We start from the raw sequence: 72,089 nt of genomic DNA on the forward strand, positions 1-72,089 counted from the left end.
CTACATTGTGAAGTTGTAAAGTTGAATTGATACAGCCATGTCAGCTATGAGTTCTTCTAGGGAAGATCCCCTTTTCTAAATGCTGGAGCACTGCCAACAAAGCCTCAGTGGAGATGGAGGTCTCCTTGCAGAAGAGTAATTATCTCTCTGTGGGTCATGTTGTTTGAATAGGTGAGATAGCTGTGGTGGCAGAAGAGAGACTCTTTAGGCCAGCACAAGCTCAGTCTGCACTAGGAAATGTGTCGGCATAAGATGAAAAGTGTGGGATAGCACCAATTAGTGGTTCCCCAGCTCTGCTCAGGAAATTAAGGGCCTTCCCAGGTGCCTGAATGGACCTAGAAAGAAATTTTTGCCAGTGCTTCCTGCCACTTACTATAACATCTTTGTCTCCAGTTGTGTAAGAGTACCACAACCTAACAAATAGAGTGCAACTTTTCAGAAACCTCCACAAGGAATAGAAAATTTTAAGAAGGTGATTTTCTGTCTTTGAGTACAACAAGGCAATGTGAGTCTCAAAGATGTAGTGAAATAGTTAAAACATTTGCCATCCCTACAACAGATTTCAATGAGAAGATTTTTTGTTTTCTATCCTAATATCTTCCTGGCTGTTACTACAGTGAGATTTGGTATTGCACAAGTAGCTAATGTGATCCTCTGTGCTTTATAGTTGCTGTTACACTAAAACTTTTCCTCCTCCTCGCTCAACTCTCATAGTTTTGGTTTGTCTTGCAGAGTTGAATGGAACTCCTGGCAATATATAACAGGTTTATTTGAGTCTCTTTTTCACACAGTGCAATGCTGTTCCTCTGTTCTATTTTATTGTAGCTAATTGGAGATATTTTCCTAATTCATTGTAATTACACTTAAATTACTGCACCTCTCCTCAAGTCATTGGACAACATAAACCCATGCCAGACTTGAAATTGGTCTCTTCTTTCCATAGGATTCAAAATGGGGAGGAAAAGACTTTTTTATTTATAAATTTTGGAGTGAGGAGGGGAAAGGATACAGGAGTTTGAAACAGGATTTGGTGTCTGGACCTTGGAGGCAGACCATCCATCAACTAAAAGGAAGACGTTTTATTAAAAAATTGGTCTTGTTGCATCTCCCTTTCATAATGTATGTTTGCCAGTTAGGTTCCACTCTTTGGGACCTCTTCTTTGAATTGTGTCTTTGTGAATTAGAAGACATCATATTCTCTGAGGAGAGTAACTCTATAATCTAAGTGTATGATAGATGAGCCATTCAAATTCTTAATGCTTTTGTACAGATGAGATTATAATGAAAGCTGAGGAAACTTCCTTAAACTAGACTCAGTATATGTGGCTGTAAAAAGGAGCCAGGTAATAGTGGAGTCACTGGACAAAGATCTAGGCTCATTGGGGCAGTGCCATTGGTTTTATGTATTACAGAGACACAGCATACTATGCTTGGGAAGGGATAATTTTGAAGAAATCCTTGGTTAAATAAATTTCCTGTTTATAGTATTTAAAGTGTGTGGCTCCATCTACCCTTATCTACAGAATCTTATTTTCAAATTAATGCCTGAAAACCCAGTTCTCTGTCTTCATATTCTGGAAAATGGTAGCTAATCTGCAGTCTTAGAAGGATCTAAGTAGACATGAAAATTTGTTCCTACTCATCTACAGGGTATTGTATAGCGCTTCACTGATAGCTGGTAACTGATTCTACTGGACCATAATTGGGAGGTAGGATGCTATGCAGAGGCTTGGAGAAAGCTTGCTTTCTTCTTTGGTTTAAAGAAGAAAGATTGCCCAGAGAGACGGTGGAGAGGCCCCATCCCTGCAGATGTTCAAAATCAGGCTTGATGGGGCTCTGAGCAACCTGATCTAGTGGAGATGTCCCTGCTTACTGCAGGGGGATTGTACTCGATGTCCTTTAAATGTCCCTTCCAACCTAACTAAGCTCCACTAATAATTAGTGTATATACATAGCAAAGTTGTTCATAGGCACACATGTACAGCAGATTCTGTCTCAGAACTGTTATCTCAAAATTAACAGTCCTCAATAAGCTGTTCTGCATTGGGCTCTTCACTGTGTGAAGAAGGGAAGGTGGAAGAATATACAACTCTGATATTCTTGTGCCACCAAAAAAAAGGCAGTCACCAGAGCTTAAAGGAGGAGAGATGCACTGAGGTTTGATGAAGCATGTGACATCAAGCTCTTGGTTCTCTGTTTTCTTGAACTTTGTGTAGCTGGCTGCAGGAATTTTTGTGTGCTCTGCACTAAATTTCCAGTCACGTTGCCCTGGGTACACGATGCATGACACTTGATTCATCGCTGCCTCCCCTCGCAGGAGCTGAAGAAGTTGCGCAACTGATCCTTGTGTGTGGAACTTCTGTCTGAATCCTGTGAGAGGAACCGATTGAGTTCTGAGAACAGTAAAATGCAGCAACTGTTCTACTTTTCATTTAGTTCTCTTTCCTAACAGTTTTCTCTGTATCAAGTAACACTTGACTTCCCTTACTCAGTAGCACCAGACTTGTGCTGGCAGCATCTTCTGGAGCTGAAGTTTTTTTCTGGATTAGAGTAGTCCTATTATACTATACAAAGCATCAGTTATATAATGCATTAGAGGCTTTTTTGCAACCTTAACAATTTCACTTTTATACTTGACAAACGCAGTGTTTCTCCCTGGTTTCTTAATGCTTTTTTCTTCTTTCAAGGAAAACAAAAAGGGGGAACAGTTCTAAGGAAAAAGAGAATGGCAAAATGCTTACCAGATAATGTGGGCTGCATCAAGTGTGGCCAGCAGATTAAGAGGTGATTCTGCCCCTCTACTATGCTCTGGTGAGACCTCACCTGGAATACTGTGTCCAGCTTTGGAGTCCTCAACACAAGAAGGACATGGACCTGTTAGAGTGTGTCCAGAGAAGGGCCACAAATATGATCAAAGGGCCAGAGGCCGCTCCAATGAAGAAAGGCTGACAGAGTTGGGCTTATTCAGCTTGGAGAAAGCTCCAGGGGGACCTTCGACTACCTGAAAGGTGCCTATAAGAAAGCTGAGGAAGAACTGTTCACCAGGGTGTGTAGAAACAGGACAAGGGGTAATGGTTTTAAGCTAGAAAAGGGGAGATTTAGGTTGGATATTAGGAAAATGTTCCTCAATATGAGGGTGGTGGAACAGGTTTCCCAGAGAGGTGGTGGAGAGGCCCCATCCCTGGAGACTTTCAAGGTCAGGCTTGATGGGGCTCTGAGCAACCGATCTAGTGGAGATGTCCCAGCTTACTGCAGGGGCGGTTGGACTAGATGTCCTTTGAATGTCCCTTCCAACTTATATGTTAAGTACCAGGCATTTTTTGTTGTAACACTGGGCATTAAGTATTGGGTAACATGAGTAATTACACAAACAGTACTCACTGTATCATCGTACAAATGAGATGACCTGCAAACTGCATCATCCTACTTTTTATGTTTATTTTCAGCATGCCTATGCTGTCCTGTAGTGGGCGATGTAGACATGCCCATCTTCTGCCTTCCAGGCTGGTAACCTGCAAAATGCAATAATTTATTAGGAAAATGTGGTAAAATAGTAGAAGGAGAAAATGTAAATACTGTGCAAGATTCTTGTTCGTTCCTTATAAAGAATCAGAGTACCAAAGAAAAATCCGATTAAGGGTAGATTTCTCTGCAGCACACTGTGGATATGGACTGAAGTTATTAATATGGTTTAGAAAGACTTTCTATTTATCTTTTGGTTTTGTACCAATTTAATGTTTCAGAAGGTTAATGTAGCTTGACGTTTCATTATCACACCTGCAACATTGGTGTGGTAGCTTGAAAGTATATGGAATTGTGGCTTAGTACCCATAGTTGACATATGCAGGAACAGTTCTGCAAACAATACATGAATAAGATTATTATTACTTGTAAAGCACTGCAGCTATATGGATTTGTTTTATTGAAAATGAAAGAAAACAGTAAAACCTAGTTACCAGAGAACTCTGCTTTTTTTCTTGTTGCACATAAAAATGTATGTACTGTTAATTTGTACTCCTCCCTTATTATGGAAATAATTTTAAACAATATGGGAAACTAATGCCCATTTTGGCAGCACTCTAAGGTACTGATTATAATTTATTTTTGTATTAGCAGAGCAATGCATGAACCATTTTATCTTCTCCTGAGAAAACTTGATTGTTTTGCCTTTTAAGAAAGTTTGGGGCTGATCAGCTGAATAATCTCATATATTGCCATCTGGAGGTTTTTTAATACTTTTTTTTTCCCTACAAAGTAATTAACTTATTTTACAATTCCGCCATTATAAAATACTTTAGCAGAAAGGTAAAGCTTTGCTGCCTGTCCTTGTTATCTGGGGAAGAGGCCTTACTGATGAAAGGTAAAATCATTACAGCGAAGTAAGTGTTGCATAAATAGGGAGCCTGTAGTACAGTCTGGGATTCAGTGGTTGTTGTTCATACCAGAGTACAGAGCTGCTGGGGAGACATTTATGAAATGCTGTAAATTCTTATGCTACTGTTTACATTGCATAGCTTCAAGTAGCTCCAAATAAATTACTGGGTTTTGATTTCTGACACTGAAGTCAAATTCCAAATTTGTATTGAGTGGTTTGCTTTGAAAGAGTGCACCAAGTTTTAGGAGCCTTGCTCAAGTACTCTTACACAAACGTCATGTGTATCTGCATGCCTTATGAGTGGTTATAAATGTAGCATATGTTATTGCTGTATGTATTTTATGCACATGAAAGAAATTGTTTTGGTTTGGATTTGTGTTATTTAAGCAAAATAGGAACAGGTAGATCTGAAAACAAGTTTTCTGTGCCCTGATTTCCGCATAACTTGCTCTCCAAGTGCTTGGTTGCCAACAGTTGTGGATGGTTAGTTTCAGCTCGGTGATTAATGTAAAAGCAGTCCCCCCTGAATTTCTATTTAAAAGCTTTATTTAATTACCTTGTACATGACTTAAATGTATGTGTGTAGAAATAAAGTAAGAATAAAGTACCAGGGAAATGTAGGGGCAAGTGACTCTCCCAGTGTATAAAAGCTGAGTCACTACCATCACTCCTCTTAGCCCATTCTTTGAATTTTGAAGTGTTTCTAGCATATTTAAAGTAGAAAGCAGGACTGTTTTGATTAGCAGGTTAGTTTAGCAAATCCCTTCCCACAGCAGATTACTTGATGCAACAAGTGTGTATACAAGATCAATGTTTAACTTGGTCACTGGCTACACTTCTAGGCAGGTTCAAATAGAATCAAAGGATATACTGAGTTGGAAGGGACCCATAAGGATCATTGAGTCCAACTCCTGGCTCCACACAGGGCCAGCCGAACACATTTAAAGCTCTTTAAAACACAGATGTCTCCCTCCCTATTGTTCCCTATTGTTGTGAGCAGGGCAAGAATTTGGAATATAGAGGTGATAATTAGGGATATGAACATATAAGAAGATACTGTTTATAAAAGCCATGTGTTATCAAACTTAAAGAACATGCAGTTATGCTAACGCTGTGGCAATAACCCTACACAGCGAACTTCCTGACATTGAGTCCTCACGTTTTATTGCAAGTGGTATGCAAAAAGAAATACTTTTTTTCTGTGGCTAGTGTCATTTATGTGTAAAAATATGTGAGGTGGTAAGGATTTCCAAAGTGCAAGCACTTAAAAATTGTATGTCAGAGTTCTAAATCATATGACAGTTTAGACTCTTTTTTAATAATAGTTTCTGCCTTCTTTCCTTGGGGATTGAGTTTTGAAACTTATGCTTGTAAGTTAGAAGCTGATTTTATTTATTTATTCATTTATTTATTTAGGTAGTGACATTTTCAGGTAATGACATGATGGGGCTTTAAGAAAAACACCGTATGTTATGAGGCTTTTAAGGTGCTGATTGTGTGCACCTGTGCACTGCTGATTAAGAGCTTGATCCACTTCCCAGAATCTCTTGGCTTGATTTAGGGACACATTAGGTATTATTTAAATATGAGCCATACATGGGGTCATGTAGATGGCACTGATCCAGCAGGAAGTTTAAGAGAAACTGTGTCTCAGAGAACAAGGAGATGCACGTGTCAAAAAGGTTTGTAACAGATATTCTCTTTCTCTGCTTGGCACAGAGGGAGAGAAGAGATTTAAGATGTGATGATGAATAAATGTTTTTGATTATGTCTGGTTTCTGAATATGCTGGAGCTTTTTTAGCAATTCAATGTAGTCTCGTCCAGATGAGACACTAAGCATGTCTGGGACCTAGTTTGTCTTCTGTTTGCTCAGCATTCATTATATTGCTATCTCTCAGTAAGTAACACGTTTGTATTTGAATGTCATTGCCTTCCACATAGTCACCAGTCCGTCTGTTCCCATAATATGAAGCATTGCAAAGAGCAGTTAGATTTGAACTTTGAAGCCCAATTCTGGGGTTTCTGTTTCTTGGGGGTCCTTCCTCCTCAATGCAAAGTAATTGCAAATATTAACCTCTGTATTGCTTAAATTAGCCAGCAGGAAATGCCTAGTGCTAGAATGCACTTGACTTGGCTCAAAATCTTGCCTCCAAGAGTAATAGAGTAAGGTATCCTTGCTTAAGATTCACTTCCATGAACTTGTTTCTGGATCAGGAAGTCACGTCAGTATGGACACCTCATCTACAAGGATCCTAGTCGTAAGAGGGATGGATGTTCAAATCCTTTGTCTCTAGTGATATGCAGGCACCTCTCAAGTGAGGTCCCAGCTACCAGCTGATAGGGTGACCTAGGTTGGCATCTCACTCCTTTAATCAAATTCTTTTTTGCTGCAGTGAATATTTGATTTTTTTTTTTTAAATGGAAGGAATGAACCTCACATAATGCCTGTTTCAAGTATGAAATTCCTCACCGTGGGAGGGATGTGAGCATGAAACTTCTTGTGTCTGGGACAAGATCTCTGCTTTCTGAAACGCTGCACAAAAGGACTGTGGTAGCTCTATTTCCTCCCTGTTCTACTCTTTGGGGTTTCTTTTGTTGCCCACGTTAGCCAATTCTGCATGTGGCAGCAGCTGTGGCCCAGCAGGTACAGGGGACTGCGCCTGGTTTGTGAACCCTACAAGAACTCCAGGTGCAGAGCTAGCTGCCCTTCCTTGAGCTACCTCAAGGGAGGTAATTCCTGGAGTGTAAATAGCATAAATGTCAGCACAGTAAGGAACTGTACTTGCATAAACACATGTGCACTGGGAATCTGTAGCCTTAGGCGGTATTTGAGCTGTGACTTTGGGGATCATCCTGCTACCTCAGGTTCTGTGCTGAGAAACCTGGGCCAGTGGAGGCCTCTGTGCACCCAGCTGGCTCTGGGCTCGTTACGGTGGCTGCTTCCCATGTGGCTGTGTTAGGATCACCCCTCTGCCGGCAGCTCGGGCTGGGCGTCCCGGAGAGAGGCAAGTGCTCCTACCCCAGAGCTGCGGCTGCTGGCCCTGCAGTTGAAAGCCGCCGGGGCACCGGCGGGGAAAACTCAACCTTGCAGGGCCCTGCGAGTTGGTGGCAATCCTCTCAGACGGGAGAGCTTCCCTTCCCTCCCTCCCTTCCCCCCTCAGCTCTCCCGGCAATAAGCCGTCTGGGCTGAGGGGTCAAGCCTCTCCCGGAGCCGTTGTGGGGATCGCGCCAGGTAACAGGCCCGGGGTGGGGGGAGGGCGGCGTTGGCGCCTCCGGGAGAGCGCAGCAGGGCACGGCCCGGCGGGGCTGCCCCGCGCCCGCGCGCCCCCCCCGCCGAGCCGGGAGCGGTGCTACGCGCCTCTTCCCCGCCTCCTCCTCAGCCTTGATCGCGGCGCCGGAGGCTTCGCCTCGGCGGAGGGACTCGAGGAAATAAACAGGAGTGAGCGCCGCGCCAGAGGCGGGGGAATCGCCGCTCCCGCGCTCCGGTCGAGCCGCCCCGCAGCGGAGCCGGGGATGAGCGGTAAACTTGGGCGGCCGGCGGGATCTACGGGAGTGGGAGCGTGCCCGTCCGGTGCTGCGGCGCGGCGCTTTGTTCCTGGTGGAGCGGAGGGCGTCCGGCGGCGGGGAGGGAGGCCCTCGGCGGGCCGCGGTACCTCCGCGGCGGGGGCTGAGGAGGAGCTGAAGCTGTGGGCTCAACCGCCGCTGGGAGTGTGGGTTGGGGGGGGGGTGGGGAGGGGCGCTCCCCGGGGCCTGGCTCTTTCCCTGGTGGCGTGGGCCGGGCGGGAACCGGGACAGGCGAGAGTAAGCAGGAATACCCTCCGCTGGGACGGTTCAAGGGTTCGGGTTACGGGGAGCGCAAAGGTTGCGGAGCGCCGCTGTGGCGAGGGCAGGATGGCGGGCCGGGGGCCGCGCCGTCCGGAAGCGGGGTCTGCTTGAGGGGCCGTGAAGGCGCTCCCGTATCTCGGTATGGCCAGGCTGGGTCTCTCCATGCCGGACAGCTCAGGGGCAGGGCACGCGTTTCTCTCCTGGGAAGTTGCTTCAACTGTGGGGTTGTCAGGTAGGGGGAACCCCCGGTGCGGGGCTGAGGTGCGTTCGGCAGCGCGGAGCCGCCCCCGCGCTCGGCTTCCTCGGGTCGCCGTCTGTAGCCAGCCCTTGCTGAGACGGCCCGAAAGCCGCTCCCGCGGATGTTTGGTTGTCTGTGATAAATGGTGTTGTCTTTGGTACCCATCCAAATCTCTCCCGGTGCCTAGCTTCTAGCTGTTAACAGTGGTTTGCCATCCCTGCCAGCTGTCTTACGGAAAAGTCAAAATCCCTGTAATTCTTTACAGCTTTCCTTACATCGGTAGTTCCTTATGGAGGATCAAGGGTCACGGGTTTTGTGCGTCTTTCCACGATTGTCCAGGTTGTAAACAGCTTTTGGCATCCTTGCTGACCAGGCGTGCAGGCCAGACAGCTCCAACTCCAGTGCTGTCACCCTTGTCAGGATGGTCTCCCGAGCAGTGAGGAGATGAGCTTCCAACCAAGTGCCTGGCTTCCAAACCTAGGATTAGGTGATAATGGCAGCGTTTTGTGCAATTTGAAACACTTTTTTTTCCTCTTTTTTTCCCTTTTTTTAGGGTGTGAGGTGTGGGTGGTTTTTTGGAATGCTGTTTACATGTTAAACTGTGTTATTTTTGTGTGTGTTGAGAAGTGCCTGGTGGTAGTCATTAGGTTTGTAAGGACAGTGTTTGTGCAGGTTTGAAATGAAACAGTGGCAAGAGCCACAAGGGCTTTAGCTGCACGAATGAGCCTTTGGGTCTATTTTATGTGAGGTTTGACAGGAAACTTCTGGATACTGCTCAACACCGTGACAGGTTACAGATGTCTTAAGCTGGCTAATTTTTAAAAAGAAGCTGCTGCAGTTAGTTAGCCAAGTTTATTTGTATAGAAGGCAACTGAAGCTAGTGAGTTTCTTGAGGACTTTGAAGCTGTGAAGTAGGATCTCTGAAGTACTGGAAATAGTCGGATTTTCACCCTGTGTAGCCAAAAGGGGTTTTGTTTGTTGCAATTAAATTAATTACTTATAATAACTAATATTTATTGGAAGGCTTAATTAGGCATTTAATTTGCTGAGAGTACAGGTGCTCATGAATCAGCATTGCACTGCCAAGGGTCTTCCAATCACAACGGATGAAGGCGGCAGTGGTCACAAGTGGTTTAATCGGCTTTTACTTGCAGTTTACTCGACTTAATCTGAAGTACCTTTCTGCAGTTCACACTTTATTTTACTGATATTACTATGGTAATATAGGATATTGTTACTGTTGGCACTACCTTCTTTGGCCTGCTCTTATTTCCTGGTCATGCAGAAGATGTAGCTGGAACATAGAAAAAGATACCTATTGTGGGTTCTTCCTCTAGCTGTGCTGCTTGCAGTGTCATGTAAGTCCAACCCTCAGGTTTATTTCTCTCTCTTTCACTATAAGCTCTGTGGCTGGCAAAAGATGCGGTATCACTGAGATGGTGACAGAATAGTACATAAGATCAGAAGAATACAGAAATTGCTTTTGCATCTGGCAAAGCTCATGGAGAGTTTCTTCATCTCTTTTTTGTGTCTAGCTTCCCTTTCCTGGAAATGACTAAAATGACAGAGAACGAGGTGGTATTTTGGAGAGATTGATGAGGCTTGAGTGAAGTGTTACTAGCATAATTACTTGTGTATCTCCTAAACACTCTCTTCAATAAAATACCAAGCAGTGGTAAAATTGCAGAGCAAGTGTAAATGAAAGAGAACCAAATGTGATCAAACACTTGCATAGAAGGAAATGAATCTAGAAGTCAATAAACATACTACATGAAACATGATGGTTAGGCACTTAATTTTAGGGTTTAGAGTTCTGTTTTATTCCTAGTGAGAATTTCTAGTGATGTTTTTCTGGTTGCCAGTTGCACAATCAAATTGTTAACTCATTCACACACTGGAAGAATCTCCTTTTCCTGAGTACCTGTTGAGAAAGTGCAGTTCCTACCACGATAACAAGTGTTGAATGTGCCTTATCCATCAGCTTTCACAAAAACTTGTCAGAAACTTCCAGCTTTATTTTTGTTTGGGCTCAGGGAAAAAAACCCAACGTACTGAAACATGTTGCACATTGTTTTTCATTATGTTCTTGTGATATGAAAAATACATGGCTGTATTGCTTTGAGTACAGCTTTGCCACTCTTCTGCCCTTTAAGTGCAACCTAAAGTACTGCAGGGATAGATAGTCTGATTCCTAATTCTGATGCTGAGTCATTGAGTAAAGTTGTGAAAATCACAGTGGAAGTGTTTATCCAGGTGTTAAGTAAGGTACTCAGTTACCTCATGTTGATGGGTTGAGAACTAAAACAAATTGCGTGAGTGAAATGTTACTGTGGAGCAATTCCTGTTGTTTACCATTCAGGTGTGTCTGACATTTTAGCACTGCAGTGGATCAACAGGCAAAAGCTGACCAGCAACAAAGAAGTAGAGCCTAGAAAAGAAGAACCTTTTCAGATCCAGTTAACCTCAGCTCCTGGGCATTTTATGCAGAGGGCTCAAAGACAGGGCTGAAAGTAACAAGAAGTTACCAAATCCTAATGAGAGTCTTAATGTTTTAAGTACACAACTGAGGTACTGCTGAAGAACCTTCTCTGGGAAAATCCTTCTTGACAGAGACTGTCCAGCCATAAAGGAAGATGAGTGTGAAAAGAGAGGTGGGGGACAGGGAGTGAGTTAGCGGTTCAGGTTTTTGGTTGTTGGCTTTGTGGGTTTTTTTATTTGTGTGTTTTGGGGTTTTAGTAGGCTGGGGTTTTGTTGTTTGTTTGTTTCTCCTCACCTTAGTGCCTTTGTGGCTGGAAGGCGAGAAGCAAGCCCGGTAACTACAGCTTGGTCCCTGCTTAATTGCTGCTTACGCAGAAGGCCTGCAACAGGGCTTGTATGTATTTGCAGGTGTTTGGCAACAAATTATTTTAGTGAGGGCTAGAGGATAAGGTGGAGAGAAGCAAGCATCCTGGAAATAACAAAGCTGTTAAAAGTTTTGGAGAGATAGTGTCGCCAAAGTGAGGCCTACTGTTTGATGAAGAATGGAAACTGAGTTTGAGAAGCAGCCTGGAAGAGGGTGTTTTGCACCTGGGGGTAGAGCAGTCTGCTACCCTGCTCCTTGCAACACCCCTAGCACTCTGACAGGAGTGTATCTGTTGTATTCATTTTGGCTTTTAAAATTAATCTTTGAGTGCAGTGCTTGGAATGGAAGAATAAACATAATAAGCTATATCTGATAAAAGAGAGGGAGGGGGTTTTCTTACATTTAGACTGTTTTCATGGCAGTGTGGGAGAGCCTGCAGTGATAATGGTAATGCACTTCATGCATGTAGGTAACCCTCTCCCTTTCTTCCATGCCTGACTTGGTAGTCTCCTGTATTGATATATGGTACAATTTAACTGTGCTTTTGAACTTGCTAGGGTTTTTTTTACATAGTTTAAGACTGTAACTGGACTTGCACACTCGTGACTTTTTAAGTTCAAAAAGAGGGTATAGCTGTTCTGTGCTTCATGTATTAAGGTAGAATTTCCATGGCCTTCAGGCTCTGTTGTAGTGATCTCCAGTGATAGGAAGTTAACATTGCCTTGCTTCATAGGGATTAGGTGTTCACCTTTCTCTTTTCTTTTTTTTTTTTTTTAAATTTTTCTGCCTATGCTACTAATTACCCTGTGGGTATAGTCCTGTGATGAGATAACAGATTTGAGATAATGAATTGCTTGAGGCATAAGGTGAGAGATTGATTTGCAGTAAACTAATGGACAGGTGTGTTGATGCAGCCTGCTTCCAGTGTACCTCCACTGGAAAAGATCTGAGGAAATTAAGCAGCCTTGTAGACAGAGGAAGGGAAGATGTTGTTATGTCTTTGTAGTTTTTCAAGTTACATAGACACCTTCTTAGCTTTGGGGATGACAGAAAGCATGTTAATCCATTTAGGAATTTATTTATTTGTCATTTTGGGGAATTGAAGAAACAGTGGTGCTTGGATACCAGTCTGTTAGGTTTATGTGTTCAGGAGGCACTTGCAGAGCTTTGCTAGTTAATCTATTAGGCTTGTGTTTATTTACTGCAAGAAAGGTGATGGTGATATATTTTAAGCCTTAAACATAGAAATGAACAAAAGTCTGTAGAGTTGAGGTAATCTTTTTTTTCTTCTCTGTTGTTGAAAGCTGTATGCTTGTGGACAGTGTGAGAGTGATCATGACAGTAAACTGCAGACATATGTTTTTATTTTCACAGAATTGTAGGGGTTGGAAGGGAACTTGAGAGATCATTTGGTTCAACCCCCCTGCCAAAGCAGGTTCTTTAGGACAGATCACGCAGATAGGCGTCCAGATGGGTCTTGAATATCCCCAGAGATGGAGACTCCACCACCTCCCTGGGCAGCCTGTCCCAGGGCTCTGTCACCCTCACTGTGAAAAAGTTCTTCTGCATGTTGGTGCGGAACTTCCTGTGCTCCAACTTGCAGCCTTTGCCCCTTGTCCTGTCTCTACAGACCATTGAGAAGAGGCTGGCTGATTCCCCCTGTGTCCCACACTTCAGATATTTATAAACATTAATAAGATCCCCTCTTAGCTTTCTTTTCTCAAGGCTGAACAGCCCCAGTTCTTTCACCCCCAATTCTTTCAGCAATTTCAATTAAAATGTTGTATTTTTATTGCTTTTTTCTTTTTCCTTCTTTACGGAGGGAATTTTAGATAGGTAAACTGTAGAATCCTACAGCATAAGTGAATTTGTGTTGAAAAAAATCATTAGACTGTATGTAAAATTTAGTGTACCGTCCTGCCCTCTTGTTCCCTGCCTACCATTTCTCAGACCATTTTGTAAGTATATTCCCACTGAGCAGTAGAAGTATATTTACAGCTGTCTCTTTAGTTGAAGCAAAATAGGTTGCCATCCTTCTGCAGATCTTTATACTTGCCCATTTTCTGCTACTAGTACTACTAAAATTCAGTTGAAAAAGGAAAGTGAAAATAAATGTCAGTAGTGTCTAATTTGATGAGGGCTAAATATATTCACATAATATTGTGTTGTTGGATATAAAGGTCTCTGCAGAAGTATTTTCTCTAGTAGTGTTTCTTTGCACCAATAAATAAATCAGGCATGTTGCACCTTCTGTCTTTGAGCGTGAAAATAGACAGAAACTTAAGGTTTTTGCAAGACTTTTTTGCCAAACTAGGACACTTTTGTGTTCTACTCACCCATATTCATCCTGTTTAATACTTTTTTTTTTTCTCCTCACCTCAGGTTTCTGTGTTTCTGTTTTAGTGTTTCAGTAGGTTGCTGCAGTTGAAAGTGGCCCAGGAGACACTTACCATCTGGCTTGCCACTTTTTCTCTGGAGGGGATGAGGAGGGCTCAGAAGGTACCCCCCTCCAGGCTGCTGGTCACTGTCAGCTTGCTGCTCTTGCTTCTTGTCCTTGCAGAAGTGGCTGCCTTCTCTTTCTCCCATCCTCTGGCAGCTGTATCATCAGGAGCTCAGTCCTCTGTTTCAGAGGAGCAGCTGGGTTTGTAGAGGCCAGCAGAGTTGACATGGGGCAGAAAAGTTGGTACTGGGGAGGATGGGGGGAATTGAGGGCATCTGACGGGAAAGGAGGAAGGGGGAGAAAGGTGGTTTTGGGGTTTGAGACTAGGCCATTGTAGTAAATAATCAAGTATTCATGGAGGCAGGAAGAGACAGATAACTGTAGCCCTCTGTCTACCTGTGTGCTTTAGTATGAAGTGCAGCTGCTGTATGGAGAGACTGAAGAGCTGCTCTGGCCAGGCATAGCTCAAGCATTCCTGGCTGTTTGATAGCAACCATGGGGTAATGGATTACTCCATTAGATGTTTCTTCTGGAGTGGGATGATTTGTAAACACCAGGCTCTAGCAGTGTTAGGCTCTGGACTACATGGGCAGATGCCCTTCCTGGGGCTAGTGAAGCGGGAGATATGTTCTGTGTTCCCAGCCTTGTATGAGTTTTCCCCAAATTGAAGTGGAATTGGTAACAGAAACAACTTGTGTGCATCCAAGCTTTCATTTTGTCTAGCGTTAATGATTAATAGGTGATAGTGGCTTGTTACAGGGTATTTTCTTGTCAGTCTGTCCTCAAAGTAGTAACTATGACAGCAAAAAATAACTTTGTGGGTGTTGTGTGCTTGTATGTCTGGGAACGTGTGATTTTTCTGAACATTTGTGTTAGGTTTTGTTTATACTTGATGTATCTGAGCCTTTCAGTAGTATCTGCAATCCAAATGTAATTCTTCTGAATTGTTGATGTACTTTTGCCAGGTTACAGGTAATTTGCCTTTTAAAACAATTACACATATGTGAAGAAACTTGAGCAGCCTGGCTCTGTAGCAAACTGTTCCCTTTGGGTTTGATGAAGGAGTTACCTGAGTTTAGTGCATAAGCACACAGACTGTTGCTATGGTCAAAAAGTGAGAGCCTGGAACGTGACTAGGTCTATGGTTAAATTCATTGCTGTTGATTTTAGTATGTATTCAATTTAATTTGTGTTTGAAAAAACCCTGAAAACACTTCCTTATGAACATAAGTTATCTCACTAATTAAAAAGAAGTTTTTCCTGTGGTGTGGTAAGCTTTTTTTTTTTCAATCATTCACTTATTCTTGCAGCTATCAGCAATTCTCATCTTTCAGAATTTTTTTTGTTTTCTGTTGAGATAGATTTGATTTGAAAGATGAACAGTCCAGTAAAATTTGTGACCTGTTATTGCAGCTTCTGAAACCTGGAGTTTTCAGTGACAGTTTGAAGAGTTTAGTGTTTAAGATCAAACTCTGGGGAAAGGTGTACTTTTCCATTAGTAGTCTGGATTTTAAGTAATAAAGTTTTAGATTAGTAGGTTTCAGTCAAAATACTGATATGTTATTAGTCTGTTTGTTAAAATTCCTCCCTGTGTTCTCCTGCCTAGTCCAAATACTGGATTTCTTTGAGCTGTAATGTTAAGCATCTAAAAATCTGCTATTGTATCTCAGCTGCTTTTGCTCTTTGATTATTGCTTATTGAAAGCAAATTTGTATTTTTCAAGTATCAGCAATACACCCGATCTAGGAGTGTCTCTTATCTGTAAGTAAAATTTACACTTTCAAGTTATGACTCTTGAAATAAGGGACTGACAATAATTTTGTAGTCATTGTCAAGAGAGTTGCATGTTTTGTGCTTTTTGTAACCTTGCAGGTGTTCCCTTTCAGCAGATTCTCAGCAGTGGCCTTGCTGCAGCTTGAATCCATCTGTTCTGTGTTATTTGGACAGGTTCAGCATAATTTTTATAAATACAATGATTTTTATCAGTTTTTTATACTTTGATTACGTAACATATTCTGGAGCTATCCTGAAACTCCTTTGTCTCTTGTACAAAAGCACACTTCAGTGTGTAAGCTTTGAACCTTTTGTGAAAATTTTCTGTCTATATTAAATTACACATGTGTTTCAAGATGCTTAATGAGGGACAGGGCAAGAACTAGGTTTAATTCTGACTGGAAAATTATTTTTCTTTCATAGAATTCTTGCCTTTGAGGCTTAAAATGTTTGCATTGCATTTTCAGTCTAATAGTTGCTTCTGTGCTGCTTCATTTGTGACTTAAATATTTTTCTTTCTCTTGGAATGCACTGGACTATTCTCCAAGTAGTGTCTTTCCTGAAAGTGTAATGGTTTTGTTTTTAGAGTTAAACAAGTGCATGATGGAATTTGTAGTTCTCTCTAAAGAAACATCTCCAGAGGAGTTATACCAGAAGCCAGCTAGAACTCCATCCCCCAGGAAGAGCAAGAGTTGCATGCCAGAATCTTTTGGTGTTTCCTGTGAATACTCTTTTATCAAATGCCTACTTTTGTTGCTCTACAAAGGTACCTTGAAGAAGACAGTAATTTTTAAAAATGCAGTTTTGACTCTTTGTCTGTAACTGAAAAATCATATGAGGCAAATCCTATGAGGAGCAGCTGAGGGAGCTGGAGATGTTTAGCCTGCAGAAGAGGAGGCTGAGGGGAGACCTTATCACCACCTACAACTACCTGAAGGGAGGTTGTAGAGAGGTGAGCAATGGTCTCTTCAGCCAGGTGACAGGAGATAGGACAAGGGGAAATGGCATGAAGCTGTGCCAGGGCAGGTTTAGATTGGATATTAGAAAAAAAACTTTTACTGAAAGAGTTGTCAGGGCCTGGAACAGGCTGCCCAGGGAGGGGGTTGAGTCACCTTCCCTGGATGTGTTAAAAAAAAGGGTAGATGAGGTACTTAGGGATACGGTTTAGCACAGGACAGGAACAGTTGGACTCAATGATCTTCAAAGGTCTTTTCCAACCTTGTGATTCTGTGAAATGTTTTCAGTTTCCTGTATCTATGGATGCTGTTAATCTTGGTTATTTTGAAATGCCCGTTATGTCCTGAAGAGGTAATAGCTGTTCGTGTTGTATGTTATGAGCATAGTTTGTCAACAAGCTGACCTTTCCTGAAAGCTAGAGACTAGGTTAGAAGCACCCTAGCTTTGATTAGGATGCTGCAGGGGATAGTGTGCTACTCCCATGAAAGAAAATTTGGGAGCTAATTGGGAAGGAGGCTGCATTCAGCTGTGATGTCTGGAATCTGTGAGTGCAGAACAGTACTTCTGTGGAAAACCAGGACAGAAATGTTGACTCATAGTCTAGTTTAAGACAATAGCATCAGAATAGTCAGTGATTGTGTGAGTAAAGAAACTTGTTGCCAGAATGAACTGATAAATAATCAGAAGCATCTTTGAGAGTTGTTATTTTTTTTATGCCTTGAGCTCATTTGAGAAGGGGAAAGCACCTTGTCATTTCTATTTTAATGAATTAACATTTCATACAAACACAAAATTCAGCTGGTTAGTGTTTTATCGATGTGCTTTTAAGTGAAACTGTGTTCCCTGCAAAGTCTGAGACTTTATAAAATGATAATTATTCTGCTAAACGGAAAACATAGGCTAAGTTGGTATGAAACATGGGTAATGGCTTTTTTCCCTCTTAATAGATTTTTTTTTTTTTTGGATAGGGTTTTATTTTGTTGTAAAGAATGTGGTACCTGTGCTTGGAGAGCAGGGCTGAAGCAAAGTGGACTTTCCTGTTACATGTTCCTCACATCAGTCGTGCTTATAGTGTCATCAGTAACACAGCTTGAAATGTGAAATGATGGACAGTCAGAGTTTAACACTCGACCTCATTGGGATCTGTATTCTGTCTCTTTGGAGGCAATAATTGTTCCTACCTCTTACAAAGCAACTTCACGCTCTCCAGTGTCATCTGCGTGGTGACACTTGTTGTTGCTTATCCAGGTGGAATTGTGCATCCTGTGCTTAAAGCAGTGTTCTGAATGTTGTTGCTGTGGGAGAAGAGGAAGGGGAGGACAATGCCTGCTGGGAGGCCCAGTGAAGTGTGCTGCTTGGGGAGGCTGGGCAGTTATTCTAATGGAGGTGGGCAAGCTATTGACGGGCAAAAAGCCCTCAAGGTTCCTTTTGAGCTTGGAGTTCAGGATGAGCTGAGAACTGGAGGACCTTGTCACTCTTGAGAATCAGACCCTTGACAGCGAGACAATGTGGTTTCTCTTTCTAGATGGCACTGGCAAACTTCCAGTTGTGTTCCTCTACTTTCAGCTTCCATTCTGAGTATCAGCAATGTAATTCCTTTCCTGGGCATCCTGGAACAGCACTATTTCTCTTCACCCTAAGTCAGTGCTACCCGAGACCCCTGACCACTGCACAAGACCCCCAAACTGCCCAGCCTCTCAGGCCATGCATGCCAGCAAAGTGGAACAAGGAATTAATTCATCACTTCCCATCAGCAGGCAGATATTTGGCCTTCTCCCTGAAGCTGATGCTGCACAAGACCCACAGTTGCTGCTCAGCCCACCCCAACTATAAATGGAATATGACATTTCATGGTAGGCAATATCCCTTTGGCCAGTTTGGGTCACCTGTCCTGGCTGTGTCCCCTCCCACCTCCTTGGGTGCCCTCTGCCTTCTCATTAGCAGGCCAGTATGAGAAGCTGAAATAGTCCTTGAATGCTTGACAACTGAAAATATCAGTGTGTTATCAACATTGCTTTCATACTAACTACCAAACACGTCTCTACACCAGCTGCTAGAAAGAAAATTAACTCTGTCCTAGCTGAACTCTTCCCTGAGTTATTTGTAGTTGTTCCCTAATGAATAAGTGCTCTGAAGACTGTAGAGCCGAGTAGGAAAAAACATTTCAAAATAGAGTAGGAATGTTCAAGAAGGCAGGATTTTTTCCTTCATTGTACTTGAAGCAGTGAAGGAAATAAAGCATGTGTGCAGAGCAAATCAAGGTCTTTCTAGGAGTCGTTAAGTGTTGTTTGGTGTCTCTCAGCAGAGTGGTAAGCTATCTCCATTTATTTCTTATTGACACTAAATTGGGCACCAGTTTTATCAGTTTACCATGGCCATGAAATTTACTGCACATGCAAATAAATTGGGGAGTTTCAGTTAGGTAACTGATTTATTGTATTCAGAACAGAAGTTCTCCTTCCACTTTCTGAAAGAAAATTTTATTGCTTGCGTGAGGACTGAGTGTAATTGCAGTGGGATGTGGCTGGTATAATGAAGTATTTAGGGTGTAGCTGCAGCCATTAGTTAATAAAGAAAATTCAGTGATTGGGAAAAGTGTGAATTAACCGGACTGAGGTTAGAAGGACTGACAATTTCCTAGGTATCATAATTATTGCTGAGCAGCATTCAGTAAGAGAAGAAGTATTCAGGGGAGGTGGTCAGTGGGAAAGTGGAGAAAAAATGAAAATAATCCTGCTTTAAAATTAGTATGAAAAGGCCAAGAGAAGAAAGAAGAGGGCATTTCTGGAGTGATATTTTCATCCCTCGTTTCATTCCTCACAACACACTAGAAGGCTGTGGTGCCTGTGGTGGTTTGACGCTTGCTGGAGGCTAGATGCCCACCAAAGTTGCTCTGTCACCCCCCCTTTTCAGCTGGACAAGGGAGAAGGTACAGATTGAGAGGTTTAGGAGTCGAGATAAGGACAAGGAGAGGTCATTCCACAATTAGTGTCATGGGCAAAACAGACTCAACACAGAATAAAGGAAAGAAGACTCTGAAACCAGAGTCAGATTATGAAAAGTACAAACAGTTCCTAAAACACCTTCCCCCACCCCTCCCTTCTTAGCAGACCTAACTTTATTCATGATTCTCTCCCTCCTTCTCCCCTCATTGTGGCACAGGGAGGGTCAGGGAAGGAGGGAACAGGGGTTTTGGTCAGTTCCTCATGAGTTGTTTTCTTTCTTAGCAGGGGGACATGCACACATTCCTCCCACTCTTCCCCTGCTATAGCATGGGGTCCCACCCAGGGGGACAGTCCTCTATGAACTTCTCCAACACGTGTTTTTTCTGTCAGGGATACCAGCTACCCCAGAGTGGGTCACCTGTGGGGTGTAGTCATAAATCATAGAATATCTCTCAGGCCCAGACTGCTCCAGCCTGGTCCCCTCCAGTCCGCCAGCAAACCTGCTCCAACACAGATCTCTCTCACTCATCTCTGTGTCTGTCTCTCTCTCCACGGGCTGGAAGTGCTGGCAGAGGCTTGTTCCAACGTGGGTCACCACATCATCTGTGATTCTTTGAGTATCTGGGAGATGCAAGAGTTGAGATTGATTTACTGTTATGTCTTTGTGTTGATAGAGACTGGCAAACCTGAGTCCTGTGTTATTTATCCCAGACTGTTGTGTACTTCAGGAATAAAAAAGTGTGTTTGTTGATTGTCTTTTTGGTCTTTTGGTTATTTGTCTTTTGTTAGGAATTAAGTCTTAATTTTTAGGATGACGTATTTGTAATTTGGGGGTCAGGTTATGACAGATAAACTTTACACATACAGATTTCAGCAAGATACTTAGAAGAATAATACATTAATATGTAATACAAAAGCAGGGAGCTTTTGACATTTCCAGGATCCAAATGGCTGGATGGTAACTGAAATATTATGTCTTAACTCTCTTTTTATCTTAATTTTATATACAGTGTCGCTGTAAAGGAGGTAATGTCAAACTTGAGTGATAATGAAAAGAGAGAACTTCAAAGCCCGAGGGTGGATTTAGCAGGTGGAATTTGAAAGTGAAGCAGCGCCTGTTCTCAGTCTATCCCTTCCATCCTGTTGACACTGCTTGGCATAGTGCATGGCGTTTCATGAGTTGTTGGAGAAAGTGGTGTTGCTTATCAGTGAGCCACGTCATTCTGTACATGGCAGTTTCCCAAATCATACACTTCTCAGCGTAGCGGAGCTGATTGATGTAATGTGGTTGATAGCAGGGTAGATATGCTTGTTAACTCCCAGTAGCATTGCCTCCTTAGTCTGGCCAGTGTTCTGCTGTAGTGAGAACTGGCTCAATGTTACTCTTGCAGTTCTTAGGAATCTCCACCAGCTAGTAGATTTCTGGTTTCTAATGCTGCTTCTGAAAAAAGGGAATTTTGACATATCTGTAAGAATGAAACTGGGCCCTTTAATACTGAGCTTGTTTAGGCTTTTTTTGGGGGAAATTGTAGCTTGTTTTTGTCCATAGTTTAGTGAAACAGGAATCTTTTTTCAGGCCCTCTGCAGCCATGATAAGTTTCAGCTTGCCTAAGGGAAAAATGTAGGAGAGTTTGACATCACAGATGTCCTTTTGACATCTAACTATGGTATTGTGTATAATACAGCTGAGCGGTGGCAGCTCAAATGTGAATAATATCCTGCAAATACTAGAAGAAAACATTTCATAATGCATATATTTGCTTTTCCTAATAGCTTCTCACATTCACTTTTTCCTATTTATAAAGCAAATTTGCTTTATATCTGTATTACAGATTGCTGTTTTAGAACCATAGAATATACTGAGTTGGAAGGAACCCGTCAAGCTCAACTCCTGGCTCCACACAGGGCCACACAGGTCAGAACATGTGACTGAGTGCACCGTCCAGATGCTTTTTGTATTCAGTCAAGCTCAGTGACCACTTCCCTGGGGAGCCTGTTCCAGTACACAACCACCCTCTCAGTAAAGAACCTCTTTCTAATACCCAACTTAAACCTCTTCTGTCACACCTTCATAATGTTCCCTTGGGTTCTATAGCTGGTCACCAAAGAGAGGAGATTGGAGCCTGCCTCTTGCTCCCCCTTGTCAGGAAGCCACAGACCGTGATGAGGTCTCGCCTCAGCCTCCTCTTCTCCAGGCTGAACAAACCAAGGGACTTCAGCCTCTGATAAGAGTTCCCCTCCAGACTCTTCACCATCCTCGTTCCACTTCTCTGGACACTCTCCAATAGTTTTGTGTCCCTCTTGTACTGTGATGCCCTCCAGGCAAGGCCCCATCCATCAGAGCAGTGCAGAGTGGGTCAATCCCCTCCCTGGACCAGCTGGCAATGTCGTGCTTGATGCATCCCAGGATACAGCTGGCCCTCCTGGCTGCCTGGGCACACTGCTGGCTCGTGTTTAACTTGCTGTCTACCAGGACCCCCAAATCCCTCTCAGCATGGCTGGCCTCCAGTGTCTGATTGTTTTAGTAGCTAGAAAGGACAGATGTATCTTTGTGTGATGAAGGTGCCATCTCAACCATTAACCTGAGGTGAATCTTTTTGATGAAGTATTGTTTTATAAACAGACAGACAATGGGGATAGTATTCTTGTGACTGTCTGCATGTCTAAGTCTGGGGATGGGAGATGGGGGTGGGGGGGAAAGAGCATCATCTTTCAAACAGGAAAGGAGGGTGTGTATATTCTGGGGAGTATCATCATAATCTAAAAGAGCTAGATGCATTCTCTGAGCTTGAATTTTTACTCTGGGAAGCACTGGAGGGGTGTAGTGTGTATGTGTGGGGGAGTGGTAGGTGGTGAACATTCCTGGAGGGGATTAATTTTGAGGTGACTCAAACCTACACTTTGATCCTCTCCATCTGCAGGTTGGCTTGCTTTAGCTTGTTAATATATGGATGGCAAATTCCCTCTTTCCTTTTATGTTTGGAAAATTGCTCGTAGCCCACACATGGCTCTATAATTGGGGAGTGATTGTTCATTCTTGCCGGCAGGAAGACATTTCTCTGTTGGCTGAGCTGGAGTTCCAGACTACATAGACAGAATGAAAGAAAAATGTATATGGGGAAGCAGGGCTACACGACTTAAGTCATGATTCTTGAGGAAATGTATCCAAAATCATTTGTGTTTGCATCCAGAACACCATGTAATCGCCAGGATGAGGGAAGTAAAATTGCCCAGTAGTGTTCTCAACCTCCCCTGTGCTTCACTGTGTAACGGTGTGGTTACCTGTAGGATGTGAATACTGTGTAAAAAAAACCAAACCCCTCAGACAGTTTAGGTAAGTCCATAATAGCTAAATGTTCTCACAAACACTGATTGTTTCAATTTTAGACATCGTAAATATGAGTAGGAATGATTATATATGTAAACTGAAGGTAGAAAAGGGTTTGGTCATATCAGATATTATGCTCTGTTTCTTAAAGTTCTTGAAGATCATTAAACTTGTGTTCTATTGCACTTGTATTGCCCCGCCTCATCTCAAGTTGCTCTTTTAAGTTGAAGTTTTCCAAAAGTTACCAGGATTTTCTTCACACTGTATTCTGGGTGCTTTTCTTTCAGGTAAGATAGTACTGGTCAGGTTACAGAGAGATTTGATCTCCTACCTCTTCCACCCCAGAAAAAAATTTGGTAAGGTTTGTGTGTGCATGTGTGTTGTTTGGAATTTTTCATCTATGTCAGGGTATATCATGCCACAAATGAGTTTATTTCTTGCTCAAGATAGAAAAATACCAGCACATAATAAACAAACTCCTGGTGTAAGTTTTTAGTATTTATTTGGTGGAATCTTTCTCTGTGTTGCTTATACGTATTTAAAGATTTTAGGGACTTGCTTTGCCTTGGAGTATTGCAGTTCTCTCTGATTATTCGAAGGTCTCTCAGGATTTTGTTCGGGAAGGTCATCGACCAAGGGGTCTGGCAGCATTTCAGGATGAGTAATTGCAGTCTGTCCTCAGTTTAGATTAGATGCAATACTATGTCCTTATCTCTGCTTTTGTAGTTGGTGGCTCACTCTGGCTGCTTTGGGGTCTGAAAGAAAGAGTAGGAGGACTCTTCTCTCTCACCTCACAGAGGCCTTTTTAAAAAGAAACTCTGGGTGTAATTTAATCCCCCTAAACTCAAGGTGGCTTTTCCTTACCTGCTGGTAGCTGGGCCTCTGCTAGCCGGAGTTTGTGTATTCGGGGTTAAATTTGAGTAAACCAAGTAAAGCATGGGTGTGTTTTGTATCTGGAAGGTCTTAGATTTAACCTTCATAGATGATATGGTAGTGTTTAAAAAAAACCAAAAAAACAAACCCAAACAAGACAAAAAAACAACCCTCCATTTTACAGGAGGATTAATCAGTTCCTAATAATTTAATTGCTTTCTTAACTAATGTCCCTGGTAAAAAAGAAGCTGATGACTAAGTTCAGTGAGTCAAAGAAAATTAACTGTGTGATAGCTGCAAAAATTAGGGTTTTGAGAATTGTTTAATGTTGGGATTTACTGTTTTGAGGATTCTTGGAGGTTCTTGGAGGATAATTGCGCGTAGTTGTCTTTGTGGAAATACTTGTTTCTAGACATACATCAGTCAACAGTAGAGAGGAAGTCCTAGCGTGTCATGCTGTAAGTTAGCACTGCTATAGGTTATAAACTACATGAGATCATGTTGGCTGTAATACTTGGAACTTATGGCTGGTATAAAGAATGGCCTGAGTTGGACAACTGTAAGCATAGGCTTAAATTCCAGGTAACCTGATTCTGCTAGAAAGTTTCACTTATATGAACTTGCAGCATCATCTTTCCTCCCTGGGGCTGTGGTCACTGGAACATTGAGTTGCATGAATCAAATCTCAGTTCAGGGAGACATATGTTTGGGGAATACCCCACATAAGCAAGGACTCTATTAGCAGTCCTTTCCTTTTCACAGAGGACATTCCTGTGACCACATTCAGTCACAGAGAGACAGTTAAACACAGGCATCCCCTAAAGAGGCAGAGTAATAGATCTTAAAATGTTTGCAGAATGTTATTATGACAAGACATTTCACTTAGTGTGAAGGCAGGTGTCTGTACATGTGGCACATACCAGCAGTAAGAACATAAAGGACTTCTTTATGTTGTTGTACAGGTATTACACAATTAACATCTTATATGTGCATGTTTTGCATGGAAAAGTTTCATTTGTTGTACTTGAATGTATAGAATATGGTAGTTCAGGTTGCTAGATCCTAGTGTTTGGTTTGGCTTAGCTTTAAAAGATTTTATCACCTGTTCTTAGGGAAAAAAATCGCTAAGCTCCACCCTTTATTTGCATGCAAAATGATATTTCTTTGTGTAAAAAGTTCTGCACTGGTAGTGATGTCTTAACTACCTGTTGTGTCAGCAATAATTTCTTGTTTTGATGTCTGCCGTTCCAGGCGCGAAGTGTAAACACAGCGTGCTGGTGGCTGGGTGAGAACAGGTTGGAGTCTCATGGGTGCACGGTGAACTGTGGCCTCTTAAGTTTGCTCAAGGTGGTGAAAGAGTAACTGAAGTTTCTAGAGAGTGAAAAGGTGGAAAACTAATTGCAGCTAGGGGGAGGTGATAACTACAGTCAGTATACTAATAAGCAGTGAAATTTATTTAATCTAATCTGAAAACTGATGTGAACAGTTGCTTGGCAGTTTGCTTTCGTTTATGTATGTCCCCCCTGCTTCATCTCAATGCAGAGCTTGGCTGGAAGAGCTTCAGTGGGGATCTGAGACAGGACTGCAGTGAAATGTTACCTTAATCCTCTGGTTTTGAGAAGCTTTTTCGGGTGCTTTTGGAAACTTTTTTATTGCTTAACTACTTTTTGATATACAGAGGAGAAATGGATATACTTAGAGCACACCCATGTGGCTATGTATGGGTTAAATGCTATTTTAAAATTGTTCTAATAGGGTGAAAAAGGTTTCTAATTGTAGTGAAATATTTTTGGAATTTGCCCTGTCAGCTAGTAAAATTTCACTAATTAAAGCAACTCTTTGTTTAAACCAAGCTGACAGAAGTTCTGGAGAGTTGCTGATGTTTCTGAAGTAATGCTTTTAACTTGGAAGAAGGTAATCACATCTGTGAATTCCTTGTGGTTTCTCTGCTGCTGAGGATTGCAGCCTATAAACAATTTTATTGCCTTAAAGCCTTATGTATAATGAAAATTAACAAAAAACAAGCATACAGGCACTAGGGTCTTTATGGTTGAAGGCATCAGGTTTGTTTGGCAAAATTAAGGGTTTATAATTTTTTGCTGGAAGACTGATAGCAAGAGGCAGTTCTCTCTTGTTCCCTTTTTCTTGTGTGTGCTTTTGCTGGGGACCGAGTAAGGTTTTACGTGTTTGTGGAAAAGTGGATTCTCATTTGGAAATGAGAGGGAAGCCATCTCATTTGTAAAGGAGAGGGAAAGGGCTACATTGATATATAGTGTCAGGTTGAACTACAAAAACTGACTGAAATTTTTACAGGTTGTCCTGCTCAGAAATGCATCTTAAGAAAGTCACATAATACTGAAAGGGTAACATACAAGTCTCGAATAGGTAACTGTATGCTTTGGGCAAATGCAACCTGCTTAATACAGCAAATGCTGTAGTATCGCTGATTGCTCTTAGTTGCTTGGTTTTGTCAAATGTCTTGCTGCTTGCAAATAAACCCATTTTACCAGATCAAAGATCCTGAAAGAGTAAAACTTCAACCGTCTTGGCATTTTGAGTAAAATCTGTTTAGTGATGAATACCTGCTGACTAATACTTTTGGCTAGACTGACACTTGGTATCTTTCTCTTGAAAGATTGCCTCTTTTTATTAGTAGACATTCAGAGATAAAACTACTGCTTATTCAAGACCTGGGATGTGTTTTCTCTTTGCAACATTTACAAAACCACTAGCCTGCAGACCTGGCTTATCAACAAATCTGGCACGTCAACAGATTTGCAAAAAACATGTCCAGGAAGTGAAGATACTTCAGAAGTTTTGTTTGATTTCAGTAGCAGTATTGATATACTACATAGTATTCTCTATAATGAAGAACATCCTGGCTCATTGGGATACCAGAATCAGGATGTGCTTTTGAAACGAGCATTCTCTAGTCTCATTTGTGTTTTGTTGTACATTCCCATGAAATTGTTTCAGATTTTGGCAAGTATGCCATGGGACTGTTACTTTTGTGGATTGATGTGATCTTCTATTAATTTTCTTTTAGTTTAATGCTTTAAAGGAAACTATTTTGACTGAAGAGGGAGAGAACAGAGTACTTTTACAGTGTGCTGATATGAAAGTACCTTTGGTGCAGTAGACAAGAGAATGGAAACTGAAGTACAGTAGTGAAGTGATATTGGTGGAATTGGAGAGTATTTGATAAGAAGAGTAAAGGTTTGTAGAGCTTCCTGGTTGTTAGAAGGAAGAATTTACAATTTCTAGTGGATTCTTTGGGCCTTTGAAAAGCACAATGAAAGTGAAGTTCAACATATGTTTTAGTGAGGTTTTCTTTAATCACTGTGATAAGAGATCCTGATTTGGGAAATAAGTAGGATAGTTATTTTAAGTGATATGATTTTGAGGTACAAGGAAGGGGCAGGTCAGTTGAGTTAAGTAACAGTTGTGTTTTATGTAACTGTTTTCCTCAACGTAATAGTTTAACCATTTGTCCTTGGGTGAGTGAGCAAGTTAATCAGCTACAGAGCGGGCACTGTACAATAACTTTATAAATGCCTATTGTTTCGGATTTCCATTTCCACAAGAGCTCTAGATCTTGTAGCCGAATGTGATCCTTGTGCTTGAGCCATTTTACATTACCCTGGTTCATTCATGACAGAGGAGAGGAATTGAAGTTCCAAGCCTTGGGTCAGTAGCAACAAATCAGCCTGGACTAGTCAGTGACCAGAATTGATGTAATTTGTCAATATGGCTATTTTCTTGTATTCCTACTAGACGTTAATGTTTGAGTGGGAGTAGCAAAGGGTGAAGACCATCCGGACAGGAAGGTAAAGATGTTATCCTATCTTCAGGAGGTAACTGAAGTGACTTTGAAAAAGTTTACAGTTATATGGTGGAGGCAAGACTCGACTTAATTCAAGGTTTTTGAGGCATAAAAATGTGCAGTTGTCCAGGTTCCGGCCAGGCCAGAGGTAACTTCCCCAGGCAGCCAGCACAGGTGAGCCGAGCTGGCCGGCCTGTTTCCACACCACATGACACCACACCCCTGTACAAGGGGCTGGTTGGGCAGGGGCAGGCCCACGTGGCTCCGGGGCAGTCCTGGTGCAGTTGGGCATCAGGTCAGTCATCACCTAGGTCCTCTGTGTTATCTCCATGTGTGAGTTCTGTCCCGGGCTCTGTTGTTTGTTCCCCTCTCGAGGTGCCATGTCAGTAACTGTCCTTACCCCACCGGGGAGCTCTGTCTGTCTTTCCTCTGGGGGAGGGGTGAGAGAGACGACAGCAGTTCAGTAGAATTTATGACTATTAGCTTGCTATGGACACATATTTACCACAACATGGTGTGCTTTGCTGTTGAATTTTTCTTATTGTCAGAGCTGCAGGCCAAATGTCAGAATGTATATGTGAACTGAACATAATATAACTTAATATGTTTACTATGAGTTCTCAAATAAAGGCAAAGCTTGAATCTGACATGACAAGCGCTTTCTTGTTCTGTATGGCCAAATGTGACTGCATCTTGTGCTAGGCATGTCTGCCAGACCCTGAACAGCCTATTTTCTGTAGTACTGATTTGGGTACCAGAATAGGAAGGATGTTTAGAGCTGGAAGCAGGGTGAGGATCAGAAGAGGAGCCTTGTTTTGCTGTTTTTTACAGTGAGTGACAGATATGTTGCCATTAGGCTAACCTTGATTCTTTCTTAGCCTTTTTTAAATAGCTGTGCGTCATGAAAGTGTTGTTTTAGTATTGTACTGATTTCAGCTGAGATAGAGTTAATTTTCTTACTAGCTGTTTGAATAGAGCTGTGTTTTGGATTTAGGATGAGAATAATGTTGTTAACACACTATTGTTTTGGTTGTTGCTAAGCATATGATGTCATACTCGGTATATATCTGTGGGAGTGGCCTGGGAGGTGGGGTGGCATTGGCTTCAAGTGGTGAGAAATTGTGCTGTGCATTGTTATTAATATTATTTTCCCTTTCTGCCCTATAAAATTGTCTTTATCTCAAGCCACGAGTTTTCCCATGTAGTGTTTTTCTTAGATACTCTTCCTCCATCCCACTGTGGGGGTAAACTGAGCGAGTGGCTGTATAGTTAGTTGCTGGATGAAGTTAAATCATGACAAATATGAATGCTAGTTTTAACCAGCAATTCTTGACACCATGGCTTGTGCTTTTGATTTTGTTGTTTGTTTGTTGGTTTTTTGGTTGGGGTGTTTTTTGCCTTTTTCTGTGTGTGTGGCTCATTTTCTTTACAACCCTATCTAGTACTAGCCTTTGCTCTCTGTGTTTCCTCTGGTTTGCCTGTTAGGGCTTAGGTGAGCATGGTCTCTGTACAATATCGTCTGTGGCTAGTAGCAAAAAGGTAATATAATTGAGTTTTCCTGATTTAGTATACTGTTATCACATGATAAACACATTGACAGATGTGTTCAGACTGCTCAATATAACAAATCTTATAATACCAGAGGAAAATAAATAGAAGGTATGCAAAATCTACAGTTGCAAGTAGAGTGTTTTTCATCAGCTTGTGTTCCTATAAACTCATCTGACAAGACCTGTTGCAGTTTTGTGAGGCTGTGCTGCTGAGACGGTTTCTTTAAGCAGCAGTTAGAGTTTTCTGCCAGCCTAAACTATAAACAACGAGCAGTTCAAGGCCAAAGTCGTGGCCTGAGAGACAGTCACAGCGCCTCTGAGAATCACATAGAGGAGAAAACAACCCGGAAGCAGCTGCATTTTGCCACTGGAGAAGGGAGCGAGAAGATGTGACGAGCTGTGCAGACACCAAGGCCGGAACAGGGCGGGGGAGGAGGCGGCCCAGGTGCCGGAGAGAAAGATGCCCCTGCAGCCCTTGGAGAAACCCATGGAAAAGGCCGAGACCCCACCTGCAGCCTGTGGAGAGGCTCCACGCTGGATGGAGCAGGTGGAAACATAGAGACATAGAGAGGATGCTGTACATTGGAACAAGCCCCTGCCAGCACTTGCAGCCATGAGGAGAATCAGAGGCACAGAGAGGAGTGAGAGTTTTGCGTCAGAACAGGTTTGCTGGGGGAGGCTTGGAAGTCTGTGGAGGACTGGGACTGAGAGACACTGTGATAAAGAGATAAAGCCCTGTGGGAAAGGACTTAAGTTGGAGAAGTTAGTGGAGGACTGTCTCCTGTGGGTGAGACCCCACCGTGCAGTAGGGGGAGGGCGTGGAATAAATGTGTGTGTCCCACACACCCTTCCTTCTGGCCAAGAAGGAAACCAACTTGCAAGAGACTGGTCGAAGCCCCCATCTCCCAGTCCCTGCCCGCCCTGTGTTGCGATTGGGGGGGAAGAAGGGAGTGAAGTCATCACTAGAGTGAAGTCTGCTAAGAAGGGAGCAGGGGAGGAGATAGAGGTGTTTTAAGATCTGAAAGAGGAAAACAGCTCATGAAGAAGTAACCGAGAACCCCATTTTCTCCCAGTCCCTGCCCCCCTGTACTGCGAGCAGGGGGAAGAAGGGAGCAGAATCCTGACTAAAGTCTGCTAAGAAGTGAGTGGTGTGGGGAAAGTATTTTAAGATCTGGTTATGTTTGTTTTAAGATCTGGTTGTGTGTGTTTTAAGATCTAGTTGTGCTCCCAACTCCGGTTTTACTGTTCTTTGTAGTGTAGTGTAATAAATTAGGTAGTTTCTCTCTTCTTCACTGTGTTGAGTCTGTTTTGCCCACATCCTTGATGACAGGATGATGTCTCCCTGTCCTTATTTTGACTCCTGAGCCTGTTAATATATATTTTCTCCCCTGTCCAACTAAGAAGGGGAGTAATAGACTGACTTTGGTGGGCGTCTGGCCTCCAGCCAGGGCTAAACCACCACAAGACCAAAAAGGAACACCGGGAAAAATACAGGATCAATGGCTGTCCCCTTGCAGCCTGTGGAAGATGGTGGGGAGCAGAGGTCCCATCTACATCCTGTTGAGGATTGCATGCTGGAGCAGGTGGAGACATGTGGAGGATGTGGTGACCCAGTGGAAAACCCATGCTGGATAAAGCTCCAGGCAGGACCTGCAGCCCGTGGAGAAAGGGACCCATGCCAGAGTAGGTTTGCTGGGGGGACTTGTGACTTAATGTGGGACTGTGCTGGAGCAGTCTGTTCCTGAAGGTCTGCACCCCATGGAAGCTACACTGGGGCAGTTCATGAAGAGCTGAAGCCCCACGGTAGGGAGTCATACTGGAGAAGTTCTTAGAGGTCTATGTCCTGTGAGAGGGACCCAATGCTGGAGGTGGGAAAGAGTGTGAGGAGTCCTCCCCCTGAGGAGGAAAGAGTGTCAGAGACAAAATGCGATGACCTGGCTTCAACCCTCGTTCATTTCCTGTCCCCCTGTACTGGTCAGGGTGGCAACGTAGAAATCATGAATAAAGTTGAGCCTGGGAAGAAGGGATGGGTTTGGTAAAATGTTTTAAGATTTGGTTTTGTTTCACATTGCTCTCCTGTGTTTTGATTTGACAATAAATTAGATGACTTTTATTCCCTGTTGAGTCTGTTTTGCCATGATGTCCTTATCTTGACCCATGAGTCTTTCATTATATCTTCTCTAACCCCTCCATCTAAGGAGGGGAGGGATAGAGCAACTTTGGTGGGCATCTGTCTTCCAGCCAGGATTAAACTACCACAGATGTCCTCCAAGGTGAACTGTGAACAAATGACATGTAAATGTATGTGGCATGACAGTAATATGTGAGGCATAGACCCTGTTTCTTGTGAATTTGGTATTATGTTGTCATGGCTACCTCTGGGCAATTCACTTGGTAGGGTGACTGAGGCTGTCAGAATCCCCTATTCCAGAATTTGGCAGACTAGGTTTGTGCTGCTGCTTCTCTGTGGCATCTCATGCTGTGTTGTTTCTGTATGGCTTTTAGCATTTTATTTCAGAACTGTAAGTGAGAGTGCGAAGGTGAACTTTTTTTGTGTAAGAGCCACCATAATTTTCTTTTCAGCTTCTGACTAGTGTATTTTTTCTGTCAAGTGGAATTGGAAGCAGATATACTGGACACATAGATCTAGAGACCCGAGTGCTAGGCTGTAGGAACAGGTTGTAGAGCGAATCTATCCTTTTCTTTGGGATTATTGACTTGAAACTTTGAAACACTATCAGGTCCCACATGTATGTGAGTATACCTTGAATGCAGAAATGTAGGTGCTTTGCACGTCTCTGACCTCTTTCTTTAAATAAGTCCTGTAAGGTTGTTTGGACAGAAACTTCAGTTTTTAAATTTTCCTTTTTTTCTTTTTTTTCTTTCTTCTTTTTGTAAAGTGTGTAGCTTTGAAACCCTGGCATCTAGGGAGTGTTTCTTACTAAAACAGTGAAGACCTCTGATTTCTTTTGTCTGAGAAAGTACAAAGGCTTCCGCTGCTTAAAATAACAGTATCAAATATTTTAATTAAGGGGGGAAAATGTTTTCTTTTCTCTGTCATTTTCTTTGACTCTGGCTATTCTCATACAGTAAGGCCATTTTTTTTCTATCAAATCATAAGATTTCCCCCCCCCCACACACACATCCCCCAACATGAACTTTACTCACCTGGTTCAATGAGACATTTTTTCCTCGCCATCTCCATTTGCCTGCACTTGAGTCATAAGCCAGAGGGCAGACTCCATTGGGATGGAAATTGCTAACTCAGGCTGCATGATCCTAAGTCATATCTCTTTTCTCTAGCTTGGGCTGCTTCTCTGTCTGTCACAGAATCACAAGGTTGGAAAAGACCTTTGAAGATCATCAAGTCCAACCATTTCCATCCTATGCTAAACCATATCCTTAAGTACCTCATCAACCCTTTTTTTGAACATATCCAGGGAAGGTGACTCAACCCCCTCCCTGGGCAGCCTGTTCCATGCCCTGACAACTCTTTCAGTAAAAAATTTTTTTCTAATATCCAATCTGAACCTGCCCTGGCACAGCTTCATGCCATTTCCCCTTGTCCTATCTCCTGTCACCTGGCTGAAGAGACCATCGCCCACCTCTCTACAACCTCCTGTAAGGTTGTAGGTGGTGATAAGGTCTCCCCTCAGCCTCCTCTTCTCTAGGCTAAACATCCCCAGCTCCCTCAGCTGCTTCTCACAGGATTTGCCCTCCAGCCCCTTCACCAGCCTGGTTGCCCTTCTCTGGACTCGCTCGAGGACCTCAATGTCCTTCTTATGGTGGGGAGCCCAGAACTGCACACTGAACTTGAGGTGTGGCCCCACCAATGCCGAGTACAGGGGCACAATCACCTCCCCAGACCTACTGGCCACACTGTTTTTGATACAAGCCAGGATGCCATTGGCCTTCTGGCTGCCTGGGCACACTGCTGGCTCATATTCATCCTGTAGTCAACCAATACCCCCAGGTCCTTCTCTTCCTGACAGCTCTCCAGCCAGTCTCCTCCAAGCCTGTAGCGCTGCCTGGGGTTGTTATGTCCCTTGTGCAGCAGCCTACACTTGGTGTTGTTAAACTTCATGCCATTGGTCTCAGCCCATCGGTCCAGTCTGTTCAGGTCCCTCTGAAGAGCCTCCCTACCCTCAGGCAGAGCAACACTTCCTCCCAGATTAGTGCCATCTGGAAACTTACTGAGGGAGCATCAATCCCTTCATCCAGGTCATTGATAAAGATGTTGAACAAGACTGGACCCAGGACTGAGCCCTGGGGGTCGCCACTCGTGACCGGCCTCCAGCTGGATTTGGTTCCACTCACCACCAGCCTTTGGGCCCATCCATCCAGCCAGTTTTTAACCCAGCTGAGGGTCCACCTGCCCAGGCCAGTGGCAGCCAGTTTCTCAGTCAGAATGCTGTGAGAAACCGTGTCAAAGACTTTACTGAAGTCCAGGTAGACCACATCCACAGCCTTCCCCTTGTCCATTAAGCAGGTCACCTTGTCATAGAAGGTGATCAGGTTAGTTTGACAGGATCTACCTTTTGTTGTTGACTGTTGACTGGGCCTGATCCCCTGGCTGTCATGCATGTGCTGCATGATAGCTCCCAAAATGACCCTCTCTGTGAAAAGTCTTGAATAACTAGGGAGTAAGTGGGTGTATTTGATAAATACTCTGTCTTTGCAATCCTTCTGAAGTTATTTGATAATAGTGAATGGTAGCAATAGAGTATAACTAGCTATTTGTGTACATATTAGTATGTATGTCAATATATATGTGCTGTGTCTCTCACTGAAGGAATAATCCCTGGATGTGAGTGAAACAGCCATGAATGCCTTATTTCAATCTGTGTAAAAATCCTTTGACATTCCTCTGGGTTGGTGGTTTTTTTTGTGTTTTTTGTTGTTTGGGTTTTTGCTACTGTCCTGTATTCTTATGTAGTATGGGCTCTGAGAAAGGTTTATGTTCACTGGTGGTAGTTGTGTATGGACTTAAATGTGTGTGATGTGTTCAGTTAATGTAATTTGGTTAAAATACTGTGCTACTTTTGAAGTGATAGTATGTTTTCCAAGAAGTTATTCTTATATGGAAGAGCTGCTGAGAATCTCATGTGTTATGGTGTTTGCTGTTTCTGGAAAATTCTTCATGTATATTCATCTTGTACTTGTGTGAGACTTGACATAATCACTTTTTATAGTTATCAAAAAGTTGTGGTCAGCCCTATTGTTCTACAAGGCATTTTAGGGGCTAGGTGGGTAATATCCTATTACTTGGCTGCATGCTTGGTAAGCACTCAAATATTTTTCTGGAAATGAAATCTGCAGCAAATGTGGAACCCTGGTTCAGGAGTATGAAAGTTAAAAATGCTATTTACTATGGGGAGGGAAGAGAAACGCTCTCAGCTATTTTCTGTGATGAGTAATACTAACTTATATACTGGGCAGTTCTGTCTTGTCAGTGTTTGTTTCTGGAATGCTTGTTATGGGGAACTGTGGACAACCTGATTGGATTTTATTCTTTGACTTTTCCATGGGAGCTATAAGTGTGCAGAAATCATGGGACTTCTGCTGTGCAGATGACTTGTAAGAGGTGGGGGGAGAGGAAGTAGACAGGTGACAGAAGTCACAATGAGTAGTCTCCACAGAAGGGGTTGAAAGGGGATGATTTGTCTGGCATTCCCCTCAGCTAGCTGTACTGTTTCTTTTCCTTAGTATTGTGACTTTTTTTGAAGAAGTTTTACAGATACATGGTGCAGTTTTGCAAAGGTTTTTAACTGGGGCTCAGCCTTTTCATGAAGACTGCTGTCAGTCATCCCTTATTTGAACTTTTGGAATTTCCCTAGCTCAGAAAAGGTGAAGAAATACCCATTCTGCTAATACACTGCTACCCCCTCCTCTCCCCTGCATTTAAAATGTCGGAAGCATTGTATCAGCTGGTGGTTTTAAAACTACCTTGGAGAGTAGAAGAATGCACAGAGTGTCCCAGGAAATTGCAGTATGGGTTGGTAAGTTATTTAGAGGATAGGGAAAAGGGATCATATTTGCATGACCGTGGACAGGAAGTGAACAAAACCTGCCTTTGCAGCATATGACTTTGCAGCTGTGCTAAGAGGGCTTTTATGGACCATGTAAAATTGAGCAGGAGTCGTCTGACATAGGGAAAGTTTATGGGGCTTTGCATCTGGTTTATGGTTTTTCTCTTAGCTGGAGTGAATGGCATGGATTAGTACAAGTTTTAGAGATAGAGAAATAACGTACAAACAGTTTTTGGCTCTTTTTTTTACTGAATAGAGTAACATCTGGAATTAACAATTTAATTTTAAAAGGAGTTGTTTTTGTTGAGACTTGCATTTCCTCATAAGTATAATTTAGTCATTGCCGGGATGACTTGGGGGGGGAACCAATTTGGTTGGAGTAGTAATCAGTTTATGTATGTGAAGATAGTTACACGCTTTTCTTGATGATTATTTAAACAGGCTAAATTTTACCGTATTTGGTTGCCTTTTAAAGAACGGGCTATTATTGCAATTGCAGTTTACATGTTGGAAACACATAGTTGAAATTAAGAAGAAGAAAAATTCTTTGGTTCTGTTCTTCATTGTAGTGGTTCTGTTCTTCATTGTATAATTAAATATCAAAACCCAAGTTGTGTATCCTGGGTACTTCAGTCTGTACTGGCTTAAAGGAAATCTGGAGAGTGGGTTTTTTTTGGTGGGGGTTTTTTGTAGTCATGGATTAGTGGGGTTTTTTTTGGTTGGTTTTTTTGTGTACATTGGTCTTCTCAATGTTATGTGTCTCAAAAGTCTTTGACAGAGCTGCTGTGAATTTTCTCTGATGATAAGCATGTTGCTTACATGCGTACTCAGTGATGGGTACTTGAAATTCATTATAGCTGAGCATACCCATGTAGATCTGTACAGTCTGCTGTGTTATATTGATGCAATTCTGGGATAAACTTTCAGCTTCATTAGATTTCTGTGTGCCATAGAGAGAGGAGCACAGCCAAAAATATTTCCTTGTGTGGTAAACAAAAGAGAGTTTCATAATGCTAGCAATTGAGACCAGACATAATTACAGCCTCTTCCTCAGGCAAAAACTCAGTCTGTAACCAGTGGTTCCGCACTGTTTTCTTCTGGTTTATGCTTCTAACAATTACATGCAGTCTAGGTTCCAGTCTTGAGCCTTGTGAAAGTAGCATTTCTTCCTGCCTGCCTTCTATGGTTGCTTTCTTTTTTCTTTTATTTTTTTTCCCCTTTCCTTCTTCTTTCTTACCCCAACTCCCCTCTTCTTTCTTTCTTTTTCCTTGGCATCTTCCTTAGTGGAGGATCACAAAAGCTGTACTGGGTGACAACAAAGAAACCGTCGTCTAGGCTTCTCTAAGTTTCACAGTAGATTATGCAGATTTTTTTTGTATGAATGTTTGTGAGTACTGAAGCTCCTAAATGAACTGTTTAACTGAATTGCTTGGAGAGCCCATAGTGGAATGTACTTAAAATGAACAACAAGAAACAACAGAAACAAAAAAGTACTTTTAAATTTTTTTTTAAATTCAGATGCAGAGGCTGCATTGCAGAGTATTTCCAAAATGCCACAGAGGAAAATGACTTATTTGATTACTTTACAAATTGAATGGACAGATTGACTAGTTGATCGATCAAGACCTACTTACACTAAACTACAGTTAAACAGTGAGTTCTTATGATAGTTGCCTTGCATTGAAACATTACTAGTGTCAAAGTGCTTGTGGAGAAATGTTTGGGAGGTAGGAAATGAAGAGAAGCAGGCCTAGATACAGAAGCTTTCTGTGAAGGTTATCCACTAATTTCTAAAAAACTGAAAGCTCTGCAGAACTGCCCTCTTCAGACAGTTGCAGACATGTCCTGTAAACTTTACCCAGAAGCAGAACTCTGCAGCAAAGAAGAATAGACAAAAGATAAAATGAGAGTTTCAGATTTTGTCTCTACAATGCAGAGAAACTGCAGCAACCTCAGTGTAGATGATGGCATTGTTGATTTCTTTTATTTTTTACATAGAAGTGGCCGTGGGGATGAATATGTTTCAGCTCTTTGGGCACAATGCCTGAACCTGTTATGGTGCAGAACCTCCTCACAGCAGATTAGTGAAGTTACCTGGATGTAATGACACTTTTCCTTCTTCCTGAACCTCTGTCTCTTCAAAAAAATCTCCTGTATTTTCAAATGCAGAAAACTCAGTCATGACTGATATTTTTTAAAAATTACAAAATTGAATCTGTTTGTCATCTGGTATGTTTCTCCATGACTCTGGAGTTCAGCTGTTCTTTTTCTTTATGGCTTACTTTTAGTATGAGTCATAATTATGCCAACATCTTTTGATTTAACCTGATATAACATAATGCAAATAACAGTTGGGGGGGGTGGGGGTGGGGATACAGGGGAATCTGTGACTTTGGCCTCTGGAAGAAGTGTCTAATGAAGTATTGTAATTACAAATCAAATTTATTTCTCAAGAGTTTCATCCCCTGCCTCTGCCTTTCATTGTTTCTCTTACTAATCTCTGCTAATACATTTCAGTGGTGGAAAGACTTTTCTTGAGAGTCCAGCCTGTGTTTTATTTCTTCAAGCCTAAGTAATTTCTACCACGGTGTTTATGAAAGTATGTTTACTATCTTGGCTTTATACTTTGGGTAAGACCAGCAACATTTCCTGAAGCTATTTTTAAGATCAGTCTGACTGTGCATCCCCATGGTAAGCATGGTCTCTGAACACTCAGGCCTGATCAAGGTGGTCAGTTGCTACCAGGGGCTTTCCTTGGGGCTCCTCAGGCATTTCGGGTAGGCCTATGTGGAGGCAGAACTTAAAAGGTACTTACTATTTTCATGGCTGTGCTTGTGCCAGCCAAGAAGCTGTTTTGTAGATGTTTGTGGAGAGAGTAAACAATTTTCCTAGAATTGCTCAAAGCCACAGAGAAATCCCATGCTACATTATTGTCATAGACTTGTATGTGGCACCACCCTGGGAAACTTTCTCATCACGTTTATTGGTGGAATGTTGGTTCTGTGGTGGCCTGGCAGCTTTCAGAGGGACAGCTTTCTGCTTCTAGAGACTTGTGATGCTAAAGCTTAGTGCAGGTGTTGAGGCGGTGAGTGCAAGCCCATTTGCAGTGCTGAATTCAAGGAATAGTAAGGTGGAAATGTGAAATGAAAGTGAGGAGTGTGGAAGTTATGTGGGGATTTTCATGGTCTGGCAAAATATAATTTTGTTTTTGAATAGTAAAGTGGTATTTTTAAACAGGCTGCCTATGAAAGTGAAGGTTGTCATACCCTTTCTCAGGAGATTCTGACTCTGTTGGTAGCTCCTTTGGTTGTGTTACCTAAATACTTCCTAAGTTGTAGAAGCCATGTAATATCCATCCATATATGGTACTGACTTTTGCTACCCGGTCCATCTATTAAAGGAAAAGCCAAAGCTAAGGTATCTTCTGCAGCAGTTGACTGCTGTGATAGAGGAGTTCCTCACCTTCTGTTGCTTCCCACAGTTGAGAGAGGAACGTTCATGTTACTCAGCAAGAGTGAGGATGAGAGAGAGAGGGTGAGAGCACTTTGACATACTACTGTTACACTACAGACACAATACTGTTATATTCAAGTTAAAAATATCTGTAGTTCACCTAAAAGTATGACTCAAAAGCTGTGGGAAGGTCTGATTTTATTTCCCTCTCTTCCAGCCTCAAGAAATAGCTTCAAGGTGTCACAGCTTCAAAACCAAGTCTTTTAAGAAATCCAAAATTTGTGGAATCTGCAAGCAAGTTATTGACAGCCAAGGTGTTTCCTGCAGGGGTGAGTAATAGAAGATGTGCTGTTTATTTTTTTTTTTGTGTAAAAGAAATTAATTTTATATTAATGTTAAAAGGAATCCATGTTTCTGAAGTTCCCCCTGGATTATGTTTAAATATTATCTCAGTTTATTTCCTTCCTTTGTACAGTAATATTCCCTGCTTTTGTCAGGGAGTTAGGTGCTGTGGTAGGTAATTGGACTTGTATAATAATGTGCTTTTATTACTATGTTATTCAGCCAGGTTCCAGAATAAGGCAATGCCTGTGGAGGCTCTCTGAGGAGCACGAGTGATGTGTGTGCAGTGGGTGACAGATGCCTCTGGAATTCAGCCTCCAAATGAGGAAGTGTGTGACCCTTAGTCACTGAGGCATGAAGATTTTCTCTGCATTAATTTGCTAAAATTCACAAGAGCAGCCATCTCTTTGTTTATGTGAATTTTTTCACTTGCATTGTGCTCTGTCTAATCCTTAGTTGGTCAGTCTGATGATTCACAGAAACAATGAGGAGATCATCCTCCTGGATGCACAGACTTCAGCAACTCAGCAGCCTCTGGCATTGCTGCTTGCTCCTTACTGCTGTTTCCCTTCGCTCTTCTCACTTGCTGTGTAGAATTAAGCATACTTGCCTCTTCTTCATGGGATATCTGGCAGAATTAAGTCTTGGGAAGGCTCAGTAGGTGCTTTCTGAAAGTTGTCCAGGGATAGGGTTTTCAATCCCCTGTACTGGTTTAAGCCTGGTTAATGTTCAACTCCTGTTACTCCATGTTAATAAAACAGTCTCTTGGCTTGTCATGTGTGGCTTATCTCCTAGTGAGAGAGTACTATTGTCTCTTCATCTGAAGTGTAGTCATTTTTTCTCTTAGAGGTGTTTGCACCACTTTTTAGTTATAGATGGATCTCTTTCTTCCATCTCTTTCCTTCTTTATTCTTCAGATGCTCCAGGATCCCTATGAGAGTTTGAGAGGGAGGTGAGAGATTTGGATGTGGAAGGAATGTGGTCATCTCCTGAGCCAAGGTGCAGGCTTTGCAGATGAACAGCTAAATGTAAAATACCTCACTTGTTCGGCAGTATAGTAATTATGTATGCATTTCTTCAGTGTATTTCTTCTGTCTGTTGTTCTGGAGGTTGGTTCCAAAATTCTTAAGATTTAATTATTTTAACTTACCAGAAACAGTATTGTTAGGAGGAAGCCTGCTTAGTGAAGGAACTGTCTGAAGACCTTCTTTATCAGGTTCAGTGTAAAAAGCACTGTACCAGGAGAGAATTAGTACTTTGAATGGAAAGGCCTTGGGGTAGGGGAGAGGAGCTTGTCAGTTTGCTCTGGATTTGTGGTATCAGAGCCCAGCACTGGAAATCTGAAATTCACAAAAGCTGAGTCAGTGTGCTTACCCACCAAAGATGCCAAGAGTTTTACCATATGTTTTGTAAACAGGTCAGAGGTTAGAATGAGTCTGAGCAAGTTTTCCTTTTGCCTCAATGTATAATAACTTTGGTTCAAATACAGGAACTAACAGTACATGTCAATGTAATTTAACTCTTTGGCTAGCACTTACACATGGTTCAGAGTATCAGGAAGAAATAAAAATTCAGGTATATGCAAATTTTCAAGGAAAAAAGCTTCCAGGAGAAACAAAGAACCTGAGAAATGAAAATTCTGTAAGCACTACTGGGATCCCTCCAACACACTCCCAAAACAAATGCAATCATGGTTATGACATAACTGTGTCCATATCTAAGTTTATCTGGGATAACTTTCTATAGGTTCCTGGGTGTAATTTGCAGAAGTTTCACACAGACCCTTTTGTTGATGTGAGCCCAAAGCAGACCCATCATTTTTCTTTGCTGCTGGTACATTTTGATTGTTGGTTGCTTGATACTTAACCTGTGGGATGAACTTTGAGGTCCCTTCTAACCCAAAGCATTCTATGATTCTATAAATGATAATTTTAAAATTAAAGTAGAAATAAAAAAGAAATTTCTATTTTACTTATATAAAAAAGAAATATAAAATAGAAATTCACATGGAAAATACATAGATAATCCATCATTATGACAGCTTTTTAACAAATATAATACTGAATATTCAGTATCTAGGATATAGCATCTTAAAAAAAATCAAAAGGCTTTTGTAACACTGCAGTCCTTTGACTACTGTGTAAACATGTATGATTAGGATGTGTATTTTCTTAGTCCTGAATTAAACCAAACCAAACTAGAAAAAAAAAAAGCATTCAGGTTTGAGGTAGTGCTGAAAAGACATGGGAGTCATAAGGTCCTCAGTTTACTGCAGAATGTGCAAGTTCTATAGAAATCAATCAACAGCTGCTTGTTCTTTCTTCATAATGAGAAGCTGCACCAAAGGCACAGCCCAGCTACAAACACGCTTACCACATGGGGGGGGGCAGCCAGGAACTTGCTTTTCTTAAAATCTGCCTTTGGCCACTGTTTTTATAGAACTTGTTAAAAATAAATTCAGTGTAACCGAGTATGCTGTACTGAGATGACCTGAAGCACACCAGGACAAAGGGAGATTACCATTCAAGCGTACCTTTCAGTCAATCATTTATTTTTTCATAGAAGGCTTTCAGGTGCTGCATTCGGACCTGGCAACTAGCAAAGGACACATTTTGCAAGACTGGTATAAACAACACACCCCAAAAACGACTGCCATACACTAATGAAAACTTACTTCACCAACACAGCACCCAGTTATGCTGTCTTTTTTTTTCTTTTCCTTTTTTTTCTTTCTTCTTTTCTTCTTACAAGTGGATGATTCATTGCTAAACAGCAAATACTACACCATGACCAATCTGGAGACTTTCCCCTCCCCTCATTTCTCTTGACACGTAACTTTCCTTTAACTGATAAGATATTGTCTGGAAGGAACCTGCAGTCTGTACAAAGAGCTATTATCTCATACAGGGAAACTGTTAAAAAGCAAGATTTTCTCACTAATACAGAAAGAAACCTATTTCTTCTTAACTAAAGGAGGCTATTCTTCTCCCCTTCTCCCAGTAACCACTTGCTCACTTTCATTCAGCAACATCAAGCAGGCAGAATTTACCAGAAGCAAGACAACCATGATTCAGTTCTGAAACAGCTGGTTTAGTTTCCTTCACAGAGTTTCAGTGTACTAGAGTATACTACAAGTACTGCAGTGCTGAGAAAAGAACAGACAACTTTCAGTACAATTCTTTCCAAATCTCTGCTTTATAAAGCCATGGTTTAAGTTAAAATACAAATGTGTGCTTATTAAACTGGAACTACTTGGAATCGTCACTTCATTCTGTGAAACTCCATGGGCAGGGACACCTTCACTAGGCCAGGTTGCTCAAAGCCTCCTCTAACCTGGCCTTAAACACTTCCAGGGATGGGGCTTCCACAGCCTCTCTGGGCAACTTATTCCAGTGCCTCATCACCCTCACAGTAAAGAATTCCTTCCTAAAGTCTAATCTAAACCTACCCTGTTTCAGCTTGAAGCCATTGTCCCTTGTCCTATCACTACACTCCCTGGTGAACAGTCCCTCTCCCACTTTCCTGTAGGACCCCTTTAAGTAGGCTGTAATTGGGTCTCCTTGGAGTCTTCTCTTCTCCAGACTGAACAAGCCCAACTCTCTCAGCCTGTCTTCATAGGAGAGGTACTCCAGCCCTTTGATTGTTTTTGTGGCCCTCCTCTGAACTCACTCCAACAGCTCTATGTCTTTCCTCTACTGGGGATCCCAGTACTGCTGGATGCAGTACTCCAGGTGAGGTCTCAGGAGAGCAGAGGGGCAGAATCACCTCCCTTGAGGTGATTGCCTCAGGATGATCTTTGTGTTGTGATAAAATTACTGGTTTTTTGAGATCTGAGAGCTTTTTGGGTGAGAGTTTTTTGGATGTTCTCAATTTGCATTCTTTGGAAAGCACTTTTCAGGCAATTTAAAAACTGGAGGCTTGACTTGGGAAATAGGAGTAGTTTTAAATAATACAGTAGTATTAACTAGCTCTTAAAGCATTGATGAATGAAATGAATATGAAGGATCGAAACAGTCTTTACATTTCTGTTGATCAAACTCCCCTCCAGTTGACTATGAAGTTGACATGTTTAGGTGTTGCTAGTGAGGCTTTAGATGTAATCAGTACAAAGTATTCTGTGGGCTAGATTTTGAACTTAAACAAATTAATGATAGCTTGAATGAAATCCGTATTTCTTTGTTAATCTAACCTAGTCATGAATGTGGTGGTTCTGGGAACGTATGTTGGAGTGATCCCAGTATGAGTGCATTAGAACAATTCAGACTGCATGTTCAAGCTGGAATGTCCCTGACTACCTCCCTTTTTATGGTGAGCATGACATCATATGGTGTCGAATACCCTCTTTGGCTAGGTTGAGTCAGCTGTCCTGTCTGTGTCCTATCCCAACTTCTGGTGAAAATTAACTCCTTTCTGGGAAAACTGTTAAGTGGTGAAGCATGTAGTGTGCATTTATGGGGTAGGGGTGTTTTTGTCACCCTGGTTTCTGTGGCGTTATCCTTGGGAAATAAGGTCCTATATTACTAGGTGCTTACATGGATGTATTATAGATATATCGATCTTATAATACATTCATATTGAAGATAGATATTAATGGTAATTTCAACATAACTATAATATAACCATCTTATGATTAATTATGGTAATAGGCATACCCATATAATTATGTTAATGCAGGAGATGTTTGAAAGAATGGACTGTCATCAAATTAAAATGATTTTGCATCATATCACTCTTGCTTTGTGTGATGTGTGCATGTACGCTTAGATGTTTTCTTGAGCACTGATCCAGCAAATTGTATTACTTTCTGTGGGGCTGTTTAAAAAAACAACTTTTAAGTTTTGTAATGATGTATCTCTTGTATGTACGTCTTAAACTTGTCAAGGAACAGCAGAAAACATTACTGTTTTCCCAAGCAATTAACTGCTAATTACCTCCAAATTTAAAAGGCATATGAACTTGTGAGAAAACGAGATCTAGACATTTGTTCTGCTAGCACTGTGTGTTTTCAGTTGCAACTAACATTTGAATATATGACACAAAGACAACTGCATGCAAACCAAAATTTGCAGGCTGTAGCACCCAAGGAACATGGAACCTCGAAGAGATTAATAATTTGTAGCTGCTGTAAACTCCAAAGAAGAGCAATTATGGAATGTCCATGCAGGATTGGGTTATGTAGGGGCCCAAGCTCTTGCTATAAAACCTCATTTGACTATCAGACTTTTTTGTGAAAGGCATCTGGGAGGATGTCCAAGGGAGACTTCATAAATTGATCTAGGAGTGGCTGAGAAGTCTTTTTAAACCACTCATGAGTAGGTGGATGTTGACCTGGACATGAGTGACATAGTGTGCTGTTCAGGGGCTGAAAAGTCTGGAGAGAAAACTGGACTGCAGCTCATCTGTCATACCAGAAGCTTGGGAAGGTTGGCACCCCTTTTCTGGACAAAAGGTACACACAGTAATTAGCGACTTCCACTCTAATTAATACAGCTGTACAAGCTATGCATTCATATATCAATGCAGAGCTTAGATAGGGAAAAATTAGAGCTATGTGCGTAACAACAGGAAAGACCTAAAAGAGCAGGATGACTAAAGGCTTACTGGAGCACAGAAACGTACAGAAGAAGCCACTGTAATTAGTAGGCATTATGAAAGTAGTACAACCAGCATCCTGGCTGAACGCAGCCCTCTAGAGCAGAGAGAAGCTGTAAAACTGATATCCTTTGATGGCCTGTTGTTACCCCAGTAGGAACTGGGAGAGCAGGGAGGAATTTTGACAGAAATCTCTAAGGTAAGTTTCTGCTAATTTAAAAATAAAAATACACAAGGCAAAAACCTCTAGTGTAATGCTTAATCTTTATAGGAGCCAAGGTGTGTCACAGATATTAGATGATGTTTCAGAAAGTTGTCAGTAGTGAAAATGAGTTATGTATTTGTTTACCTCATAAGGACTGACTTGATCACTTCAGAATTTGAGCTTTTGTTATAAAACTTACTTTAAAGTTCAGATTACTAAGGTTTCTAAAAAGCTGCAGTTTATGTTCATTATAGCTAGTTAAAAAAAGTAAGCAAAGTAAATGTGATCCCATGTTCCCCCTGCCCACCCTCCCTTTTCAAGGAAAGCTGTGTGGTCTCGTATATCTGCAATTTTACAAACTTACTCCACTTGAAGAGAACCCGATTTTTAAAGGATAAACTGAAGTTAGAATTATCTGCTCTAACATCTGAAATGAGGTCATCAGAGTATAAAATTTGGGTATGGTGAACTTGATATGCCATGTAGAGAAAGGAACCTCAGAGTAAATCTTGATGCATTTGGCTAAAAGCTCACACTTATAATTGGCTTCAAAACAATGGGTGGTGGAAAGGGTGAACTATTATGAGTGACAGAAATAATGTACAGGAAGCTAAATTTTAAATAAAGACATGTTGGATAGCGAAATCTGTTATAAGTAATGCTGAAAAGTTTCTGCTGGTACATGAAGCAAGCTTCAAGAAACTAAACTGGCTACAAACACACCTAATTTACAGGGTTTGGTTCCTGAATGTAGTTAAGAGGGGGAGTTTTTAGCTGATTCAGTGCAGAGTCCCCATATATTGTCATTAATGAGATTTGAAAAATATCACTGGAAAACATGCCTACAACTATATATGCACTTGAAGGATCATGTTGATCTCCTTTGAGAAGCCTATGTTGTTGTCTCTTATGGTGAAGGTCTTTGTCGCTAATATTTTCTGTAGGAGCTTAAGAACATCTGTGACAAAACTTCCAGGTCCTTTGGGTCTTATTCACATAAACCCCCAAGTTTTTAACAACACTGGCTTTCTTACTTTGAAGTAAGAAGGTTCAAGATCCATCACAGACATGCAAGCTTTTGAGTTCTTACAGTTCTCACGCTGACTGCAGCTGTGAAAAAAATGGAGATAATCCAGCCTTTTTTTTGGTTTCATGTGGGTTGCTGGCTACAGTAAACCATAATCTGGTTGAAATGGTTTTGTGGATGAAATAATTCAACAGGGCCTGTCTGGAGGGAAGAGGTCTAAAATAACCTTTGGTTCTGTGGTGGTTTGACCCAGGCTGGAGGCCAGATGCCCACCAAATTCACTCTATCACTCCCCTTTTCATCTGGGCGGGGGAGAAAATAGATATTGAGAGGCTTAGGAGTCCAGATAAGGACAGGGAGAGATCATTCTGCAATTAGTGTCATGGGCAAAACAGACTCAACACAAAGAGAAGGAAAGAAAATTGTCTAGTTTATTACACTACACTGCACACCCAGTGACACTGGAGTCGGATAATGAGAAGTGCGACCAGATCTTAAAGCACCTTCCCCCACCCCTCCCTTCTTTACAGACTTAATTTTAGTCATGATTTCTCTCCTTCCCCCACGCTGTGGCACAGGGAGGGGCAGGGACTGGGCGATTGGGGTCAGTTCCTCACCAGTTGTTTTCCTCCTTAGTTGGGGGGGAGGGCATTCCTCACACCCTTCCTCTGCCCCAGTGTGGGGTCCCACCCAAGGGAGACAGTCCTCTACAACTTCTCCAACATGAGTCCTTGCCCACAGGGCTTCAGCTTTTCACCAGCTGCCCCAGTGTGGGTCACTGCTATGGGGTGCACTCATAAATCATAGAATGTCTCAGTCTCTCTGGCCCAAACTGCGTCAGCCTCGTCTCCCAGGGAGTCACAAGACCCCCTGTCCCCATCCCCCCCATCCCCTAGCAAACGTGCTCTGAATGAGGTCTCTCTGTCTGTCTGTCTGTCTCGCTCTGTATCTCTTGCTGTCTGTCTGTCCATGGGCTGCAAGTGCTGGCAGAGGCTTGCTCAGATATGAGTCACAGTGTCGTCTGTGTGTCTCCGTATGCTCCAGCATGGGGCCTCGCCACGGGCTGCAGGTGGTATCTCTGCTCCCTGTCATCTTCCATGGACTGTAGAGGGACAACCCACTCCAACATGGGTTTCTCCACAGGCTGCAGGGGCATCTTTCTCTCCAGCACCTGGGGCACCTCCCCCCCTTCACTGACCTTGGTGTCTGCAGAGTTTCTTACATCTTCACTCCTTTCTCTGATGGCAAAAAGCAACTGCTAATGGGGTGTTTTTCCTCTTAAATGTGATTCATAGAGGCACTATGACTGTTGCTGGTGGGCTCGGCCTTGGTCAACAATGACTTTGGCCTTGAGCAAAAAGCTTCTAGCTGCTTCTCACAGAAGCCACCCTGCAGCATCCCCTCCTTTACCAGAACCCAGCCTTACGAAACTACCACAGGTTCCAAACTGGATTAAGGTTTAATCATTTCCTACCTGACTTGCAAGTGTAGGTTATAAAGATAAGAAAAGGTTGCTGTATGAGTATTTTAAAAAATATGTAAACATTTTTGCTTTGCTAATGTTCTGCCTTTGTAATAGCATTTACGGGAAATTAAATAAAAACCAAACAAAAACAAACGCACCCAGGAGTTTTCAAGATGTAGTTAGAATGATAAAATTAGACTACAAATTCCACAGGGAAAAAAATCCCACTAAACCAAACCAACCAAAAAAACCAAACAACCCAGCCCAAAAATTCTTGTTGGTCAAGATTTTCCCTACAAGGCAGGAACAATATGGGGAGTAAATGAAAAGAGCAGACGTGCTATTGCAGCAATAGTGCCAAAACATTTTTCTCTTAAAGATTTTCCACTGTTGGAACACCAAATGGAATACTTTGTCTGTGGGAAAACTCCTTCATAACACTGTTTATTGTATGGCCACCCCAAGTAACAAATGCTGAAGCTTTACACAAATTTCCCATAACTGTCTTTTACTCTTCATCTTCAAAAATAATGTCATGAAGTGCTGGGAGCAATATTCAGATGAAGAGACAATGGTTGGCTGAATATGAAAAAAGAGCAAAAGAAAATTAAAGAAAATGTTTGAGGCACAGGAAATGCACCAGCAGATGTTGTTGCTGTAGTGTGGCTGTTAGATTTGTGACATCTTTGGCATGTGACTAACTTCTTAAAAATAGAAGTGTTTACTTTTGCAGCTAAAGCCCAGTATTTCCAGTTAGAGGACTGTTCAAAGGTATCTCTGCCCCATGGAAAACTGTGTGCCATCTGCGTACTGCAGTTAATCATTTTCATGTGTCTGTTTTTTTACTGCTTTCATTCTAGACATTTACTTGAGTTGAATTGTTGCAGAGTTAGCAGAGAAGTATGTAGTGGTGAGTGTCTTCCGATAATCTGATCACAGTGTTATTACACTCTTGTCAAAATACAAATGGCCAATAAGCTGCACATTTCTCTCTGTGTGGGACATTTTGGTCATGGATTCTCCAAGCTCTGCCTGGAGAAGACCCTGTTGTGGTGGCTTTCTATGTTGTTAAAACATCTTATTTGTTTTCTGAAAAGAAGGAAAAATGTCTTTTCTTCAGAGCGAATGGCAAAACTGGGATTTTGTGCAAAACATTTCCTGAAGGAGGGAGATGTTGATCACTAGTGGTATCACTAGCCTAGCAACTATACTTGAAGCTTTAGCACTTCTGCAGCAGTGGGACATCTGTCTTTCTGTGGTATTGAGAGAGAAGACTGGATTCAGGACCAATAGAAACTAAATGTTGATTACAGAAATCTTATGTGCTTGGTTGAGATTATCTTTTATTGTGGATCCTTCTTTACTGTCAAAAATAACGTGTTTGTAATGTGTCCGTTTTGGGCAAGCAGAGGTGGAGATGCTGAGTGAAAGAAAGCATATCTCAAACAGCCAGGTCTGTGGTTTGGCATCTTAATTTATTATTTGTCACTAGGAAGTTGAAAATTATGAGCTGTTGTTGCAGTTTTGCATAGCTGGGTACTGGTAGAGAACGGGGAGCTGCAGAAATGGCTGCTGCAAGAAGCAGCTAGAAGGTCTCTGCAGGCCCCGGAGAGTGAACATTGGCCAATTCAAGGCCAGAGTCATTACTGACCAAGGCCGAGCCAATTGGCTGTGGTCACAGCTCCTCTGGGAATCACATTGAGGAGAAAAAAACATGCAAGCTGCTGCATTTTGCCACCAGAGGAGAGAGTGAGAAGATATAATGAGCTATGCAGACACCAAGGCCAGTGAAGAGGCAGGAGGAGGCGCCCCAGGTGCCAGAGAGAAAGATGCCCCTGCAGCCTGTGTAGAAACCCATGGTGGAGCGGGTATCTCCCTGCAGCCTGTGGAAAAGGCCGAGACCCCACCTGCAGCCTGTGGAGAGGCCCCACTCTGGATGGAGCAGGTGGGGACATGCAGAAGATGCTGTGACCCCTGTTGGAGCAAGCCTCTGCCAGCACTTGCAGCCCATGGACAGAGACAGAGATGAGCAAGAGAGAGATTCATTCCAGAAAGGTTTGCTGGGCGGAGGCTGGTGACTCGTGGAGGACTGGGACTGAGAGACATTGTGATTTATGACTGCCCGCCATAGCAGTGACCCGCTCTGGGGCAGCCAGTGAAGAGCTGAAGCCCTGTGGGTTAGGACTCACGTTGGAAAACTTTGTGAAGGACTGTATCCCATGGGTGGGATCCCACGGTGCAGCAGGGGGAGGATGTGTGGAATCAATGCCCCCCGGGCAAGAAGGAAACCAACTTGTGAGGAACTGACTGAAACCCCCATTTCCACATTCCCTGCCCCTCCCAGTGCCACAATAGGAGGGAAGAAGGGAGAAAAATCATGAATCAAATTAAGTCTGCTAAGAAGGGTGGGGTGGGGAGAAGGTAGAGGTGTTTTAAGATTTGGAAAAGGAAAATGACTCGTGAAGAACTGACCAAGAACCCCTTTTCCCCAGTCACTGCCCCTCCCTGTGCCGCAATGTGAGGGAAGAAGGGACTGAAATCATCATTAAAGGGAAGTCTGCAAAGAAGGAAGGGGTGGGTGGAAGGTGTTTTAAGATCTGGTTGTGCTTCTCATTATCCGACTCTGGTTTTACTGTGTGTGTCGTGTAAGTGTAATAAATTAGATAGTTTTCTTTCCTTCACTCTGTGTTGAGTCTGTTTTGCCCATGATGTTGATTACGGGATGATCTATTCCTGTCCTTATCCTGACTCCTAAACCTCTCAATATCTATTTTCTCCCCCGCCCAGATGAAAAGGGGAGTGATAGAGTGACTTTGGTGGGCGTCTGGCCTCCAGCCAGGCCTAAACCACCACAGCTGTACAGTATATGCTTTTAGGGGAAGTGATTTTTCTTAGGGATTAGTAAGTTATTCAATTGAGTTACATTTCTTGGATTCTCTATTTATATGAATGTTTCTGCCCCAATGGGATTTCTGACTTATCATCATCTTACCCTTGCCTTGTTTAAAAACAAGCACACAAAACCCCACCATGGAGAGTCACTTGATAAAAGCTGTGGTTAGCTGCAAGGTTGTCTTTATAAACTAGTCATTTTAATATTCACTGAGTATACAGTGTGAGAGAATGTAAATCATTCTGTGATTAACTTACAAAAGTACTCTCTTACGTTAGGTTGTCAGGGAGCATCTTGCATGCAGGCATGTAAGAAGTAGAGCTCTCATGTAATAAAAAAATTAGGAGCTTAAGTCTGAAAAGTATGATTCACTATGCAGTATTGTTAACTTGCTGGAGTTAACTCCTCTTCATTTTGACGCAAAGAGCTTTTTTTTTCCTGGTTGTTTGTTTTTTTTTTTTTTCTCTTTCTACCCCTTTTAAAAATACGTCTTCTCAGAGCTATTGTCTAGGAACTGTTTTGAAGTGCAGTAAATTGACTAAATATGGCTTGGCCTCCATTTCATTGCCAGCCAGTTTGGGACAGTTGTTCTTGGAACTGATGCCAGAATCCTTAAACACAAATTTGGAAAGTCTGGTATTTGACGAGAGCTGATGTGTGGGATGCAGACATTCAGCTGTTCAGTTGAAGAAATGAAGTAGCCTTGCTGAGTGTGACATTGAGTCCTCCAGACTGTTTCAGACACATTTTAAAGTTGAAATACACTTGAGCTGTATTCTTGAAAAGAGCTGAGTCCTGTTTTGTTTGTAAGCTTGCCTGAAGAATGCCAGCATTTGGTAGAAGCTGCTTGAGACCTTTTTACTGTAAGTTGCATGTATTTTCCTTAACACTTGATGAGCTGTGAATATGGTGAGTTATTAATATCTTACTGCATTACATGTTTGTAGAACTGAAAAAGCATGGGTTGCATGATTATGGTATAATAATGGTTACTTTGGCTTTGGAAATTTTATGAAAGTCTATCTCTTTACTATTCAAGGCTTTTCATAAGAAAAGCTGGCATATTGAAATGTGACTTAGTTTTTTTGGTAATCTAATTATTGAGATAATCCATCTCTTTGCAAGTTCTGTAAATGCTTGGACTGAGTCAAAACTAGCCTTGGGCTGAGGGAGTATAACCATCCATCCAGTACAGTTCTGTGAGGTGGTAGCATTAGCTGTGGCAAGAGGTATTCTAAGTAACCAAGTGTCAAGTAAATTGATTTTTCTCTTTAGGTGAGTGGTTAATTTGCACATCTTGGTGAAGGGATCTCCCAGTGTTAGCAGCTATATGGAGAAAATCATATGAATTGCATTGTAAAAGGATGTGCCTGGAAAGGTAGTGGTGCTGCTCTCTGCTAACTCTTCTGTGCTCAGGTATTTGGAGACTTGTGGCTGCTGCAGTGTGACCCTTATTCCATTCACTCTTTCTTTATGTGCCTTCATGCTTCCTCATACTCAATGCGTGGCATTTTTCTTAAAACCTCTTTCTTTGAAATGCTGCTGATATTACCCCACACACCCCCTGCTCGTGTATGTGTGTACATATGTATTTATTTTAATATTTTCTTTCTTTCTGGATAAGGGGTGGAGGGTGTAGGAAATAGTAGACAAGAAATTAGAAGAACAGATTAGTTGAAGGTACTGTCACTTTATCTGTACTTTGAAAACAACCTTGAAGTTTTTTCTAATGACTCTACCACACAGGAATAAAACTGTTAGTAGAAATTATTATCTAGAGATTGATAGTTGGCTGTGGATTAGTGATCCAAGGTATACATTCTTCCACTCAGTTGTTAATTCCTGAGCAATATCCTATACTAACAACCTTTTCCTTTTTTCTTTTTTTTAATTGGTTTTACCAAGTGGTTGTATGTTTACAAAAATAAGACTTGTGCATTTTGTGTACAAGTGTGCATATGTATTTATATATTTTTGTACCTGTGTTCACACATGTATATACATTAATAAATGTTTATACACACATAATTACATAAATCTTTATATACAAAAAAAGATTACCTTACCAGCAACTGAAAACTTGTGATGCTTGCTGTACCTCAGTGGTGCATACGTAGATTATGCAAAATGCTGTGAACACTTGAGTATTTAGTAAATTCCAAGGACAGGCTGTTAAAATGGGCTCAGTCATTTTAAGTTTTGTTGTTCTGGGCAGAGATGTGGTCTACTGATGAAATTCAGACCTGTCAAGGAAAGGGAATTGGTGTTTGGATCTGTCTGGGATCCATTTTTGCTGTTGGGATGTAGCTGGTGTGCCTTTTAGAGCAACGTATGCAATGAGCAGTTTCATGTTCACTCAAGAGGAAACAGGGAGAATCTCCTTTCTGCTTCTGAGCATAAAGGAATTCTTTGTTTCTAGCATCTGGACAGTCAGTGACCTCGTTTAGGGGTGCTTTTTTCTATCCAGTTTTATTATTGCAATCAGCATTACTAGACAGTGAGGGAGAGATGGTAGTGATATAACTCTAATCTATGAAAGTGCCAAGCTTGGATGTGAATAGGGTGTTTCTGGATGCTGAGGAAAAGTGAAACTGTCCTTAAGAATTAATCAGATCTCTATCCTCATAATGTTACAGATTTAAATACCTGAAATAATAGATGGTTTGTTTCAGTCAGTGTTTTGCCTGATGTATGTGTATTTGGCTAATTACTTCATCATTTCAGTTTGGCTAATTACCTTGTAAGGCTTTAGCCTTTTTCTCCTTAGAATCTCATAAATACAGCAATGCTTTCGTTGTCCTTCCTTGAATTATGCATGGTGATTATAAGCCATATTTCTGGGTTGCGTATGAGTTTGAATGGCATGCTGCTGTTCTTGCTATCCAGGCTAAACTTACATCTGACTGATATCTTTTTGGCAAAGACAGTACTGTTCTGTTACATGGGAGCAGCAAACTGTGACTTCTCATGTTGTGGTGGTTGAGCCCTGAGCAGTGGCTGAACACCATGTGCTGCTCACCCACTCCTGGAGGAGAAACAGACAGAGCGTCCGTGAACTGGGACAAGGACAGTTTGCAGGAAAAATCACCATGAAACGGCAACAATAACAGCCCACAGCAAGTTTTACTCAAACCAGGAGATAACACTGAACACTTTATCAACCCCATAATAACACAGAGCACTGCACCAGTGCAAGGACTGCCCCGACGCCTGACCACACTTAAACTGTCCTGGAGCTGGGCAGCAGCACCCCTCCCTGACCAACCCCTTTTACTGGGTGTGATGCTTCCTGGTGTGGAAAACAATCTGGCTAACTCAGCTCAATCTGTGTTGGCTGCCTGGGGAAGTTAACTCTGTCCTGCCAGAACGAGGACATTATCCACCCCTTTTTCAGTACTATCTACATCATGCCCAGATCTAACATTTTCAGTGAATTTGGGTGTTTCATAACATAGCATCTATCTATTGTTTAGACCATTTGCCATGGACTGATTTCATTACACAGCAATAATTTACCAGCTGTCCTCACCTAAAATTAAATCCCCTTGGGGTACACACTGGAATTGCCCATCCTTTCGTATCACCCACCAAGTGCACCCAGGTCCCTGAGCAAAAGCAATCCCAAGAATGGGTTTGCCTTTGCCTGAAGCAGGGGTAACCCAGACTGTCTTCCCCAACAGGTTTTTCATGCACACTACAGGCACTTTATCCCCCCCTACAGAATGTGGGAGTTTTGACTAGGCAGGACCAGCTTGATTGGCAGACCCCCTGGAGTTAACTGACCATGTGGCCTTGGCTAAATTCATATGCTGTTTTTTTAGGGTTCCACCACCCATCGCTCTTAGTGTGGTTTTTAACAATCCATTGTAGCTTTCAATTTTCCTGGAGGCTGGGGCATGGTAGGGTATATGATACACCCATTGTGTTCTTTGGCCCAGGTGTCTATGAGAGTTTTCTGGAAATGAGTCCCATTATCTGACTCAATTCTTTCTGGAGTGCCATGTCACCACAGGACTTGCTTCTCAAGGCCCAGGATGGTGTTCCAGTGTTGTGGTTTAGCCCTGGCTGGAGGCCAGATGCCCACCAAAGTCAGTCTGTCACTCCCCTTTTCAATTGGACAGGGGAGAAGATACATATTGAGAGGCTTAGGAGTTGAGATAAGGACAGGGAGAGATCATTCTGCAATTAGTGTTATGGACAAAACGGGCTCAACACAGAATAAAGAAAACTCTCTAATTTATTACACTACACTGCACACCCAGTGACAGCAGAGTCAGATAATGAGAAGTGCGTCCAGATCCTAAAACACCTTCCCCCCACCCCTCCTTTCTTAGCAGACTTAATTTGATTCATGATTTCGCACCCTTCTTCCCCCTCATCGCAGTGCGGGGAGAGGCAGGGACTGGGGAAAATGGGAGTTTCAGTCAGTTCCTCACAAATTGGTTTCCTTCTTGGTTGGGGTGTCATTCATTCCACACACCCTCCCCCTGCTGCACCGTGGGGTCCCACCCACAGGAGACAGTCCTTCACAAACTTCTCCAACATGAGTCCTTCCCCGTAGGGCTTCAGCTCTTCACCAGCTGCCCTGCTGTGGGTCGCTGCTATAGCGGGCAATAATAAATCACAATGTCATTCAGTCCCAGTCCTCCACAGGGTCACCAGCCTCCCCCCAGCAAACCTGCTCTGGCATGGATCTCTCTCTCGCTCATCTTTGTGTCTCTATCTCTCTCTACGGGCTGCAAGTGTCTGTACAGCTTCTTACATCTTCTCAGTCCCTTCTCTGGTTGCAAAATGCAGCTGCTTGCATTTTTTTTTCTCCTCAATGTGATTCCCAGAGGCTCTGTGACCATCGCTGATGGGCTTGGCCTTGGTCAGTAATGACTCTGGCTTTGAATCGGCCGATGTTTACTCTCTGGGGCCTGCAGACAGCTTCTAGCTGCTTGTTGCAGCAGCCATTTCTGCAGCTCCCCGTTGTCTACCAGTACCCAGCTATGCAAAACTGTGACATTCAGGCAGTGGCATGGGGCACAGGATAAGTTTCTAGCCAGCCAGTGTTTGCTTCTATTGTAAGCACATACCTTGGCATGTCTGTGTTATGTAAATGATCTGCCAGGCCTCTCCATATTTGTATTTCAGCCATTATCCCCCATACCACAGAGGCTTTAACTGCTTGGCTTGCTTGATTGAGGCACGTGTTTTGGATTCATGGATGATGTGTGAGTTAGTGGCCATGGTCAAATCTGCCCATCTGTATGTGGCATCTCTTCCTTGATGTCCTGACTTGTCATGGGCCCAGCAAGCTATAAGTATTTCACCCTTGTGTTGCCAGTTGAGGTTTATGTGAGCTACTTCAAACTTAGCAGCCTGGTTAACCTCCTGGTTGTTTTGATCTTCTTCAGTGGCTCGACTCTTGGGTACATGGGTGTCTACATGATGTACTTTTACAGCTAGGTTCTCTAACTGGGAAGAAATGCCTTGCCAAATGTCTTGGAGCAGCCCAGATGGTTTTACCTCTGCACTGCCAGTTGGTCTGTTTCCATTGCTGCAGCTACCCCCATAGGGCATTGGCCACCATCCAGGAGTCAGAATAGAGGTACCATTTCAGACACTTTCCTTGTTTGGCAATGTTTAAAGCCAGCTGGATGGCTTTTACCTTTGCAAACTGGCTGGATTCACCTTCTCCTTCAGCAGCTTCTGCAACTCATTGTGTAGGAAGGAATCCATACAGCAGCCTTCTACCTCCAATGTTTACCAGCAATGCGACAGGACCCATTGGTGAAAAGGGCATATTTTTTCTCATTTTCTGGCAGTACATGACATAGCGAAGTCTCTTTGGCAAGCATCACCTCCTACTCTGGGGACCTTCCAAAATTCTTGCCCTCAGACCAGTTTGTGATCACTTCCAGGATTTCTGGGAGATTGGGGTTTCCTATTCAAGCTCGCTGCTTGATTGGTACAACCCACTTCTTCCAGATAGCATTGGTCGCATGGTGTGTAGAAGGGGCCTTCCCCTTGAACACCCACCCCAGTAAAGGTGCCAGGAGGAGCTTGGCTTCAGTTCCAATCACTTCTGAAGCGGCTTGAAAACCCTTCATCAGCTGCCAATATCTCCTTTTCAGTTGGTGTGTACCAGGCCTCAGATCCTCTTTAGCCCTGAATCCAAGCCCCAGCAGTTGGCTTTGAGTCTCCCCTGGTGCTTTCTGCCAGAGACTCCAGGTAGGGCCATTCTCCCTGGCTGCAATGTAGAGCACATTCCTAACATCTGGCCCTGGCCAGACTGGCCCAAGGGCTACTCCTGTTTGATCTGTTTGAAGGCTTGTCGCTGCTCAGGGCTCCATTGGAAATCATTCTTCTTCCAAGTTACATAGTAGAGAGGGCTCACAATGAGACTGTAGTTTGGGTTATGAATTAGCCAAAAATCCACAGTACTGAGGAAAACTCATGTCTCCTTTTTGTTCATTGAAGGAGTCATAACTGCTATCCTGCTGATAACGTCCTTTGGGATCTGATGATACCTGTCCTGCCATTTTGTTCCTTAAAACTGGATTTCTCAAGCAGGTCCCTTGACCTTACTTTGTTTGATGGCAAAACCAGCTTTTAGCAGAATTTGGATTATTTTTTTCTTTCTCAAAAACTTCCTCTGCTGTGCTGCCCCATACAATGATGTCAGCAATATATGGCAAGTGCTCTGGGGCTTCACTCTGTTCTGTTCACAGTCTGAATCAGTCTGTGGCAGATGGTGGGGCTGTGGTTCCACCGCTGGGGCAGTCAGTTCCAGGTGTACTGGATTCCCTTCCAAGTGAAAGCAAACTGTGGCCTGCACTCTGTCACCAAAGGAATTGAGATGAAAGCATTTCCTGTGTTAATTGTGGCGCACCACTTGGCTGCTTTTGACTCAGACACATGTACTTGCAAACTGAAAAAGCTCTATGACTGCATTTACTGTTGCTGACGTCTTTAATAAAGATTTGGTGTGTTTTTGGTGACGTTTGTGATTTTGGTTTTTCATGAGCCAGTAATAAAATCATGGAAGTTGTCATGGAATGAAATCTTTTTGGTTTGTATTTCATTCTGCCCATCAGAAATCTAGCATTAAGCATCAGTAAAGAAGATGAGAACCTTGCCTGTGATATTAGGGATTCCTGACAGACTCACTGTTTTTTTCTTTACTTTTTGTGATTGTTTGGAATTGGTGATTTTTACCATTCTGTAGGAGATCTCAAAGTAGGTTATAGAAGAAACAGATAGTATGCATGCATATTTTAGAGCATCTGCTACTCTTCTGCAAAGTCAAAGATAATAGGCTGATGTACAATATGTGTTTTACTAAATATGCAGTTTTGGTGCATGAAGTCACTTAAGGCATCCCCATGCCCTCATGCAAGAAAATGAAGTTTTTCTTCATGGATGAAAAACCATCTTCCATTTTCATTAAGACTGGTAAAGTTTATAAGTGGTATGTGGTTATTGATTATTTTTTAAATTAACAGTTAAAGCAGTGTATTCCTGTGAACACTAATAAATTTTTAGAATAAAGAATCTTAATCCTGTGAAGTACTATGACCAGAGAACATGGGTAAACCTTGGGAAAATAAGTGAGCATAGTATCTACAAGATTGCATAAGAAAATAGATCAGTAAGCCGTGAGAAATGACTGGAGCATGAGGGTTTTTCATTCTGCAGTTGATGTACTTGAATCTGAAATGGCCATGGTCATGTATTTGCTCACATCTTGGTAGTGGTATATTTCATGTGGGCTCAGGCTGTAGAATTTTTTTCTCTTGGTAAAAGCACCAAGAAATGAGCATGGCTTCCAGCTTCAGTGGCCTAAAGTTAGGCCCCGAATTTTATCGTCCTGATAAAATCTCTGTGATATTGTGCAACTTATGATTTAGAGATTGAATTAACAATTTTTCCTGAATATACAATCCAGTTTAGCTTCCAGAAAGCTGAAGGATAAATATTGCATAGAAATAAAGCAGATTTCAGAGTAAAGAAGTGTGTATAAATGAAAAATCTATTAGATCCAGCCTGTGTCAGATTCTAGCTGTTGCATCATAGTTACGTTGCTGCTCATCTGTCTGCTTTTTCTGTTAAGTGCTGTTTTCTGAATCTAAACTTGACATTATGATTAATCATTTCCTGCTCTTAGGTCAGCAGAAATTGGAAAGAAATCCAAGTGATTACCTCTTGGAAGTAATGTTTGCAACACTTTGTGAACTGTGTCGTAGGTGCTTTTAAGTTTGAATTCACTCTGCTTTTCTTAGGTCTCAGGAACTGCTGATATGACTAAGACCGACAGGTTACATTGGGAACAATTTGATCTTACTGTCTGTGTTATTGAAGTGGTAGGACTTCTAGTACATATTAAGCAGCAAATATAGGTGTTGAGATAATTTAGCCATTAAATTTAACCAGCCCATGAAATTTAACCAGACCTATGTTGTTACAAGCTGATGGAATGCACAAATTTGATAACAATGCTTTAATTTCAGGAATGGATGAAAACAAAAATAATTTCTTTTTAGTTTTGTTTTGATGTATGTAAGTACATTTATGTGTATAAACTTGAGTTTGGACAGATCTCTAGCAGCAAACTGATCTTAAAAAATGGACAAGAGAATCCACCCACTCTTTTACTTATATATTTTATTTGGTTTTGTTTTAGTTTGCAAGTATGCCTGCCATAGGAAATGTGAAGAAAAGGTAAGCATATTTCTTTCCCTCTTCTTGTTGATCCACATGTATTTGAAGTTGAGAGTACAAAAGCTGTATTAAGAATAAGATAATAATTAAGTCAGATCCCTAGCTGTCAAAACTTTTTTTCCCCCCCAAGGATATTGTTCTTGTCATTCATAAAAATATGGATCTCTGTGTAGTCAAAACATCTGCACCAGTGGTTGAGTTTGTCATTCCTATATAGAGGGGTGTGTGTGTATGTACATATATACACCATATTCACCAGGATATTTTTTTTTTCCTCGTAGAACTGTGTTGTTTGTATTTCACCCACTTAACTTGCTGTTTACAACTTGAAATATGCCATCCTGTTGTCCCAAAAATTAGGTCGTTAGCCACTGTTTTCCTCCTGTGGGAGGAATGACAAACTCAACCTGTTAATTTATTTTCGGTGTCTGCAGTAGATAGTTTCCACACAGTTCAGTTTCATTACTAGATTTTTGTTAGTTTTTAAAATGTCTGAGTCCCTTTCATACAAGGTGAGATCGGTACTGTCATGGTACCAGATGACTTAATGTTTCACCTGCCTTTGTGTAAATCAAAGACCTTTGCAGAGTGTTACAGCCTAAATCTAGCAGTCTTGGAGCACTTTATTTTACTAGAACCAACCTCGTGGGATAATCATAGAATAGTTTGGGTAAGGTTGGAAGGTACCTCAAAGATGATGAAGTTCCAAAGCCTCTGTTTTCCCATGACTGTAAATAATGTCCAAATTAAAAAGAAACTACCACCTCAACCCAAATATTTTACTTTTAGTCCTGTTTCATATTAATACTGACTCTTAAATTTTTTGCACATTTTCCTCTCTAGTTCTGTTTTAACTTTTATGTCACCTGTATCAGGAATTTAGTTTAAATCCTAATCTCAAATGCAGACACTTGGCTTGCTTGCTTTTTTTTTTTAATTTTTTCTCTTTTTTTAAAAAAGAAAGATCTGAAAGAACACTTTCTGGCTAAAGGTTCTTTGCTTCTGGCTCCTCTGTATTGCACTAAAGTTCTGTGAACAGAAGGGTGGTGGCATCTGTGTAAAGTGTGTCCTCATTGCAGGGTGCTACTTATTATTGTTCATTGTTAAAGAGTAAAATACACAAAGAAACACCTCTCTAGACTTCCATCAGCACTGTAAGAAAGAATTTTGACTTGTATTCCTAAGCAAGGGGCCTGAAAAACTTATTTAACTTAGTGTACCCTGGTACATCTTGTTAGAGTACTGTTTCCATTAGGAAGATGGATCACAGAATCACAGACTCACAAGGTTGGAAAAGACCTTTAAGATCAAGTCCAACCATTCCTGCCCTATGCTAAACTATATCCCTAAGTACCTCATCTACCCTTTTTTAAAACACATCCAGGGAAGGTGACTCAACCCGCTCCCTGGACAGCCTGTTCCAGGCCCTGACAACTCTTGCAGTGGAAAAGATTTTCTTAACATATAATCTGACCCTGCCCTGGCACAGCTTTGTGCCATTTCCTCTTGTCCTGTCACCAGGCTGAAGAGACCATCACCCACCTCTCTACAACCTCCCTTCAGGCAGTTGTAGGTGGTGATAAGGTCTCCCCTCAGCCTCCTCTTCTCCAGGCTAAACAGCCCCAGCTCCCTCAGCCATTCCTCATAAGATTTGTCCTCCAGCCCCTTCACCAGCCTGGTTGCCCTTCTCTGGACTTGCTCGAGGACCTCAATGTCCTTCTTATGGTGGGGAGCCCAGAACTGCACACAGTACTCGAGGTACAGCCTCACCAGTGCCGAGTACAGGGGCACAATCACCTCCCTAAAAACCTACTGGCCACGCTATTTCTGATACAAGCCAGGATGCCATTGGCCTTCTTGGCCACCTGGGCACACTACTGGCTCATATTCAGTCAGCAAAACTCATGTTGAGTTGGCAAAACTGGAAACAAGGAAAGACTGATAGCAAGTAAACAAAAAAAAAAGTCACTAAGTTTTGCCATGGTTACTGGGGTCCTGCTAACACCTGATTTCTGCTACTGCCTCCGTTACTGCTGTGAAATTGGTGTGAGGGTGGTCCCAGCATGTCGGCAGTAAGTCACCTTAGAAAGGGAAGTAACTATATCTTGGTTGTCACCATTTCTCAAAATCGAAACAAAGTTCTCTCTGTGTAAGGGTGATAATTTGTTTTGCTGATTTGCATGCTGCACAATTGCAGTTGAGGATATTCAGTGTGTATTTTCAAAAGGGTGGAAACAATTCCTCTTTGAATGTTTAAACCAATAAAATGTGTGTAACTTTTTAAAGAAATGGCTGCCACTTTGGTAGTGGCAGCTTAAACATTGTGTTTCTCTTGAACTTTCTAACTTTGTTTCATTCTTACACTCAGTTGCATTTTGAGCACAGTTTCTCAGAAAAAGGCACTTTTTGAGAAAGGAGGTACAAACAGAATACCACAAAATTTTCTCCCAAATGCCCAGGGTTTTTCAATCATTATATCGCTATTTTTAAGTGATTTTGAAGTAAAGCTCTTTTACTTTTGAAAATAATTGTGCAACCTGGAAAAATTTGCTTTGTGGAGATCTGTGAAGTACTGCCAACTTTTATTGCTTAGTTAGAATCACAAAATGCTTTGGATTGAAGGTACCTCAAAGATCAACAAGTTCCAAAGCCTCTGCCATGGGCAGGGACACCCTGCACTAGACCAAGTTGCCCAAAGCCCCATCCAACTTGGACTTGAACACTGCCAGGGAGGGGGTAGCCACAGCTTCTCTGAGCAATGTAGTGTCTCAGCACCTCACAGTGAAGAATGTTTTCCTTATGTCTAATCTAAATCTACACTCTTTTAATTTAAACCCATTACCCCTTGTCCTCTCACTATGTTCCCTGATATGGTCCCTCTCCAGCTTTCCTGTAGGCTTCCTTTAGGTACTGGAAGGTTTCAGTAAGGCCTCTTCTTTTCCAGGCTGAACAAGCCCAACTCTCTCAGCCTGTCTTCATAGGAGAGGTGCTCCAGGCTTCTGATCATCTTGGTGGTCCCCCTCTGGACTCGCTCCAGTAGGTCCATGTCCTTCTTATGTTGGGGCTCCCAGAGCTGAATGCAGTCTCACCAGAGCAGCGTGGAGGGGGACAATTGCATCTTTTGGCCTCCTCATCAGTCTTCTTTTGATGCAGCCTAATATGGCACTGTTGAAAGTGTAGATTAAAACTATCATGACCAGCAGTGGACTAAATAGTGGTGACTTTTATTTTCAAATGAATTTATATGAGTTCGGGTTTTTTTGCTTCTTGTTTTTTGTTTTTAAATTTTAGTATAGATTCTCCTTAACACTCTCAGATTTTGAGCAAAAGAAATCAAGGAATTAAATGAAAACTTGCCATGTTGTTTCTTGTAGAGAACTATGTGAATGAACTTCTGTGGTTGACACATTTTTGTGGGAAACCATAAATCCAAGCATATTCAATAAGGGTAAGGAATTAAAGGAATTTTTTTCTTCATAGACAGGGTTTAGCATGTTATAGTACAATAGATGCAAACCTTTTACTGCTGCGTGGCATTGATCTTGAATAAAAATGCTTGCAGTTGAAGTCCAAGGGATTGCTGTGCAAGTTTTGTGACTGATGTTTGGAGCTCAAAGTGGTCTTCAGTTTTTTTCTGATTGTACCCAGAAGCAGTATTTTGTCAGATCCTCCTATCTGCAAAACATTTTGCCCTCTGTTAGATATAATATCACCGTAATGAAGTGTGTAATGAGTAGAGCTTCAGCTTTCACCAGAACTGTAAGCTGTTGAAGGACATGAGGATGTGGAATTGCTTTTTATGGGCATAAATCTTTCATTGTTTAACTAGCACAAAAGCTGTGCTAGAACTGTATATTTGACAGTTAATTTGCTAAGAGTTTCAAAAAACCAAAATGTATTTTAAAGTATGTTAGTGTTTTTAGATAAGAACTCTTAGACTTACTGTTTCAGATAGCCAATATATGTACAACTTCAAGGTTGGTTGGTTTGTTTGTTTGCTGATTTTCTTTTAAAAATAGATCTGGCTGCTGTCAAGGGGAAAAGTGGATGAGATGATGATAGTAAGGGAATCATAGAATCATAGAAGGTGTTAGTTTGGAAGGGACCTTCAAAGGACCAACAGCCCCTGCAGTAAGCTGGGACATCTCCACTAGATCAGGTTGCTCAGAGCCCCATCAAGCCTGACCTTGAAAGTCTCCAGGGATGGAGACAATGCTGGGCAACCTGTTTCAGTGATCTGCCACCCTTATATTGAAGAACAATTTCCTAATATCCGACCTAAATCTCCCCTTTTCTGTTTTAAAGCCATTACCTCTTGTCCTATTGCTACATGCCCTTGTGAACAGTTCTTCCCCAGCTTGCTCATAGGCACCTTTCAGGTAGTAGAAGATCCCCTTGGAGCTTTCTCCAAGCTGAACAACTCCAACTCTCTCAGCCTTTCTTCACAGGAGAGGTGCTCCAGCCCTTTGATCATTTTTGTGGCCCTTCTCTGGACATGCTCCAACAGGTCTGTGTCCTTGTGTTGAGGGCTCCAAAGCTGGATGCAGTATTCCAGGTGAAGTCTCACTGGAGCAGAACAGAGGGGCAGAATCACCTCTCCTGATCTGCTGGCCACATTTCTTTTGCTGCAGTCCAGGACGCAGTTTGCCTTCTGGACTGCAGGTGCCCATTGCTGGCTCATGTTCAGCTTTTCATCCATGAATAACCCCAAGTCCTTCCGAGGAAGGAAACAAAACAATTTCTGCTTTTCTTTCTTCACCAGCAAAATATGGGAAGTCTACATTTTCATGACAGGTTTGAACTTTCCACTGGAAAATTTAGGATGTTTTAGGAGAGTTGAGGGCTTTTAAAGCTTTTTTTAATTATTTTTTTTAAATTTTTTTTTCTTTCTCCTTCCATTCCCTGACCTGTTTTGGATGATTTTTGGAAGGACCTCTTTTCTGGTTTGGTTTTTTTTTTTGGGGTGGTGGTGGTGTTTGTTTTGGTTTTTTTGTTTGTTTTTTTCCTCTGGCTACCTCAAATCCTTTCTGTTTAGATATTGGAGATCTCACATAGATTTGCTGTGTAAGGCTGTTTTGCTTTTTTTAGAGAGAGATAAAAAGTCATTTGTTAGGCTTTTAAAGTGGGATCAGAGAACCTGGGAATGATACATTTTGCATTCGTACTGCTTCGAAGAGAGAGCCTCTTGCGTAAAAGCATCATGCACAGTAAGGGTAAACAACTTTTTTATAACAGTAATTCACAAAGAAAGGAGTGGTATATTCTTGTAAGCTACTTGGTCCCATTTCTCAGAAGCAAATGTAGTATTAGCCATATAATGTGACCTAAGGGAGCATTTGATGCCATCCTCCTCTACTGCATTTCCTTCTTCTAGATAATAAATCTTAAGAAAAAAAAAATCACCCCACCTCTATTTTAACCAAGGTTTGTTGTTGAAATACTGCTTTCATGTTATCTTTAATATTTTCATTTGATGGACAGCTGTCCTGGATTTTAGAGGCCTGCTGGAAGCAGCGAAGCCTGTGGGCTGAGCAGCGACCTTTGCAGTTTCTTGTGACATAGCTCCTATCTCCTCCTGCCAAAACTTTTGATACCCTTTACTGTGGGGTGTCTTTTGTGACCACAGGAACCATAATGCCTATAGCTCTTGTCACCATTGCTCAGATGTTGAAAGGAGACTGAAACCTTGAGAATCAAACTAACATATGTGTTAAAGTTACAAAAGTCTGAGGTACCAACAGGTCTGTTACACAGCTTGTTTCTGCTCAAGAAAATCCAATCCACACTGGTAGCTTGTTCCTTTGGGAGACGAAAATGTCTATGGAACTTTATCCCCCTTGATTGCTAGGGCCCTCCCTGTCTGCTAATGTTGCGAGATTGACTTTGTAAATGAAGCATGTTTTCTCATGGGGATTATACCAAAATAAATAGGCCTGGAATCCTGAAAGGATAATATAGTTCCCTGAGGAATGTGTACCTAATTAAGCTTGGGGAGGTCAGATCTGATACAAAGAAAGCAAAAGTCATGTCTCTAGAAGATGTATGCAGTTGCCAAAATAAAGATTTTTTTTTAACTGTTTTTTAAACCAGTGTCAAAATGAGACATTTTGAGCAAAGATACTATGTTTTTGCACTCACTCAGCATTGAATCATTTCAACCTACTTTATAAACCTGTGGTTAAACTGATTAATTCAGGAGGAACAGTAGCTAGCACTCCATTTACAGTTCAGATTGTCAGGCTAAACCACAGTGCAGAGTGCTAGTGTGAAGTCCAGTAAAAGTCTAGCTTTAGGATCTTGTCTTCTGTTGATTGGTTTAACTCCTGTTAGCTGCACCCAAGTTCTGACAGGGTTTCTTGTCCTTTGCTTCTGAAGTCTTTTGGAGCAAATTCAGTGATCTGATAAAGGAAAGGACTTAATGTCTAGTTACAGGTGTACAGTTACCAGGAGAAACTCATCCATTTTTTTTACTAGGAGTCTTCTGTGTCACTGGAGCTTTGAAGAGGTTCTTCCATTTTATCCTTTTTCTAATTAGCCTATGTAGCAAATGTCTTGTGTTTTTTGGAAAGTTGGAGAACAACTTTTGTGATGTAGGTCAGGACTGTAACTTTGCAAGATCAAATATTGCAGCATGGAAGAAACCCAGGCTTTGAGGTGGCAAAGACAGATGAACATTTCTGTTATCTTGGGATAACTGCATTCCTAGTTATTTATGAAAGGTGACTCTCTTTGAAACAGCTTTGTTGCTCGGTCTTGGAGAATGGGGATTTGTATGTATATAAATAAGGTACGTAACTTCCCACTTCAGGTGCTAATTTCAGACCATTTTTTATAAGGCATAATAATCAAGTAGGCAGAAAGGAGTTGTGGTTAAGTCAGGACTGTGGATAGGTAGCTTAGATGTTATAGTACTCAGTTACTCATGTTTTTTCCAAGAGACTCATGGAGTCTCAAGCTTCAGCTGGTCCTCTTTACACCTTCATGCGGTGGGTACACGTAGTGTTAGCATTATATCAGCAAATAAAAAAAAAATCTGAAATGAAGAAATTAATCAAATGGCACTAAAATATAAGTTGGATTTTGATTTTGAATCCAGAGAGCTCCTGGCTGTATTTGTTGTGTCCCTGTTGCAACTTGATCCCAGAACTAGATGAGAGAAAAATACGTAATGTGTTAGGGAGCTTTGCTGATATTACTTGGCTGCCTCTTGCTGTATGATAACGTGGTATGTGAATAAAACTTTGCATTTTGTTGATAAGCATGAGCCAGTCCCTTTAACAGTTTCTCAACTGTTTCTTCAATTTATAATGCAATTTTTGTTTGTTTCTTCCAAACTGAACTTCAAAACTGCTTTATTACAATTAATCAAGTAGGAGTGTTTCCATAGGACAGAAGAATTTGTTTTTCTGAAGCAAGAGTGGGAATGGTGTATAGCTGCATGAAGTCTTCAGTGCTGATTTTACTGTTTTATCTTTTTCTTTTTGGGAACACAATTATGTCTGCTTTATTAAAATATTGTAGTGACTGCAAAGTGCTTGTTCAGTTTCTGCTGTGTTCGATAAACCTTCCTTCAAGGCTGCTGTTTTCAGCATGGCCAAAAATGCTTAATTTGAAGAGGAAAATTCTGTGGGTCTCAAGCATACTTTATAGGTGTTCTGTCTGGCATGAAGTGCTCAGAATACTTGGTAACTCCAGGATAGAAGTCTGATTTAGATACTAATATCACACAATTGGAGATTTACTATTTAGAAACAAAAAGAAATAAAAAAGTTGTATGTTACTATTGTAGCTTTTTATGCTGAAGTTAATTACCCAATTATCTTGCTTTTTATTCCAGAATTTGGATTTAGATTTGTAATTAATGCACTCAATGTCCTTTAGTTTGTTTCCTTAATGAGTAAGGGGATTTATGATTTGAATATTTTGGGAGTGTGGATTGGATGATAGCTGACAAGGCTGTCAAAAGAAGAAAACTAAGCAGAGAATTTTTTTGTTTTCAAGACTTAACTCCAAAGCTGTAGATTTAAATAGATAAGTGTGTGGTATGTTAATTTTTTTTAATTGTTTTTGTGTGTGTGTATGTGTGTGTATATATACATATAAATACACATTAAATATTTCTGTGAGCTCCATGTGGGTTCCTGAGAGACATTTATGCAAAAGTCACAAGGTCTTGTAAATTTACATTATTTGGAGTTTGTCAGTGGCTTCATTTTGCTGCCTTTTTTAGCCTTTAACATCAAGTTTGTAACGTGATTAATAGTGAAATAGATTGAACAGATTTTTTAGCAGGTGACGTGTTTGGTGAAGATTCCACCCCCCGCACATCTTTTGTGTACACATAATTTGTGGCAGGCATACCAGTATTTCTTACTTGGTAAAACTGTAGCTTGGAAGAAAGTGATGTGTTATAGCCAAGCGATTACATTGCTTTTGCAAAAGCAATATGATAGTGTTTGAGATTTGGAATTTGAAATGCACCTCTGGTAGTGACTGGCTCATCCTTTGAAGATGGTTCTCCCTCTGAAAGATCACCTACTTCTTGCAAAAATAAAATAAAAATTAGGATAAAAATGAAAGATGCACCTGGGAGTGAAAAAAGCATTGTAATGTCAGTACTGGCTATCCCAGCAAAGGGCCTGTTGTGCATCAGTGGGGGGCACTGTTGTGTGTCTGTGACAGCAAGTGGGGACAGATATTGCCTTAGTGCTAGATATCCTGCCGTTTGTTGACATTTTTTCTCAGTTAACATTTATCTCATGCTGGTCAGTTACTCATTAACTGATGTGACTGGTGTTACAGTTGTGTGAAGGAAAATTACCAGCAGACCCACTGGAGTCAGAATTCTTCATCGCGGTAATTCTTTTAAATCGTTTTCCGCCAATATGGGACTGTTTCAAACTAAGGCTCCATTCAGGAAGCATCACACCAGAGAAGTGGTTCCATATTGTGTACGCAAGAACAGGTAGTTTGCCTTTCAAATACTTGGTTAGTTATTTGTGACTAGACCAATGTGTCTGTATTCATGTGTGTGTATGTGCTGGGCACTGAAGAGCTAACTGGCTTTGAAAGAAGAAAGACATTCCCATATTCTAGTGTTGCTTGTTAAGACGTGAGTGTGCAGCAGCACAGAAGCTAAAGGCACCTTGGTTTTGTGGACCAATGAGATATTACACTAATGCATATCCAGCACTTTCCTTATAAGCCCAAATTTATTAATGAAATCTAACAAACCAGGTGATTGCAAATGTCTTTTTTTAATATTAGCTGTAGCTTCAGTTGAGGGATCAGACAAGTCTTTCTGAAATTTATTGTTTTGTGGAGTTGGTACACGGTGTGCATCACTTTTTAAACCAATGAATGAGACATTTATAATGTTTTCTATCTCTGCATTGATACTGAAGTCCTGCAATCTTGCTTTCCAGCTCTCAACGTTTCTTCTAAATGCTGATGTATTTTTTTAGCAGATCTTGGACCTTTGCAAACCAGGAAAAAGAGTTTGAGCCACTCATATGTTTAGCCTAGGTTGTCTAGACCTTGTGATAACCTTGCTGTTATCTGTGAATATGTCAGCTCTTTTGCTTTTATTGTGTCTGGATTAACAGTGGAAGAATTTGCTACAACTGTTCATGAGAACTGAAATTGGGATACATGGAGATGACTATTTTGCTTCATCTGGGAACAAATGTGCTGTGTGGAGTCAGAGGAGAAAAGTCAGTGCACCTTGGCTGATTCTGTATACCTTGCATTGAGTTTTGTAGCTTGAGCAATAGCAGTGCATCCAAGTCTTTGGCTGTGTGATGCATTCTGAGTGCTCTGCAGTCTAGTGACAGTTCAACATAGCGATAAGTTGCAGCATGCGAAGGTGAAGGGATTGCTGTGTACACCCAAGAAGATATTACGTGACTCTTTGATAGTCCTAAACCAGTATAATCTAATGAGGGTGTTAATCCTTGTAAAAAGAAAGTGCAAAAGACAAACAAGCAGGAGAAGATGGAATCTTATCTGTAAAGTTATGTTGCTGTATATGGCTGATGAAGGCATAGTGAAGCTCTGAGAAGAAAACATCAAGAAAATGTGACCTGTAACATTAGCTCTCATATTCTTAGAGCCCCGAGCCTCTATAAATTGTCTGAATAAGATCTGCCAAAAAAACCCATAATTGCCTGCTAAAGTTCTTTTCCACTGGATGTCCACAGTGTTCTTGTGTCAGAATAAAGGTGATTTTTCTCCTTAGGCAGTGAGTCAGCTGTAATTATTGAGGAAGTTACAGCAGAATTGTGTTTTGGTTAGCCAAGGGGAAAGGTGATGCTTGATTCCTTGAGGGTTTTTAACAGTGGAGGGAAGGGAGAAACCACAGGTGATATTTATGTATTCCAATGATAGCAATTTTATTCCACAGTGGTTCCAATTATTAATTATGTAAGCATGTAAGGTTAGTTTATCTCTGCTTATCCACTGTGCTACCCAGCCAACAAACTCCTTTGGGTTGCTGTTAATTCTCTCTTTTCTTTCTAGTACAGACAGTGAGAGAAAAGTAATTGTTGAAATGTCAGGTTTTCTCTATTTTAACTTTAGGTGTTGCTAATTAGAACACTAGCAAGTGCTGATTTTTAGTGCTTGTAAGTATCAGGTAATTGGTCGGGACAACTGGGGACAGGCTTTCTTCTATAAATGCAGTGTTTGCTGCTTGTGGTGGTGGGTGTAGGGTGTATGTGGTTTTGGTTCATGTTTTGTTCTGCTCTCCCTGGTGGTTTGGCACTCTGGGTTGCAAAGGAGAGTTGGTGGTTGTAATGAAGGTGGCATATGAAGTTTTACATGCTGTGTCAGGCAAGAGGTTACAGAGCAGATGTTGATTTTGCTTTCAGGAATGGGAATGCTACCATGACATCTTAGCTAATGTCTTCCATGTGTTTGGTATGGATTTTGGGTGGATAGACTAGATCTGCAACTTATTAAGACCCTGGACTTGCAAGCCCAGTGAGGAGTCAGAGGGTGCGGCAGACAAACCTTAAGGGTTCATCTCTTTCTTGTTTTCTTTAGGGGTAGTGTGGAGATCAAGAGGAGGCTGGGAGTTGGAAATCAATATATTACTTTAATTTTTATTCTTTTTATAAGTACTTTGTGACTTAAGAAGTGTTGAGAATCAGAAATGCAGCTTTTTCACAAGCAGCTATGGAGGTAAATACAATCTCTTCCGTTCTAATGGCTAAAAGCTGTTTGTGGGAATTAAAACCAGAGTGGGTTGTTCTGGTGTAGTCAGATCTGTCTCTTTGTGATGCTTACAGTACTGATGCTTGTTACAGTGAGCATGCCTGGTGGCTTACTGAACCTTAGCTGAGTAAACTGATGAACAATCATCAAGCCCAGTGAGGAGTCAGAGGGTGCGGCAGACAAACATTAAGGGTTCATCACACATGACTGTCTGACAGTGCCTGCTGTATTTGACTGTAAAAAGAAACTAACACTTGCTTTTCCCTAGATCATCACATAATCTGAGTTAATAATGCTTTTTCTGGCTTTTTTTGTGTTTTGGTTTTTGAATATTCCAACAAGGTTTTGGGGGTTTGTTTTTTTGGTGTAATGTATACAGAACATGTTCTCAATGGGAAATGTTTTAGCTTGGGGCCAAGCCTCTGAAATCATTTGAGCTCAGAGTATCTGTTCAGTCCACATGCAATTAAAAAAACCCAGAACAAGGATAAAGCATTGGAAACTACTGAAGTTCTAGATTACTTGAAAAGCAGAATACTTGATAACTAAAACAGATGATATTAGAAGAATGTTGCAAAGAGGGGTGGGGGTGTAAAAAGCACTCCATGTTGCCTTGCATATGTGACCTGAGGGAGGGCATTACTCTCCAACCTGTTTCACTGACTACAGCACGTGAACTGGCCACTGAGTTAATGTTGAGCTACTGCTTGTTCTTCAGGGAGCTGAGAGAAAGTAATGCAGCTGAGAGCAGCTGTGGACACTCAGATTCTGCACCTGGTCTAGTTAGTGCCCCTTTGACTCTGGATTTCACAGTACTTGAGGGAACTCAATCACTAGGATTGAGTCATCTCCAAAGGAAGTGTCTTTTGGCCTCATTATATTATGGTTTTGTTCCAGGTGGTGACACCTTGCTTTTCCTCAACCAACTACAAACTGGTGAGTATTTTTGGAACTACTATAATCTCTTGTTATTTCAGCACTGTGCCATTGCTTTTTCCTTGTGAGGCCCTGGAAAATTAAGGGTCTATTCCTGAAGCTTGTTATTATGTCCTGCTCTATGCAGGAATCTGGTTGGTTTATTGAGCATTTTGCAAGGCTAAGGATTCACTGGGTGAAATGTTTTCTGCTGCAAGGATTCTTAAACTGGACTGGAAGACCTCTCTGTGATGCAGTAATGATGTGCAGTTGTCCATATTACATTATCTACTCTTATTTGCATAAAAATGCATTAATTGTTTCAATATATCGATGTCTCATGTCAGCTTGAAAGTACAAATAGTCGATGATTTTGTTGGGACCAGTTATTTTTTATTGATGGTGGAAGAGAGGAAGTTAACCCAGGCTTCCTCAGGATAGGAAATTGTAACAGTTTTCTGTTTTGCATGACTGAACTTGATTATTTTAACTCCAGGGATAACCAGAATGGTGCCTGGGGGCTGGTGTGTAAGTTATTTATTGAACCAGCACTGCCACCTGCTACTGTCATTACTAGGACTAATGAGCCAACAGCTGATGCCCAAGTGTCAGCCAAGAGCTCTGTGTATTGCAGGTATGTGGTGCAGCCTCTGGCAATTAGGAATCCTACATCATGCTTCTACCTTGCTGTGTGAAATCACTCAGGTCTCTGCATGTTTTTGCACCTTGATTTTCCTGCTGGAAAAATACAGGTAATGAAGCTTACATAATATGAACCACAAAGGTGAAGAGGCACTATATAAGTGTTGGTTGGTACACTTCTTAATTTTTACCCCTCTAAAGAAACGCTGGAAGCCTAAAGTGGTGATTCATGGTGTTTTGAGGAATAGAACAGCCCATGGGAGGTCTCTCCTAATTTTGACCTAGTAATTTTACAAATTAACCCATGTCAGAGTCTCAGGATGGCATGACTTCTGAAATTATAAATAGAAAAGAAACCCTCTCTTACATGTCTGCAGCTCACAGTATTAGGTGTAGACTGGCAACTGTGGTTGCTATTTCTTTTGTGTTGTGCACACAATCTGAATGTCGATTCTGACACAGAAAATTTGTCACTGTGATTCAGCAACAATTTTAAACATACATCAACCAGTGGAATATGTTACCAGTCATTCCCATTAGTAATTCTTGTAGAACTTGGTTTGTGTGAACTGTGAACATGGGGCAATGCTGGTGATCTGGGGCCCAAGTGACTGCGACCTCCTGACAGTTAAATAG

This window comes from Gallinula chloropus (assembly GCF_964237585.1).
Source record: "Gallinula chloropus genome assembly, chromosome: 2".
NCBI classification, from domain to species: Eukaryota; Metazoa; Chordata; class Aves; order Gruiformes; family Rallidae; genus Gallinula; species Gallinula chloropus.